Genomic DNA, 72,089 nt, shown 5'->3' with positions numbered 1-72,089 from the left:
TTAAGTGAGGATTTACGGTAATTTGCTTAACAATCACAATGCCGAACTTTATCGGTGCCCTGCGAAACCCACCCATCCTCTAACTTCCAGGCAGCACCACAGAGAACCACCCTTTGTTCAGCGTGGTTAATACTGGACTATGGTGCCCTTGCTTCCCACCAGGGGCCAGACACAGACTTTCCAAACCCTCTTCTTTGCTTCACAAGTGAATAGTTGAACTTTTTGCCTTCCTTCCAACCTGGACAAATGCCTGCTAATTTGACTTGACCAGACTTTAATTAGGCTTCTCTCCTGCCCACAAGTCCTTGCACTTAGACAAGCTCACTGGTCCTGTCAAGGATCAGGCTGCAGAGAAAAGCATTCCCTGCTCAGCTGACTGATCACACCACCACTCATCCAGTGAACCCTATCTGCCTGACTTCTGAGACATACAGACCTTATGGTCAGAACACTCTCACTGTTGCAGTAGTTTCCCTCGCCACATTGCAGCAGTGTTCAAATAAAGCCTCTCCGATGTAAGTGCAGATTTTTAAAAATATATATATTTTATTGATTTTTACAGAGAGGAAGGGAGAGGGATAGAGAGTTAGAAACATCAATGAGAGAGAAACATCGATCAGCTGCCTCCTGCACACCCCCCACATGCCCTTGACCGGAATCGAACCTGGGACCCTTCAGTCTGCAGGCCGTCGCTCTATCCACTGAGCCAAACTGGTCACAGCAGTGCAGATTTGTTTTTATTTGACAGCAGAGTTCTGTTGTGATGAGATATGCTAGGTTTAATTGATGATGTGTAACTACATCAGAAAATAAGTAAGATAATTAGGCGTGATCATTACATATAGATAATGTCTTGAAATGCTTTTAGAGTATTTAATTTTGAAAGTGTTAAAAGATATGTCTATACCTATATTAATAGCTATACCTATATCTATATTGGCATCCTATCTGCCTATCTCCAACTGTATAATTAAGATCCAGGGTCGTAACGACCATTAGGATCAAAGGCTTGACCAGACCGGAAGTCAGTGCTGGGATCAGGCCTGGAGAGAGGCCTGCAGAGAGAGAGGCAGGGTCTGATCCTTAGCCTCTGTGGCAGCTGTTGATCAGAACTTGCCTCTCTTTCTCTCCCGGCCTGGCCAACAGCCTCGCCTCCATTCCTCTCCAGTCCTCCACCAGGGCTGCTGATCAGCCCAACCTTTCTGATCAGGCCCCGTTGATAGGCCCAAAGACACTGACTGGCATAGAAATTGACCAATCAGAACCAAATCTAGGTGAATGTAAGGAGCCAATGGCTGCCTAGGAGGCAGAGCTTTTGACGCTGACTGGCATAGAAACTGACCAATCAGAACCAAATTGGCCAGCAGAGGAGGGCAGTTGGGGGTGAGATCAGGCCAGCAAGGGAGGGTAGTTAGGAGTGATCAGGCAGGCAGGCAGAGGCAGTTAGGGGCAATCAGGCAGGCAGGCAGAGAGGTTGGGAGCAATCAGGCAGGCAGAGGGGTTAGGGGCAATCAGGCAGGCAGGCAGGTGAGTAGTTAGGAGCCACCTGCCCCAGATTGTGAGAGGGGTGTCCAACCACCTGACAGGGATCGGGCCTAAACCAGTGGTCAGACATCCCCCAAGGGGTCCCCAATTGGAGTGGGTGCAGGCTGGGCTGAGGGAACCCACCCCCCCGTGCACGGATTTTGTGCACCAGGCCTCTAGTCTATAATAATAAAAGCGTAATATGCCAATTATACCGGACATCCTTCCGGGTATCCTTTCTTCTGGACAAAGCCGTGGCAGGCGGGGGCTGAGGCAGAGGCCCCCAGCCGTGGCTGCAGCGGGTGGGAGCCATGACCAAGGCCCTTGCATGAATTTCATGCATCAGGCCTCTAATATATATACTAGTATATATCTCAAACAAAAGATGTATCTTACTTAAAAGTAACGTAGAGAAGGCAGGGGGTGGTAGCAGTGGTTACAGATAAAAACCACTCCTGATCTGTTACCTCTCCTAATCTTGGGGAAGCATCTGTGAGTGTGCCTTTAAAGAAGGAGCTATAACATGAAAAAGCAATGAAAGGTAGTAGGCTTTACTAACCTAATTAGGGTTAATATATTTTAGGCTACTGTGAAGACATATCTTTCTCATCAGCTAAATAAATCCTTTCCAAGACCCACAGGTTATTTTGCAAAATGATCAATTGTTTTAGAAGGTATTGGAATTAAAGCATTATATATATTTCGGATTCCAGTTTCAATATGTTGCTTTCATTCATTTCTTTATTCAAGTTCAGAAATTATAGGTTGCAGGCTCTATCTCGCATCATTGATATTTCTCCCTCTCCTTTCCTCTCTGAAATCAAGAAAAATATATTTTTAAAAAGACCAGAAATTATAAAGTTATGATAAATATTTTTATGTGAGAGTAGTTTTTCTGATGGTTCACAGAGTTGTGGGTCTGAAAAGGAAATACTAGGAGGCAAATTGCAAAATGAGCAATCTGACAAGAGCCTCTGAAAATATTATTTTTGAAAATCTCTGTCCTGTGATAATTAATGGGGATGCTCCCTCTAAAGGAAGTTTGTTTAATTGAAACATTTTTCTTTTTTTAAATCACTGTATGTTTTTTTTTTCTTTTTCTTCATTAATAGTAAATGTTGAAAATCAGTTTGGGCTGCCGAAATTAACCTTCAGTGGCATGAATGGCCCATGAAATTCACAAGAAAAGTGCTATTGATGTGGGCAGTAACTTTGTAAAACACGTGGAGCATGTTTATGTATGTGTAGTATGTGTACATAGAACAGGAAGCATTTAAAATCGAGGATTTAATAAATGAATATCCTTACTGAAAGTTTCTAATATAATTCTAACTAGAGGAATTTTTTTGGTGTGTGTGTTATTTTAAATATTTATCTTCTTGTAACTTTACATTTTTGTTTTAATTTTAAAGGAATATCTTTTATTTATGAAGTCGGCTATTTTGCATAGGAATTTTATAATTTAGTAGTGACTGTATCATTTAATTCTCAGCGGAAGATAAGATGTCCTGTGTTGTCACTCTACTTTATGAAGACAGAATAACCAGAATAAGATGAATAAGAACATATGTCTATTTTCAAGAATACTAAGAAAATTCCCTTTAGAATAATCTGCTAGTCCTTTCCCGTGGTATTACTCATTAACATCCCTAGCTTAGAGCATCTCTGGGTCTTTTCATCATACAATCTTATTTCTAGACGGCACTACAAACTTTGAAAATAGGAAGGTAAGTATTAAAATTTTTATTTTAAAAGAAAAAAGCATTGAAAATAAATTACGAAAACGCAAAATTAAAATTAAAGTGTGAAGACATGGAAATAGTCTTATCTATCTGCAGTTTTCAGGCTGTGGCTTTCTCAAAGCACAAGTCATGAGCGAGGCCTGATACAACCAATAATGCAACACACATTCAATAAATCTTTAACCCGTTTATTTCCTTTTTAGCTAATCAGGGCAGTGCTGGAAATCTCTTCATTTAACCACACACAGCATTACACATCAACCTACAAATATGCTAAGAATTCCTCCAACCTCAATAAACACTCTCAATCCCACTTCTTTATTAAACCAGTGCCTCATCTCTCTGCTTAAAAGTCACACACACACACATAAAATATATTTTAAGTATCCAAATATTTGAATGTACTTGCATGTATATGAACATAGACAATTGTTTTTAATCAATAAGAATGATTATTTTTCATAAAATTATTTTTTTAAGTGTTTTTGTCTCTGACTCTTTTTATTCTACTATTCTGCTGGAACTGGTTGTACCAACTTCAAACTCAAATTCTCTGTTCTCATTTCATACGAACTAACAGAAGCTTTTGAAATGGATAGTTTCTCCTTCATCCCTGATAAAATTTTTATATTTGACTTTGAGGGCACACTACTTGCCTGTTTTTTCTCAATGGCCATTCCATGTCAGCCTCCTTTGTAGATTTCTTCCTCTTGCTTCTAAACATTTAGCCTTCCATTAATGTCTTAGTCTGATCTTGGAAATTTTCTACAGCTCCGGAAGCCATAGAGATCTTGTCTATAGACATGCAAATTCTGTCCTGCCCCAGTAGAGCTTCTGGTGCCTTTCCTATGGCAGTGTTAAAGAGGCCAATTTTGCCTCAATTTTCACATTCTTTTCAATATTCCTTATCTATAAATATGCATTTTCTCTGGACCCTCTTTTGAACATCCACCTGGCACCCTTGAGTTACATTAAAACTTTAAACTCATATTCATTTTTATACCTTTTTATTTTTATATCTTTGTGACAGTCATTTTTTTAAAAAACTGACTTTTAATGATAGTAAATATTATACTACTTTTATTTATTTATTGAATGAATAAGTTCACTGATTTCATGTCCTGCCTTAAACCCTTTCTGTCTTTCGACCATCTCAAAAATGATACTGATGACACTTGCCTGAAGGTTGTAGGAGCACAGTTACACACGAACTTTCCCACCAACTTTGTGATTCTGAAAATGACTGACATATTTGTGAAACTAGCTTAAATTTTGGTGTTTTGAAGCTTTGCATTCTTAATGTTAAATATGTGCAGCATCAAATGTTAACTATTTCATTCCTTCACACCTTGATCTGGCTTAAACCCACACACTTATTTGTATCTTTAAAATTAATAGCCATAGTAATCCAGATTGCTTGAACTTTATTGATCCTAATTTTTTGTAAAAAATGAAAAATTACTGCACATTATCATTACTATATTTAGATGATTCCCATGATTATAAAGGTAACCTTATGAAGCAGTATATTAAAACAAAGGCACTTAATATTTAGTCTTCATAAAAAGTCTTGAACTTTGATTATCTATTTTTTAATGAAAATGCATTAAAGTGTAGCACATCATTGACTAAGACCTTTCTTCTTGATTTGTCCTGTGATTTCAAATTAGTTGAATCAACATCACATGTGTAGCTACTAAATTCAAAATAAAACCAAGGTCAGAAAAGGGTTACAGCAAGAAAGCTGATTTTTTTTTTTAAACACTGAACATGATTAAGTTAATTATATTTAAAATAGAAGTATTTCATTGAAATTAAACTAGGCAATAGTTAAAGAGGTACTTCTAGAATTAGTATGTTATAGTTAACATAAATGTACTTATTAACAAAAAATTTGAATTGCCATCAAGGTATCTAACAATTTGGCTATCTTCTTCTATTTTTCAATACTAACTTCCTTCAATGCAAGATATATTTGGAATAGTTATGCTTAAGCAATCTTAAGAAAATACTGAATAAGAAAAAACCTACTAGTATCTTTATTAGTCTATCTTTCCCATTTCTTTTTTCTCCCTGCCCTATCTGTCCAGTCTTCTAATTCCCTTCAAGGTGCCTCAGTTTACTGAGATTGATCAGTTTAAAGTAAGAATGGAATTTTACTACTGAATTCAATTCAGAGACATTCTTAAAAGGCAATTTCCCTCTGATTTATCATCTTGCGACTAGTGTGAGTTTAGTGATCTCTTATCAATTTATATTGTGTAACGTTATTAGACCAAGTAGAAACCAAGAGTGTCTATTTTTTAACATATTTTAGGAACTTGATAATGTGCTTTATTATTAAGATTAAGATTTCATTTATTTGTCTAGATGTTATATTTAATAGATTTTATAGTAAATTATCTCTTTTATTCTTGAATTTCTATCATGAGTTTCTAAGATTCAAGAAAATAGGAAAGAATAATGTTGGGCTGGACACTCATCGTCTATGAAAAATGTGTCTAGACCTGCATATCTTTTCAAAAATTTTTTTTAAAAAATTTATATAAAAATATATTGAGCTATTCCAAAAATAGCAATACCACTACCCCTTTTTATATACAATTACTAGTAAATCCATCTTCAAATTTTTATGTAAATGCAATGTACTGTGTATTTATCTTGAGGAGAAAGAAACCTAATTGATTCTCTAAATCTCTCAATTTCTGAGAATACAATTCTAGATAAAATATAAACAAAGGATTTTTAGTGGGTGGGGTGGGGGGCATTCTGATTAAACCTAAGTAATTCAAGAACGTTATTGTTGGTCAGGAGTATGACAACAAGACCTGTAAATAATTTATTGCTATAAAACCTGTGCCTATTAGACATGCTGTTTGAATGCTTAAATATCCTTCCCTTTGTTCTTATAAACCCACTAGAGGCCCGGTGCACAAAATTCATGCATGGGGGGGTGGCGTCGCTCAGCCCAGCCTGCACCCTGTCGCAATCCGGACCCCTCTGTGGATGTCTGACTGCTGGACATCCCTCTTGCAATCCGGGACCGCTGGCTCCTAACCGCTTAGCTGCCTGCCTGATCTCCCCTAACCACTCTGCCTGCCTGCCTGCCTGATCACCCCTCACCCCTCTGCATGCCTGCCTGATCGCCCCTAATTGCCTCTGCCTGCCTGATCACCCCTAACTGCCTCTGCCTGCCTGCCTGATGCCCCTTACTGCTCCTCTGCCTGCCTGATCACCCCTAACTGCTCCCCTGCCAGCCTTATCGCCCCAACCACCTCTGCCTCAGCCCCCGCCACCACAGCTTAGTCTGGAAGGACATCCGGACCTCTCATATATACATCATTGTTTTCCCTTTTCAGAACTTTATTTTTTACTTGCACAAAAAAACATTGTCATTCCTGATCACTTTCATTGGAAAGTTATGCCCAAGCACATCAGAAACCACCTGTTAATTCCTCATAGATAAGGTGGAAATAAAGTAACATTTCCTGGGGTCACTTAGAATCTCCTGAAATGCTACATCCATCATGTTGAAAAGGGTGCATTAGCCCTTACAGTTAAAGTTTCCTTTTCTAAAATTAGATGTTTTATTTCATTTACTAAATTATCACATCAGTCAAGAGATGAGGTTAAGTTACTGAGAAACATAATGTCTGAGAATGGATTTTTCAGGAGTACTTATCACATTCTTGACATTGCAGTAAGAACGGTTATATAAAAATTGGACAGAAATGCCATCCTGAATGCTTGGAGCTAATTTACTATCAAAGGTAAACACTCAAAAACATGAAAGGGCAAGAGCTATTCTTCTGATGTGTTTTACCCATAACTTCAGGGATAAAATAATTCCTAACCAGCTTTTGATATTATAATTAAGGGGCATGGAGGTTCCAAAATAAACAGCATACAGATTCTGTGAATGGAAAGGCACTCCTTGGATGGGCTATAACACTAGGCTCCATGGTTTTAGTTACTCTATTACAGCCTGGCAGTGTAACAGTTCATTTATCAGGGATGCATAATGGGAGAGGCTGTTTTAAAATATCCAAATGATGGATATCCCTACCTGTTTTTTAGAATAAATGGCTTACTGTAATGGTGGAAATTACAGCCCTTGCTTCAAAAACTTCTGGGAAAATGAGCCATCACAAGCATTTAAACCCATTTGTCTATTGCTTATGGCTTTCTTTTCCCTCAAAATTCATTTTAGTAAAGGTCTAAGCCATTTTTAAATGTTAAAAACCACGTTTTTCAAACATAATATCTATGCAAGTGTAAAGATAGGTGTTTTTAGTAACTAAGATGTGCTCATGTTCAAAAGCTAAATTGACTGAGTCTAGGATAGGTGACTAGAGATTTGATGGATGTGGGAAAGAAATTTCCATCAGATTGGTACTACATTTTTTGAAATTAAGACCAGACAGGCTTCAGATTTTAAGGGACATTACAAATATTAACTAATGATATAATTATTGCTATATGAATATATTGATATACATTCATTACTATTAAAATATTTAATTGTCTAATACTTTATAGAATGAACTCCATTTCTACTGTAATGTGCAAGTTTTTTAGAATAGAAATTTAACTCATTGCAACAACATTTAGTAACATTTACCAAACATTAAATATTGAACAGTAATAAATAACACCTAGTGTTCATAAAAAATGTATTCTATAAGAATTGCAAAATTTTGCACTAAATTTGATTCATTAAGTTTATGGTTTAATTGCATAGGGGAATATTGATATGTAAATAAATATTTTGATGCCAAATATCTGCAATTTAATGTATACTCTAAGATTAATTTATAAATACAAATACAATGTTTTAAAGAAGCATAAATTTTCCTTTTGAATATAAAATGTTTAAAGCACATAACTATTTAACAGTAAAATATATGAAAAAACTACAGGTAATGTAATGGCTTTGTTTAGCAATTGAGTGATTAAGTGTTGATTGAGGATTAGCAAGAGTAATGGCTATTAGTCTAGTAGAAAAATAAATTACTTTGACCTGTAATTTACTGAAAATGCTTCTTAGAGGAGAGTGTACTTTAGCTTAATCTTAAAGGCCTAATGAACTTGAGTAGATGTGAATGATCTTAATTAAATATAGCATTAAAATATCAACAGCCATTCAAACTTGACAAATGTACCATGCAAAAAGGGATCATGACATTGCCTGAGGTGCTAAGTTTTAACCAAATATTCTTAAACAAAGATAGGAATACACATTTTTGGGGGGGTGGAGGAGGAGAATATTGCATTTTATTTATGTAACTTTTCAAAATAACTAATAGATGACAATGACACAATTGATAGTACTCATTTTCCTAAATATCATTTATTCACTTATAAAGTATATAATAAGAAATGCATTTTCAAAAGCTCTATGAAGTAACTTTGCCCATATATTTCTGGTTAAGAAGTAATTACTTTAATTACAGATTAGTTCCTACCTTAGCTTTTCTCAGAACGCCGACCAACTCTGAGTTCGTTCCTTTTATTTGATAAAACAGGTCTCATAGCCTGGGAACAACTGGTATCCTGCTGAGGCTGCTGTTTTCTATCTGGAACTCCTGAGACATGTCAGATATACTTGTTTATATCAGGCTTCTTTCTCTTGTATTTGTATTTATCATCGTATCTGGAAAATGTCCATCACATTGAGTGTAGACACAATTTGTTTACTTTCGTTACTATATAGTATTCCACAGTGTGAATGTATCACAGTTTATTTATGCATTATGCTATTCATGACCATTTAGATTTTTTTCAATTATTTTGCTGTTGCTGTTTTAAATGGTGCTGCTATTAGTATCATATTGGTATACAGGTGTGCACAATTCTGGGAACATATCCAGTAGTGGACTTGCTGTATTATGGTAGGCAAGTGATCTGCATGAGTAGATAATGGCCAGTTGTTTCCAAAGTGATGAAAACTATATTCTGACAAGTAGATATAAAAGTTCTAGGTGCTCCACTTTCTTTTTATATTTTTACTTATTTTTAAAATATATTTATGTTGATTTCAGATAGGAAGGGAGAGGTAGAAATATATAAAAACATCAATGATAAAAGAGAATCATTGACCGGCTGCCTCCTGCACACCCCACACGGGGGATTGAGTCAGCAACCTGGGCATGTGCCCTGACCAGAATAGAACCATGACCTTCTGGTTTATGGGTTGGTGCTCAACCAGTGAGCTACACCAGCTTGGCTCCACTTTCTTTATACTTGGTAACATCAAACTTTTTCTTTGTAACCATTTTAATCTAAACGCAGTTTTAATTTACATTCCTTAAATATTAATGAAATTGAGCAGCTTTTTATCTGTTTAATGAACATTTTATATTCCCTTTAATCAAGAGAATGTTCCGGTATATACCTATTCTGAAGGTGCGGTTACTTCTATTTTTCCTATTGATTTATTGGTATATTTTCTGTGATTTCTGAATATAAGTCCCTTGTCTATTATATCAATTACAAAAATAGATTCTCCTCTCTGCTTTGCACACTCACTTTCCTAATTAAGTCTTCAGATGAACAGAGGTTTCTGAGTCTAATGTAATAGAATTCATCAATATTTCCTTTATTATTATGGTGTTTTGTGTGTGTGTGTGTGTGTGTGTGTGTGTGTTTGCCAAAATCATGCACATATTCTGAAATTCTTTGGAATTTTTTTCTATCTCTTCTTTCCTTTCTGCCTCATGGTTTTTCATAATTTTTACTTATTGGATTTTAATTTCTAGTGTCAGCTCTTTAGCCTCTGTACAGTTTTTTTAGTGTTTATTTTTGAGAGAAGAAGCAGACAGCCTTGCTAATTGGCCATTTTGGCAGAAAGTTTAAAGATGATAATTACTTTAAGAAATTAACATTTTTGGTCCTCTACTATATGGCAGCTACCAAGGATAAATTACGAATTCTTACTATCACTTCAAGATATACCTTCATATTGATCTTCTTATGGAGAAAGACATATAAACAGGAAAGTATAAACATAAATGCAACAAAGCTATGTGTATCTGAGTGGGAATTTGGAAAAGTATCATGTAGTCAAGCCTTACAGAGATTGGAATGTTTGAAATAAACTTCTGGAAAATAAGATTTCTCTTCACTTTAGAGTCAGTAGTTTTTCTTGCAATTAGTCTTCAAATTGAGGAAGTATTGGTGGGGAAGAGCCTTGGCTTGAGTCGTTAAATACAAAGCCAGGTGCAGAAACACTGCATCCAGAAATATAAAACATTAGGCTTGATTCTTTTCATTTCTATTAAGAATAAATGAGTTTTCAGGAGCTACAATTAGTCTGGTTATACTAAGATCCATCAGGGATTGCATTAGGGCACATAAGAATCACTTAATTTTTAAATTATCATTTTCTCATTTAATATTCACTCGATAACCATTACCTAGGTAATTGTACATACTTTTACAATTTTTATTCAGTTTGGCTTTCTCTGCAACATAGATCCATTGTACATATTATCATTGGTACTGTGTCTCTGTGGCTAATTAAGCTGTAAATTTTCACCGATGTTTAACGGATAATAGAACAATGTGTGACTGGAGAAAGAGGGGAGGAAGTTCTCTGATCTTATTAAAACTCCTGGATATTGGTTGGGGCTATCATTTGGGTAATCTCATTAGTAATAATGGTTCATTATATCCGCAAAGTAAAAGCTACCAGGTAGGCACCTAATTTATACATAAAGGTTCCTTTTGGAGTAATTAGTAAGAAACATTCTCTCACTCTTAGTAAAAATGATGTAAGGAAGACAAACTATAATCTGCTTATTACTCCAGCTCTTCTCTTCACTTTGATTTTGTCCGGAATATTCCTTATCAAATGAAAATGAAAATAAATTCCAACTCAATCATGACATTTCAAAGAGCCATGATCTGTTCTAACATATACCTCGTTCTCTCACAAGCATATTTAAATAGCATCATCTTTCTGTTTTCCACCTTAAAAACTACAGAAGAAATGAACAAGGTAATGCTACCTCAGTGATTGAGGTGAAGGGCTGAAAGGTGTTAGTTCAGAAGAACAAAAACTGTTAGAAATATGGTTGTGAACTTCTCCACTTTAGAAACAAAAATTGGATTTGAAAAGACATCAAACATATATGAACACACCAGGGGTTGATTGTGTTCTCTACAATCTTCAGAAACACATCAAAGAAAATCTAACAAGCAACTTCAAAAGCCTGTTAGTCTCACTGCAAGCTGCAGACCAGGGAGAAAGGGCCGGTGAAAGGCCTTATTGGGGAAAATGACAGCATCCACAGAGAACAAGAGGAGATTGACCTACAAACAATTTCTTGAGAAATATCACCAAAAGGTAATACAAATTTCACCTAGAAATTGAAATAACACCAAAGTGTACTATGGTTGCAGGAGCTATAGAACAGAAACAAGGGATATAAACAGTGAAAAGAAAAACTCAGTCTGTTGAAATTGTGTTCATAAGACACATGAAATACCAGAGGTTTAGTATATATGTAAGCAAAGAAACTGGAGAGGCATTACAAATATTTAACTTCAGCTGACATGGAAAAGATAAAAGTAACTCCAATTGAAATATTTTAATTACAAATATTTGCTTAATATGTATAAACTCATTTGTTTTTTTCTCTGTTTTAAAAACTAAACACTTTATGCCCTGTAACCATTATCTCCCGTGGCCTGCAGCTAACAAACTGTGTTGCATACTGAAAATCAATTAAGAGAGTAGAATTTATGTTAAATATTCTTACAACTAAACAAACAAACCTAACAATTATAAGGGGCTGGAGGAAACTTTAGGAGGTAATGGATATGTTTATGGCCTTGATGATGGTGATGGTTTCACGGGTGTATATCTCCAAACTTATTGAGATGAATACATAAAATATGTACACATTTTTAAATGTCAGTCATATCTCAATAGAGTGGTTAAAAAACACACACCTTAAAACTTAAAAGCATATAGCAGGACTTAGTAGAATACAGGACCTAAGTCCTTGGTGGTGGTGGTTGTTTTCATTTAAAAAATGAACAATAAAAACTGGTATATATGGCATTCTGATTATATAAAGAATGTGTGCTCATTTTTCAAAAGAAAGAACATACAGGATATAATGAAAAGCATAAGAAGTATCATATATTCTATTGCCCTGAAATAACTACTACAAACAGCATTAACTTAAGCAAAAAGACATGTACAGGGAGAGAAAGTTTGGTTATTGCTATTGATGGGCTTTATCCTTTGTTGAAATCATATTCGACCAGATACTCCAGTGTCCTGGTCAGATATCTCTTTCAAGACCCCGGAACTTTTCTTCATGTTATCAGCAATGTTGCCTTATGATGATTTAGAGCTGAGATCATCCCCAGGGATTGCTTTCCTTTTATGGGAGCTGTTTTGCTCTGGGCTTTACCCCTCTCAGAGCAGGGCTTCCCACACTGGGCCACTGTCCGGCTCCCGCACCTCTGTTTGGGAAATACCTGACGGGCCTTCCACACTGAAAACTTTGTAAGGGATTAACTGAGGCCTCTGTTATTATATCACAATTCAGTTGCCCTTTTTTGTCCCATTCTTCTCCCCTCATCCTTATAGCTTTTGTGCCTGCGAACAACTCCCAGAAACCACCACTAGGTACATCTCTGATTCAGGGAATGCTTCCTGGAGAATCCAGCCAATAACATTCTGCCAAGGGTGGTCCTTGGAACAGACTCTAATATAGGTATGCTGAGTCAGATCACCTGCTGGCTGGTGACAATGAGGACCCCATGTAAGGTGGTGATAAGTGGAATACTGATAACCCGCAGAGCCTTGGGGAAACTTCCGTTATGGTGAAGTAGGATGGAATAACTGTGGGAGCTCATTGGTCATGGAATATATCAAGCTTTTGAGTTTTTTGGGTTTTTTTTTTTTGAAAAACAAACAAACAAACACAAAAAACGACATGCTTCAGTTTCCTCGTGTAAAATAAAGATAATGTAGCATGTCCCTAGAAGCATCTCTATGATGTACAAATGGACTGAAATGGATACAGTGCTTAAATGTGTGACTGCAAAATAGTAAACCATTTGCAGATATTAGTCATTATAATGATTACTTACTATGAGACAGATTTATTGCTAAAAGATACATCCTCTAAGCATCATTTAAAAATAAAAATATTAAGTATTAAAGATGTTAAATGAAATTCTTACAGTTAATCAATTTTAATATCATGTTTCAAATCTAGGTTTACCTGCCATCAAAGCCAATGATTGCTTCACAATTATCAATTTAGCTCTTTCCATATTACAATCTCTAGAATTTCCAGGTGGTTGAATAAAATAAAAAACACAGTTCAGTATCTTTAAAAATCAGCGATTGCCTAAAAGGTGGGTATTCCCATATTTGGCACAAATAAGAAAATTCTTATTAGGATTTTATCAGTGAAATAATAGATTACCCCATACTACAGAGTGATCTTTATCAGGTATTTGGTAGGCGCTGTACTTAGAGTAAATAAGGAAATATTGCTGCTAACTACTCTTTACAAACCATGAACAGTGACCTATCTTCATGGGAACTGCTCAAGGATGTCAGTCAATATGCAAAACCCTGCACATTAGTGATTGCCACTGTTCTCTGAGGTTTTTCAGTTGTTTTCAATTTAACACTAGGCAATCCCAGATGTGTCTTTCATGCATTCTTTGTTCTTGCTTAATGGCTAGTTATATAATAATGTGTTTATCATGGTATTTTTATCATAATATTAATTTAGAGAGTAATATTATCACTGGTAAATTTTGTGTAGTGTGTCTCCAATATTTTTATCAGAGACAACACAGCTTAGCAATTCAGGTAGGTGATCACAGGAGTAGCTAGGCACTTCCTAATGGGGTAACTTTTAGTTAAGTCTGTTAATCTCTGTGAGCCTCCATTTCTTTATCTGTAAAATAAGGTTAATCAATGTGATGTTTAAATTAATTAATACATTCATAAATTAGAAGAATTCCTGGTATATACTATATATTTGCCAATCAATACTTAATTCAGAGCATGAGTCTGGTGTGGGCTATTTGCTTGAAATTTTTCCATATGAAAATGTGAGAGGCAGAGCAATAGACCCCAATGTCATCATGTTTTTAAACCCAGGTCCTATGGCCATGTACTCATACATGGTAAACACTTTGCAGATGTGGTTAAGAATCTTGATTGGGAATAGTACCCTGGCTTCCCCAGGTGAGCCCAATGTAATCACATGCTCTACAAAGGTGAGCCTAACCCTGGTCATCCAGGTGGACCCAAGGCAATCAGAAGTCTTTATAAAGGAGAGGGCCCGGCTGCAGGCTCATTAGAGCTGGAGACTCCATGGTGGAGGGAAGGTTGAAGGAAGCATTTTCTAGAGCTAGGGGAGGAGGCCATTTGCCAAAAAATACAGCGGCCTCTGATAACTAGAAAAAAGGCAAGAAAGTCGTTTTTCTCCAAAGAGGAGCACAGCCCTGCTAACAGCCTGGTTTTAGCCCAGTGAGACCATTTGGACTTCTGACCTAAGAACTGTAAGATAATAAATGTGTGTTGTTTTAAGCCTGTAATTTAATTTTTGTAACTTGTTACAGTACCAAGGAGAAACAAATATTGAAACTGTAGAATGTTTAACTCTTTACACTGCAATATCATTGTTTGAGGAATAAAATAGAAGCAGTGCATGGAAATGTGGAACATACTGATGAATCTCAGAGGGAGAGGGTCAGGGGAGCGGGAAGAGATTAAAGAATTTATATGCATGTATGCATTACCTTTGGACACAATAGTGCAGTGAAGGTCTGGGGCGGGTTGGGAACCAGGAGGATGGGGGGGTAATGGGAGAAAAAAAGACACCTGTAATACTCTTAATAGTAGATCAAAGATTTTTAAAAATGGAGATGAAAATAGTGTGTGGCTTCCAGAGTTTTCTCTAGGTTTTCTTACACTGCCTACAGGCACCTCTCTGAACACTCCCATATTCCGGTAGTGGATAGTGCATCCCGCTTCTACCAGAAGTTCTCTCTAGCAGCTCTGTGGCCTCCTCTCTGGAGCTCATCCGTTTCTCCAGGGGCCTCCACACCAGGAGCCCCTAAGAATGGCAGAGCTGTGCCCCTTTTGTGGCAAAAGGCTGGGGTGTGGAGCCCAGATTATTCAAGGGTCCGCGTCAGGGCTGTGCCTCTCACTGGGGATTGCCCTCTTGCCTCTCATAATCGACACCTGTGTCTACACTGCTGAAACCCTCTCTCTCTCAGATTACAAGTTTTAGCCTTGTGTCCGGTTTTTTAAGTTGAAGACGCCATGCATTTCTGTGTAACCGTTTCAGAGGGGAGAAAAAACAACCACCCGCCCTAGATGTGCAGTGAAGCGGATGTGTCTGCAGTGTGGAGTTGGTTTTATATTTTTGGGATCAATGTGTTTCCTTTTTGCTTAGGCTTCCTTGATAAAATACAGGATGCCACGTTAAAGTGAATTTCAGATAACAGCAAGTAACTAAGAAACTTTGCTCTGATACAGAATTTTATGGGAGCCTTGAGTGAACATTTCCTTGACATACTTAGTAAGTTCATGACTAACTTTTTCTGATATTTTGCTTCTTTTTTAAATTTATTGTATTTTTTTCTTTATTGATTAAGGTATTACATATGTGTCCTTATCCCCCTTTGCCCCCCCCCCTCATGCCCTCACCCCCCTGTTGTCTGTGTCCATTGGTTAGGCTTATATGTATGCATACAGGTCCTTTGGTTGATACCTCCCCCTTACCCCCACTCTCCCCTACCTTCCCTCTGAGGCTTGATGGTCTGATCGATGCTTCTCTGTCTCTGGATCTGTTTTTGTTCTTCAGTTTATGTTGTTCATTATATTCCACAAATGAGTGAGATTATGTGATATTTATCTTTCTCTGACTGGCTTATTTCGCTTAGCATAATGCTCATATTTAATATGTTGCTTCTTACTTCAATCTCATTAAACTATAAAGCACAAAAAAACCTTCTGGCAGCCTGGGGAAGATCTCCATCGTGCCCCCTACAGCTGAATGCTGCCTTCCTCAGCACCCGCGAGCACCTCAGACACTAGTTAATCCCAGTATTGTCAACACATTCAGAAATGCATCCGTGTGTGGTCTCTGTATATTTCAAACTATAGTCAGACTAATTCAGCCTTTAAATGACTGTGACGGTATGCTGTATGCTTTCCTGAGGCTGTAGGTTTTTTTTTTTTTTTTTTTCACCTTGCAGTTTCTCAGTAAGGTGTCTGATATTCCACGTCAACACAGGTGAAAGTTTTTAGAGATTGCTGAAGAAAATGTCTGTAGCATCCAGGTGCTCTTAATGGCCAATTGCAATACTCAGGCCATATTTCCAGTGAGAAGTTGAATTGAACCATGTGCTGTTTTGTTTAGCAGCTAATTCTTCTTCAAGGTTTCAGTGATCTATTAATCTTTCTGTGCAAGACAGTCAAATGGGCTATGGAATCTATTAGATGGTACTCTGTGCGTCACAGATTCAGATGTAATGCATTTATCATTGAGGACTGCTTTGGCAAACATTACCCTGTATTTTGCATGTTAATCAGGGTAGCAGGAATCCATCCCTGTTATCTTTTATGAACCCAGCAATGAATCTAAGAACATGTATTGCTTTCCAGTCTTGTTTCTAAATCCCTTTCAAATTAGTAGAACACTATAAGCCTGTGTGTGAATAGGTTTTTATGGAATCGTTCACTTTGCAGTATCAAATAGGATCTTGTTTTCATTTAAAGTAAAAAATAATAATAAAGTTAAGAAAGCTTATTTCCAACTTTGGCAGAATGCAGGAAAATGTGTTTAAATATAAACATTAGGCAAATAATCCTAACAGACTGTGTTAAACAGAAAAACTGGGTAGCTTTTTCCCTCCTGAATCATTTGAATGCCAACTGAAATGCTCTCTTGGATGAGAAGGAAAGGCCTCTCAATAGGTCACACACAAGATATAAATTTGGCTGTAATCTTGAAGCCCTATATGGCGTATGGCAAATTTTCGTAAGAGTAGACCCCACACCTTTTACAGTGAAGGGGCAGTGAGCAGAGAGAATGGACAGGAGGCATGCTTGTGCAATGAAAAGACTTCATCTGTCTGGCTTAAATACCAGGAACTTGTATTCTGGAACAAGCTTCCAAGCCTCTCTGTTCTGAAATGTTCTTTATCGTGGAATGGGATGACCACTGTGAGGATCCAATAAGATTCTGCAAATGATGTGAACACATCAGTTTCTGCATTTTTAAGATGAGAAACTTTTGTTGAAAGTAAGGGAAACACCAAAGGAAGTCTTGGCACAAACTGCCTAATGTGCTAGAGCAGTGGTCGGCAAACTCATTAGTCAACAGAGCCAAATATCAACAGTACAACGATTGAAATTTCTTTTGAGAGCCAAATTTTTAAACTTAAACTTCTTCTAATGCCACTTCTTCAAAATAGACTCGCCCAGGCCGTGGTATTTTGTGGAAGAGCCACACTCAAGGGGCCAAAAAGCCTCATGTGGCTCGCGAGCTGCGGTTTGCAGACCACTGTGCTAGAGAGTGGGCTTCAGGGTTAGGTGGTTTAGGCCCTAAACAATACAAAAAGCTTACCAGTTTCCTTCCTCTCCTGTTTTGTTATCCTAAATTTTTGTTGAATTTATACACAAAGAGGGTATGATACAAAGCAAAAAAGCAAAATGCTGATGACTCGGAGAAAGAGCCTACTGAAAGGGTGAAGAGTGAGGAGAAGTAAAAACATATATGAGAATTGTCTTCTCTACCAACTGGTCATGCTAACAACCTATGAGATGATCATGGCTTTTTCAACTTATTTATTTTTATCAAAATATAGAATTAAAAGTTTTTCAAATAGTTTATATAAATGTATAGTAGCATTAATTGCTAAATAGCATGATATGACTTGTTTGGGGCAATATGTCTTCCTCCTAATATAACTTAAAGGGTGTTTTTTTCTAAATAATTTGGGACTAAAATATAAATAACCTACTGTTTGAAAATCATGTCATAAATACTTATAACATTTTTGAGCCATGTGTTTCTTAAAATATTATATTCAAGTAAACATTGATAATACATATTTAACTGAATATTTGATATTTTTCATTTTTAGCAGATTATTCAATATAAAAAAAATGCAAAGCTTTTTTTTGTGGTTAGCCACAAAGAGTGTGGTTAGCAGACTAGAAAATGTACTTTGTTTCTATGTCTTGGAAAAAAATGGGGCACATATTTATTGTAATAAGAATATTTATCAAAATATTCCCTGCATTTTTATGCATTTTGTTTCACCTGATAAAGTGGCAAGCATGAATAAGCATGCATCAATTATTTTGTTATTTTTTTTAGGCCATTTGGACTAAGAATAAAGAACAGAAGCATCTTTGCTTCATAGGAGAACAGTTATCCTGGAGTTGATCACCATAAATTGTAAGTCAATCATTGCTCTATATGTCACAGCAGGATGGAGGTAAGTGAGTTATTTATTTATTAATGCAATTGATATATGAGAGTGTCTTCTATACAAAGAGCACAATAAAGGTTAAGTCAACCATTGCTCCACACTTCCCTGCTGGATGGAAGTTACTGAAGTATTTATTCATTAATGCAATTAGTATTTGAAAATGTCTTCTAAACAAAGAGCAGAATGATTAAGTTTTTAGAATTAGTTGTGCACCATGAATGTTGTCAGACATTGCTCTACACCTCGCTGCAGGATGGAGGTAAGTGAATTGTTTATTCATTAATGCAATTGATATCTGAAAATGTCTTCTAAACAAAGAGCAGAATGACTGAGTTCTTACAATGAGTTACAAACTGTAAGTGTTAAGGCAACCATTGCTCTATAATCCCCTGCTGGATGGAGGTTACTGAATTATTTATTCATTGATGCAATTAGTGTTTGGAAAGATCTTCTAGACAACGAGCAGATGACTGAGTTATCAGAATGGAATACTGCTCAGATATCAAGATTAAATTGTTTAAACACGAAATGGGTTTGACAGCAGGGCATCTTATTTCCTTTTAAACAAGCAATTAAATCTATCTGTAGTCAATTTCTTTAGAATGCTATAATTACCAAAATATAGACTAAAAATTACTTGGACTAAAAATTGTTCTTAGATGTCTCTTTTGTTTTAACATGAATAGTGCAGAATCAAATCCAACTCACACCCATTCTCTTTTTAAAACAACAACAAATAAAAGCTCCTGTTTTGTATGTACAGTGACTTCTGATGTTGACTAATTGGGAGTTAGTCCAAACCTCACTGGCTGAAGACAGACTCCTCCACAAGGTGGCTCTCATTTCACACCAGCCACAAATGGGATTCTCAGGACTACCCTCACTCTGACCAACAGAATGCAAGTTCAGATGTTTCCACTAGCCTTTCAGGTTTGATAATTCACTAGGGCAATTTAGAACACAGGAAAACTAGGGTTACTATTACAGTTTTATTACAGCAAAAGGGATACAAAATTAGAACCAGCCAAAGGAAACATGCATGTCTAGAAAGTCCCAAATATGGTGCTTCCATTATTTCCTCCTCATCGGGTCGGAACATGCTACCCGCCCAGTACATTGATCACACTGATGTATAACAATATGCACATGATATTGCCAAACAAAAATGCTTACCCAAGCTTGAGTTTCAAGAAGTTTTATTAGAGTTTCACTTGATTAGATTATAGGTTAGTGTTTGAACTCAGTCTCTCCATCTTCAGAGGTTGGGCCGACATCATGTGACTCAAAGTCATAACACTTATCACATGGTTGGTTTTCTGCCATTGCCACCTCCCCTACTGAGTCATCTCTATCTTAGTTTAAACTGTCTAGGGACCAATGAATACTTTTCAGACCCATTCACATTATCTGACATTGTTATCATTGCCTATTTCCTTGCAAAATATTATAGCCTTGTAATTCATTTTCCATCACTTTAATTACTGTGCTTCAAACAGCCAAGTAATCTGCTGCCAGAAATAAATGTTCTCATCCCCTCAAAAATCCTTCGTACATCCTATTGACAGGTTTTCTGATGTTGAAAGTTCTTTTTTGATGTATCCATTAATAGAACCTTCCAAATGGTTGTGTTCTACAACTTCAACCTCTAGCTGCTGTTAATACAAGATTAGATATGTGTCCTGTATTAAAGTTAATTTTATATATTTTTGGTTATATTTAGTGTGTGGAGTGCATGTGTTTGTCGTCTTATTAACTTTGCCTTCTAATAACTTTTTATGAATATACTGCATATATGTCTCAAATAGTGTCTGGCATAAGGTAGTCCTTACCTAAAGATGTTTACAGTGACTAGTTCCCAAACATCAAGGACCAAATATCTTTTAAATTCACTAGATGGTGACATTTTTCCAGATTCACAACAGTATGAGATCTCTGAGCATAGATACAAAGCAGCCCAAAATGATAGATGTTCACTCATTCCATAATAGTAGCTACAAACATTAACATATATCCATATATCCATCTTTCCATATATATGATCCCTAATGTCAATAGCTTCATCAAGTCCACTATTCCTTATACTACTGAAAAATTTTCCCATAGACAGTCCAGTTTTATTACTTACTGTGTCTAGCGGCAAGCCAAGATCCCTGAGTGTTATCAGTTCCTCATTGCTTGTGCATTCTGTAATGTACTCATTAAGGAATACAACTAACCAAATACCAACAAATCCACATAAGATAATGTGTTAATAGTTAACAAATATAAAAATATAGAGAAAATTTTAATCATGTAGAAAAATGACATGTCGGTAAGAAAATAAAAGTTGTTAACTTTTGTTTCTAAAACTGATTGTGAGGGTTTGCTGACTTGTTTTTCTTTTATCCTCTTTTATTTCTTTGTTCTTTTGCCTATACCTAGCCTCAAAATTGGACAATGTCTTTCAACCAGTCAGTTTTTGGATATTCTACTTCAATATAGTCTCAAAACTTTTTTATTACCTTATTATATTGGGCATAATGACACAAGTAGGCGAGCCAGTGAATACTCCAGATTCTTCTCATTATTTCTTTTTTTAAAATTTCTTTATTAAGGTATCACATATTTGTCCTCATCCCCCATTCCCATCCCAAACCCCTCCCCATGCCTGCCCCTACCCTCCTGTTGTCCGTGACCACTGGTTTAGGCTCATATGCATGCACACAAGTCCTTTGGTTGATCTCTCCCCTTATCCCCACCCTCCCCTACCCTCCCTTTGAGGTCCTACAGTCTGATCTATGCTTCCTTGTCTCCAGGTCTGTTCTTGTTCATCAGTCTATGTTGTTCATTATTTCCCCTAGATGAGTGAGATCATGTGCTACTAGAAATACACTTATAAGAACCAAAAATGAGACAAGCAATAATGGTTATGCTGAGAGGCAAATGAATCAGTCTGTATGAGTTTCTTTCTGGGACAACAGTTCTTTTGAGTCCCAATTTCAATGTCAAACAGTTCCTTATGTGTACATGTCAGCAATGATATTTCAGTTCTGGATGGTGGACAAAAGGTGGTAATGCAGGTCCGACCCTCTCTGGTTTGGTCCTGGGCAACCTGCAGTGACGCACAGCTGATGACTTGCTAGTATGGTAAGGCATCGTCAGCGTCTTCCATCTCTGGACTGTTTCTCTTCTGTCTTCATGGCTGGAGTAGTCCTGTCAATTCCTCTCTGTTGTAGGAATCCACATGGTCTTGGAGTTGTTTTCTGAAAATATACAAACATATTCTCAACCAAAAGTTAATAAAGGAATCTTTTCTATAAATTTGACTTGGGATCCTTTTTCATTTTTTGCCCAATTTTCCTTTGGCTTGTTTTGACACCACATATGTTTTACATAGGTGTCTTGCTGTTAGCATTACAAATGAAAGTTAATTTTCTAAAGTAAAAATTTTCTAGATGTAATTTACTTACAGGATATTTTTCCTTACATGATATTCTTTTACTATCCCTCCTTTTTAATTTAAATATTAGGAGGCTTTTGGAAAATTTATAATGTAGTCTTGATAGCTTTTAAATTTTAATTTTTTGCACTAAAATATGACTGCTTTAAGTTCATTACATGTTATACAATTTTACCAAGAGATGAACTACCAATAAAAATTTTAGTTAACACTTTAGGAATAGCTTTTTGTCCAGTACAATTAATTTTTCTAGAATATTCGCTTATTTCAATTAGCCAATTTAAATTAGCTGAAAACTTGACTACTATTTTACTGTCAAATTTAATACTCTAACAACAATCTTATTTTACCCTGTAAATATTAGTGGAAAGGATTATTTGCCTTCTTGAGTAGGCCCTGAGCTTTCCTGGTACTAGGATGGATTTAGGTATCAAAAACCCACTTCCCCACACCATGGGTACAAGACAACTCAAACAAGTCTTATTTCAGTGAGAGGGCAGCTGCTGTCGGCCAAGTCTCTGTCTTTTACCTGAGTCCCGATTTGAGCTGGGCATGGGAAGCTAAGCAGCCATGGGGGCAGAAGACCTCCCTCAGAAGGGGTGAGGGTTCAGGCTCCTGCAAAGTTGGGCGGGGGTGAGGGTCTGTGCCCCACCTCTATTGACCCCCCAAGTTCTCTCCTGATGGCCCCTCTGCGACTGTGCCTGTCTTAGGTTGTTCCTTCCCTGAGGAATCTTACCCATCTCTGGCTAACCAGTCATCCTCCGGGGCCAAGCAGGATGATGTGAGGTTTAGTTCTGTCTCCTTGGTCGCCTGTGCCCCCATGGCCTCCATGCTCAGCACCTGCCTTGGGATCCCCTCGCCTGCTGGCGGGGCCCCAGCACTGATCACATATCTTGGGGAACCTGGGTTTCTTCTCCAGTCTCGCCATTATTTCATTAGCATTTTAGAATTTGTATTTTCCCTTGATTGTTATGAACAAACACCTTAAGGGCCTTGCATTTTTTGTTGTTAGTTGACCCATTGAAAAGAGAAACTAAAATATGTCATGTAGCCTCTGATAAAGGGATACCTCTCACTACCATTGAAATGGTGGAGTCAGTTAAACTATAACATCACCACCCAGTATTAAGAAAAAATAAACAAAGAAAACAAACAGCCAAAAAGGTTCCTCTTTTAAAGAGTCTGTTGCTCTCCTGCCCAATGTATTTGAGAAGTGATCCTGAGAAATAGCTGAATCCATGGGTTCTTGTATGAGTACCTCTTGATAAATTCCAACTAGAAATTCTATCTTCATAAATTCCTAGATCACTTTTTTTTATTAACTATCAAAGAAGTTTTTTGACACTGTAATAATTATTTAGCATTTATTTAATGATATATACATCCAAAGTCATTTTTTTAGAAAAAAAGTAATAATAAAACTGGTCCTAGCTCTTGAGCTAGAAATTTTCATCCATTATCTAACTAGTGAAACCATATGGATAAATTCAGCTCAATATGGATTGAATTCTTCTTTAAAAATCTCATATATTCCTTAAATTATTGTCAATTTAAATGATCAAGTCCCTGCAAGTCTTATAGAATGAAAGACTTCTACAAGGCTCCCAAGATACTGTTACCTAAATCTAATCTGTGTTACTAGTAAAGGACCATAGACTATGGGGTTGCTGCCAGGATGCCAATTAGTCCAAGGAAATAATTTGGCTGGTAAATTGCAGCATTTTCTATTAAAGGAAGAACAGAGTTGTCACTGAAGGAAGAAGGGACTTTTCTGATTGCCAACGAAACATCACTAGGGCTTTGGACTAGGAATATACCAGGTCCTTAAAAATCTCTTTATAATTCTCAGAGCCTCTTACCTGATAAGTACCCAAATTTTCACAGAGGAGACCTGAAAAAGCTGAAAAGTACATTTCACTTTCCTCTGTGAAGAAATTTATTCAGGTATTTGCATAAAGTATTATAGCTCTACAAGTGTTATTAAGATTCTTTTAGAACATTTATGGGAACTCCTATGGTTTAGACAGTTTATGTTAAAAATTAGATAATTAAGTTATTCTTATTTATGTTTATTCAACTACCTCATCCTGTAACCATAGAATTCTTGTTGTATCTCAAAGCTTTGACTTCAATGGAGAATGTATTCAAGGTAATCCTAGGAGATGAGTAATTAGCCACCTTCCTGTTGCAGGCTTGTGTACAATATTGCAATATTTATTAACTGGATTGTACTTGTCCAGCCCCAAATGTGTCAAGGATCCACTTCCATATATTGCCCATTTCTTTCAACCTCACTTCTAACAATCTTCTGACCAGTCAGGTAGTCCTAAATGCATTTTAATTATTCTAGAGAATAAATGTATTGGGTGGGAATTGGGTGCCTAAAGGAATTTCCTGGAAAACTGGAGTATTAGGCTGAGGAAATAGGCTGGTACCAAGAAATGCATTTGAAATACCTCAAAAAAAGAAGAAAAAAAAAAGAATTATTCTGCTGTTGCTTTTGCTGCTGACCTTTTGATGTCCCCAAAGGTACTGACACCACCTGATACTTTGTCAAACTGGAATGAAGTCCAAATAATAATTAAATAGCTTTCTGCTTAGGAATATTTCTATATCCCCTCCTGTTCCACTTCTTATAATGGTAATAATCTATATACCGTATTTTCCGGCGTATAAGACGACTGGGCGTGTAAGATTTTCCTGGGTTAAAAAGTTGTCTTATATGCCGGAAAATACAGTAATCCAATATTTCTAATCCATTATATCTAATCCCATCAATATAGTCCAATATACTTTTTTTTCCGGCGTATAAAACGACTTTTTAACCCAGGAAAATCTTATACGCCCAGTCATCTTATATGCCAAAAAGTACGGTATATAAAAGCCTAAGCAACCATCGCAACCTAATGGACAACTGAACAGGCTGCGTGGGGTGACCAGGCCAGCAGGGGGGTTAGTGAGGGGCTACCAAACAACTGAGCAGTAGGCTGTGTGGGGCAACTAGGCCAGCAGGGGGGTTAGTGAACGGTGACCAAACAACCAAGCAGCAGGCTGTGTGGGTTGACCAGGCTGGCGGGGGGGGTGGGGGGCAGTTATGGGCGACCAGACTGGCAGGGGGCAGGGGGGAAGTTTGGGGTGACCAGTCCAGCAGGAGGGCAGTTAGGAGTGATCAGGCAGGCAGGCAGTTGAGCAGTTAGGAGCTAGTGGTCCCTGATTGTGAAAGGGATGTCCAACTGCCAGTTTAGGCCCAATCCCCAGAATCGGGCCTAAACTGGCAGTCGAACATCCCCCAAGGGGTCCCGGATTGGAGAAGGTGCAGGCTGGGCTGAGGGGACCCCCTCCCCCTATGCATGAATTTCGTGCAACAAGCCTCTAGTCTTAATATAATCACAAAAGAAGAAAAATGGAGTACCTTTTACATTGGGGTAGAGGAAAGACTGGTTCCAAAATTGTAATCCAGTATTTAATTTTATTAAATGATAAATATTACAGCAAATTTGGGAAAATATCTTCAAATCTATCTGAAGTAGAAAACAATAATTTATAGGCAAGTTGTTAAATCTTCTTAGATTACTTCTATTGTATATTTAAGAAGCACTTAAAGGGCCAGCTGATCTGATCTTTAAATACTTCTCAAACCCCTATTTAACTGCCTAGAGGAAAGTTCTAATGCTACTCTAATATGACATGCTTTTCAATATTTCACTAGAATCACCTAAAACTCCAGAGAAATCATATTCTTTATGGGTTCCATAAATGGTGTCATTTTTAAGAGCACAATTTCAAAAGGCACATATGAGAATATAGTAATATGACAAAATCTGTCTGGGATAGTCAAACAGACACCTAAATCTTTGAGGGGCTGGGTAGAGGTCAACATTTGTACAATATTTATAATGAAAAGCCAGAGAAACATCTTTCCACTATTACATTTCATGTACATCACTACATTATCCACCATGAAGCTGACATTTTTACTAGCTGAGATATTACTGCTTCAAAACTCAAGCTCAAAAATCAAAGCTTTTTTTGGTTTAGAACAGAATACCCTGCAAAGACTATCCAAAGATTATCTCTGAAATTGCATGTTAGAAATAATTCAATATTTAGGTGACATAAGCTAATTATCTGGGGGAAAAATAATTAGATATCTATTGCCAAATTATACACAACATTTGGACAATATCATCTTGTTATCATAAAGGGGAGAAATTTTGGTGAGCCTATGAATAGTGTAGTATATAAATAGTACATGTGTGTAATAAGTCATGAGAGTAAAATAAAATTGTATTTGTAAGTCAGATGTGAATTTAAACTTTATAGTGACCAATTTTTCATCTTACCTCTGTCATCTAGACTTAAATTCTTTATAATATAGTTATGTTCTGAAAATGTGTTAGGTTTAATTTGAAAATACATTATTTGTCTGAAAGTACTAATCAAGCACATCTACACTAATAAAAGAGAAAGATGCAAATTAACCATCACTCCACAACACCAAGCCATGCCCACCAGCCAATCAGGACTGAGTATGTAAATTAACCCAACCAAGATGGCAGCCAGCCACAGAGCTGGAGCAATCAGGAGGCTGGGGTTGCCCCAGCAATGGAGGAAGCCAAGCTTCCTACTAGCCCTAGCCAGCCCTGGCCTCTGCTCAAGGCTACAAAGTTTAAATTATAGAAAATAAATAAATCCTAGATACTTGCTTCCAGCCGACCCTGGCCTCTGCTCAAGGAGGCGCTGAAAAATAAAAAGAAAAAGAAAAAAAGGAGGGGCTAGGACCTTGGGTCACCAGGGGGGTTATCAAGCCAGGATGGGATGGCAGGGGTCATTGGGGGTAAGCAGATCAGCAGGGGGTCCAGTTGGGGGTGAGCAGGCCGTCAGTGGGGGTCAGTTGGAGGTAATCAGGACAGCGGGTTGGGCAGTTTGGAGTGAGCAGGCCAGCAGGGGTGCAGTTGGGGGTGAACAGGCTGGTGGGGGGCATTTGGGGGTGAGCAGGCCAGAAGCGGGGGCAGTTGGGGGCGAGCAGGCCGGCAGGCAGAGTGGTTAGGGGCAATCAGGCAGGCAGGCAGGCAGGTGAGCGGCTGGAGCCAGCAGTCCTGGATTGTGAGAGCAATGTCCGACTGCCAGTTTAGGCCCGATCCCTGTAAACTGGCAGTAGGACATCCTTCGAGGAGTCCCAGATTGGAGAGGGTGCAAGCCAGGCTGAGGAACACCCCCCCCACCACCATGCACGAATTTTGTGCACCAGGCCACTAGTTATAAAATAATAGTTTATATGTTAAATGTCATTTGTTATAATAAACACAAATTCAGTTAACCAGAACTCTAACTCTACAAACTGAAGAAAAATTAACATTGATTATTGCACCTATTATTACTAAAAATATCTAGTCTGTAGGCTTAAATGTAACATAAAAACATTTCGGTTTTTAGCTAAGTTGGTCAATCATCTTGATAAGAATGATTCTGAAGGTGAAGTGAAAAAACTGATCAGAGTAGGAAAAGTTGCCAATCTCTATAATGTAAAACATGAACATATTTACAAAGCAGATGTGCAAATGTATGCATATACATATATACACATATATATGCATATATGTATATATATGAACACACATATCTCTATATATGATGTGTATAGACATTCACACACACATATGCATGTATATGAGATAAAAGTTTTATGCTTGCCTCTTAAAAAAAACTTGAAATCTGTTATCATGTCCTCTATTTTTTAGAAAAACAAACAATTGTGCTTTGTATATACAACTATATATGTACTAGAGGCCCAGTGCACAAAATTCATGCATGGGAGGGGGAAGGGATTCCTCAGCTTGACCTGCACCCTCTGGCAGTCCAGAACCCCTTGGGGGATGTCCGTCAGGGAACGGGCCTAAGCCAGCACTCAGACATCCCTCTCATAGTCCGGGGCTCTCACAGTCCGGGACCCTTTGCTCCTTACTGCCCGTCTGCAGCAGCGGCACGAGAGGCTCCTGCCACCACCACTGCACTCGCCAGCCATGAGCCCAGCTTCTGGCTGAGCCGTACTCCCCCTGTGGGAGCGCACTGACCACCAGGGGGAAGCTCCTGCATTGAGCGTCTACCCCCTGTTGGTCAGTGCACATCGTAGTGGCCAGTCATTCTGCCAGTTGTTCCACTGTTCGGTCTATTTGCATATTAGGATTTTATTATATAGGATTATATGTAATATATGTATCTATAACATGTATTGTTTGTATATATGTGTATGTATGTATATGTATATATATATATATATACACATATAGTTTATTCTGGCTTCCACTAGTATGTTGTTCTTATCCATGGATCACATAAGCAATATTTTATGTCACTTTTTGTGATTTGAATGTAATAGGTTTCAAATCATCATGAAAAAAAAGTTTAATAAATGAAAATTCTTTGGAATCAATGTATTATCAAAAAAGAGAATCTATTGCCACCTGATCAATACCAGTGGCTCACACTGAGATCAGTGAACAGGTGAAATTTGACTCAACTTCTTAATTCAGTGCAAACCCACCACTGGAGCTTCAGATTATTAGTATACAAATTGTCTACCCACATTGCCACTCTAAAGGAATTTACCTAGTTTAGTTTTAGATTTTGTTTTCTGCATGGTGAGATTATGTTCACTTCTGCCTTCAAAAGGAATGAGAAGAATAATCCTAAAATGCAAAGTTGAGATAACTCAATTTTTAAAAGATGTAACATGTCTAAAGGGATGGTGATTTTCTTCATCTTAAAACCGGTAAATCTTTAGTGTGCTTAGGTAAACAGCAGCATGTGAATTATTTGCCACCATTGTTAACTGATCATCAAAAGAGGGATGAGGAGAATACAGTTTTATATGTTAATAATCAAAACCTAGTCTGACTGTGTTTCCTGCTGATAAAAAATGTAGCACCACAGTTCAGAGTAATATGAACATAGAACTGACTGTTATCATCCCGTGGCACATGGCGTTGACAAGCCAGAAGAAAGGCTCTATTATAACTAAATGGTGTTAGGGTTAAAAATTGTCAATCTTCTTACAGCCCAAAGGATTCCTTCTACATTAACTGAGAGGTCTATCAGCCGATAGTCTAAATTGTGGAAAGAAAGTCTATATTGTAAAATGTTGATTGCTCCAAAATAGAACATGTACCCCTTTAATTTGTTATAATGTGAGGTGCCGTTTACCTCTTTGAAAATCCCTTTATGCCTCGCCTCTTCACTTCCTGTATACTAGAAATCTTGCTGGTATGGTTAGCACTTACTGAACATCCTTGCTCTAGGATTGAACACTTTTAGGATTCACTTACTTTTATTATATTTCATATTTACAAGCACCTTGTTAACCCCCTTCGACAGGTAAGGAAAAAGGTCAAGAAAGCTTTGAGAGTTACATCTTAGGTATAATAGCTGGTGCTGCTTATTTCCTCCTTGTTTAAAGCTTATTAGAGCCTTGCATAATCATATAAGCCATTGGAGCACTATGTGAGTATTTTAAAAAGTTCATCAGAAAGCCTATAATTCCCCTATATGCCTTTCTGAATATCTTATGTATGCCTCGGTATTGATACACTGTGAGCACAGCATATGGTTCTTTGATGGAATGTAATGGAAAATGACAGGCTGTTTGAAGAAGCTCTATCACCAATTTCATGAATAATGCATTCCCGTAACAGGTATAATCAGTGTCATTTAAGCCTGCAGCCTCCAGAGAGACAACAACAGCATACAGAAGAACTGATGATCTCTTTTAATGTTTTAAATGGGAATTTTATTTCTGATATTATTTTCTTTTGAAGCAAGGTTCTATTTCTTTCATGAAGAAATAAAAATAAATACAGCATTTTAGTAATTGAAGTTAAACTTGGTTTACACTCCTTGATTTAAACCCAGGAATATCTTTTTTAAATGCTTAAAGGTACATTTAAATACTTAAAAAATCAATACAAAATTTTGAAACATTATTACTCAAACATTCACTGGAGAAATGCTTTACAATGTCTTATTGATGTAATTTTTAAAATCCCGAAGATATACTGCTTCATAGCATGTATTAATCTCTGCTAGAATAAATAGAATAAGCCTTCCAGATAAAATACAGCATAACTTTTATTTTATAATTACAACTCTTTTCCCATTGATTGGCTCCAGAGAACACCTTTCAAGAATCTGATGAAATTAGTGTAATTAGATATTAGAAGAGTAGATGACTGTTTTCAATCTAAATTTGGTTAACATGAATCATGGATTCTACTTCTAAAAGTCAGATGAACAACATTAGCCTCACAGCAATCTAGGAACTAGCTAAAACAACCCTGATAGTTAATGCAGTTTTTTTTCTTTTGTTTTGTTTTTAATATTTATTGATGGGATGAAAAAAGGGACTCTATTTTTAATGGATATGCATACAATTCATATCCTTGGGATAAGAATAACTGCATTGTCATTTCTAAGTCCCCCACAATGCATATAAGGCTTTGTATATAATATACAATACAAATATTATTTCATTAAATCATTCTGAATGTTAAGGTACATTTTTTAAATTGGGGTGAAATCATACTTTCCATGCATACTAATATCTAAGTCATTAGAATGGGCACTTGAACATGTGGCTTAAAAAGTAATATCACCATACCCATTGTTCCAAGTAGCCTATATTAACATATTCAAAACATAGGTCATCATAAAAGAACCATTTAGATCAGTTTCACAAAGGAATATTTTTTTGCCAGATGACTAGATATTTATAAAATAAGTTGGTAGTAGATTACATAAATTGTTTTATATAGATCTGCTGGTCCATACTGCCTACTTAAATACTAATTCCCTTTAAAATATCCCTGAAAAAAGACTGTCTAGTTGAATATTTTCAATACAGCTGCTTTAAGTTGCTGTTTGTGTCCATGTGTTACAGCAGTAATTGGAGACAACATTTATCTAAAACCATCTTTCTTGCCCAGCCATTGTTGCCCAGTGGTTGACTGTCAATCTCTGAACTGGGAGGTCCAGGCTCAATTCCCAGTCAGGGCGCATGTCTAGGTTGGGGCTCCATCTCCAGTTAGTGTGTGCAGGAGGCAGCCAATCAATGATTCTCTCTCATCATTGATGTTTCTGTCTCTTTCTCTCTCCCACCTTCTCTGAGGTCAATACAGATATATTTTTAAAAATAAGTGAAATAAAACCATCTTTCTTTACATAGTGCATGATATAATTGATCAGATTTACTGGTTATTGAATATGTATCATTTTACTACCTTAAAACATTTCAGTGATAATCAAAATTAAAACATAAATTGTTTTCCTCATCTGGTTTATAATCTACTAGAGACTCGGTGCACGAATTCGTGCATAGGTGGGTTCTGGCTGGCCCGCCTTGATGGGGCCGATCAGGGCTAGTTGGCTGGTGGGAGGGGAGGCAGGAGGTTGGTCGGCCAGGGGGAGGGGTCACGGGAGGTTGGCTAGCTGGCCCTGCCCCCATTGGGCAGGTTGGCCTGCCACAGTGCCTGTCATAGCGACCGGTCATTCTGGTCATTTCAGTCATTCAGGTTGCTTGGCTTTTATATATATAGATTACTTACAAACAAGTTCAGGTTCCAAAATCACATGCCATTGCAATTTTTGAGGCCATATTTCCTTCTCTGCATCTCTGTTCTTTTAGTGCTGAGTCTACTGGAAAAAAAAAAATATGGTAAAGAATCAGTTCTGTTAAGATTGGTGGCACTGCTCTGCAAGAATTGGAATATATTAGGAAAATACTTTTTGCTTTGATATGTATTCATTTAGTATTTATGGGGTAAATTAAGGTATCTATTTATGAAGTATGTAGTTATTGAATTCTAGACATCACAGATAAAATAGTAATCAGGACACATATACTAGAAATGGAGCTTAGAGTGTATTATCAATGTAGATCATGTATTAACATGGGATGACTAATGATCCCAGAAGCTTTGAAAATTAATTTTAATCATTTGTATGTAACACAAATGAAAACATTACTGCAGGTGTTTTTAAATGCTGGTATTAGGGCAAAAATAGATTTGTACATTTGCTGGGATGCTGTTGATCTATTAAATTAAGTGGTTGGTGGTAGGAAATTAATTGGATTTTCTCTCTACGAAAAAGCAACTTAATATTTTAACTATTTTCTACCAAACAATTAAGTTAAAGTATCTATTCGTTACAATGAAATTTTCAAATTCTCTCTGTGTTCTATAAATCTTGAACATAGAAAATCACAAGTATTTTAAATTATGGTGAGCTTTCCAGAAATTATTTTTAAAATGTGTGCCATCTTTTTGTACTTTTCAAATTAGTCTTCAAAGATATTCTTTTAAATTTTATGTTGAAAGTAAAGTAATAATCTTATTTTATAGAGTACTAAAGTGGTGCTTTATTTACCACTGTAAGTAAACTTTGATTTGAAATAAGAGACATCAGTCCAATCCTTCTCTACCAATAACTGATTGGCTTGACTTTTACAAACTAAATTTTATATTTAGGGCCTCATTTAATTTAATCTTAAAGAATGTTGGATTAAATAACTTCTAAGCAATACAATTAGATAATTTTTACGATAAATTTAGGCTTCTAAAACTAATACTTTTAATGAATTCAATGTCAGCATGATATCTACCATTTTCTCCAACATGTTTTACTAAACTTTCCTAGTGACCATATAATGAAAATTAATTTTTTGTTGTTGATTTGAACACTGTCATATATGTATGAATATATTCCTGAATAGGAAATTTGAGGTCATTACTAATAAACTAGCAAATATCACCATCCCAAGCTGCCTTGCATTTACCAATGCCATGGGCACATTGACCATTCACTTTAAAGATTAATGTTGCAATAAATTCCATCAATACATATCAAAGCAAAAATTTGACTGTATACACTTAGGATGATATAGTAATCCAGGCAGATATGAAGCATTTCATGTGGTGAATAATTCAGAGAAGTGATAGAACCAGACATAGTATAAGAAGGAGAAAGAACACTTATATTATGTTGAATATCTTTTAAGATTATGAAAATAATTGCAGCCACCTAATTTAGGAGAACAATTAACAATGCTGTTGGCCCAATACCAACTTATTTTAATGACTCCCAACAGCAAGCCAAAAAAGATGTTGGAATCATTGTTGAACATAATCTGTGAATCATAGATAAACCAACATCTGTTGTTATTAGTTAGCATCAATTCAATGTAGTTCAGATTAGAATTTTGGAGACAAAAGAACTAGTTTGACCTGTGAAGTAGTCCTTTTGATCTGTTCACCCTTACTGTTGAGGTAAGAATCTTTGTATTCAAGCCTAGAGCTAGGAACTACTGCCAAGAAAAGTAAGGCTGATAATCAAATAATTAAAATTCTTTTGCAAGATTACAAGGTCAAGAAGGACATCCATGAGCATAAGATGCCCCATAACCTTCATGCAATGTGAGAAGTATGCTCTTTATTCCAGTGTTGAAGCCAATAATGAGACTGATTCCCAATGGGAAGAGAGAAACTTGAATATCTCCATTGCTGGTACTAAATTTGAAAACTGAATGCTGATCTAATCTATTATGTGGAAGCTGGTTTTGTTTTGTTTGTTTTTAAAATTTTTTTTGAGAATGCCTATTATAATGTCAGTCTAGATATTTTACAATTTGAGACATCATTCTAGTCTAGTGAGTGGCTTGACTAAAATAGCTAAGATACAAAAATGGCAGAAATTCTTCAGGTTCTAAATATGTAGCCACTTTACTCATTGATATTTTAAAAATATTTGAGCTGTTATATTAATACCTTAGTGAACAATCAGAATACATAAAAATGTGTGAAGAAAAATGACCATTAATATAATGTGATAAATTAATAAAAATTATTATTAATATCTATAATAATAAAAGCATAATATGCAAATCGACTGAACAACCGAACAGCAGAATGACTGTCCAGACGACCAAGCTATTACATACACTGGCACCAGGCCAACCAAGGCGGGTGCAATGTGATTGTAAAGGGGCCTGGCCGTTGCCCCATGATCACCCTGCAGAAGGAGGCTAAGGCCACCAGCTGGCGGGGTGATCAATCAATCAGGGGGCTCTACGATCACCCCAAAGAGGGAGGCACAGGCCAATGACCAGCGGGCTGTGGTGGGTGGACGGAGGCGTCCTCTGCAGGGGCGATCCATTGCAGAGCCACGGCCAGGTAGGCAGGGCCTATGTCTTTGGGGCAATCAATCATGAACTCCCAGACTGTTGAGAGGGTGCAGGCTGGGCTGAGGAACCCCCCCTCCCAACTGCACAAATTTCATGCACTGGGCCTCTAGTATTTGATAGTATTACTGGTAAACAAGTAAAAAAAACACCATGTATTAAATAATGAAGCTCTATTAAAACAAGCCCTATGAGTTATTTTATTTTTCATAAGTTTTAATCTTGCATATTTAGTGAAGCAAAATAAAATGCATCTGTTAACAATTGAAATTTGTAAGGTATTTTCCTGAGCAAAACTGTTTTATTTTGAACTATGTCCTATTGCAACTAAATTGTGTATAGGAAAAGAAAAGTAAGATGGTTAGAAAATTTGATTTAGTGTTCTAAATTTCTGGATATGCCTCTTTACATACTAACACTCATTTCCAAATCTGAAGCTGATTCAAAGACAACTTCTCTCTCCTATACAATATAGAAGAGATATTTAAATCCCAGACAGGCTAAGCGACTTGACCAAAGTAACAAGTGGCTGGCTGGTGGTAGGTAAGAGTAGAACCTTTAAAACATTTGGGAGAACCTTAATAAAAAGGTTATATGAATGGATACCAAAGGTCCTAATACTCTTTGTGAATATTCAATATAGTAAGCCTCAGGATTTTTCTGAAAGGAGCAGTTATTTGTATTAGTTGACTTCTTTCAATATTTTTTACTTATCCACTAATTATTACTATTCTATCTCCACCCCACCGCTCATCATTATGTTGTTTTTGTTACCTAGCTTGCTTTTTTCCTTTACATCTTTCCTAGATAAGAACTTTGCTTACTATTTTTTCCTTTGTGCAATTTTTCTTCTCCATTCCTCAATCTATTTAAAAAACCACCTACTTCTTGTTTAATATTTTCTTTGACATTGTCCTTATCTGCTCTTTCCTTGAACATGAAAATGATAGGAAATGACTAAACAGAAAAGTAGAGATTATTTAAGAATGAAGCTTAAAGAAAGTTTTTTTTTAGGTCATTGAAGTTGTCAGACTGAAGGATGACATCACATGAGATGAAACAAATAGGTTAAGAAAAGATCAACATTCAAAATGGAACCCATTTTGTTTTTCATAGTGATAACATAACCAATAGAATTTATTAATTGGTTTTCTGACTCAAATAGTCAATAGCATGTATTGTAAAAGGTCTATATACAAAGACATGTTCTTTTAAAATTGACTTTATGTAAAATAATAATAAAATAAATAAAATAAAAAATAAAATTGACTTTATTTAGGTATAATGTACATAAGAAAATAACATTTTAATTACAAAGTTCAATGAGTTTTGACAGATATGTACACTTACGTATCTACAGCCATAATCAAGATGATTGAGCAGGTCCCACTGGTGTGGCTTAGTGGTTGAGCATTGACCCATGAACTAGGAGGTCAGGGGTTCAACTCCCAGTCAGGGTACATGCCCCAGTTGCAAGCTTGCCCCCCACTGCAGCTGATTGATGATTCTCTCTCATCATTGATATTCCTATTCCTCTTTTTCTCTCCCTTTCTCTCTGAAATCAATAAAAATAAAATTTTCAAAAATAAGTTTTCTTTCTTTTATTTAGAGTAAATCCTTTGTGGAATCACAATACAAAATTAGAGGTAGAAGTAATGGAAAATAGTTATCAGAATAAAAGTCAGCAAAGAACCATTAAGAGACTTATTTTTTTCATCTATGATGCTTTTTTAGAAGGAAATATTTCAGAGTATTTTCAATAATTTACTCAATAATTAAGAAAAATGTTTTCATATTTTCCACTTCTGAGCCCTGCTGGCTGGGCAGGAAACCTATTTTAATAGGAAAAATCACATGAAAGAAAGAGTATTCAAGACTAGATTGTGCCCAGTGTGAGATAGATATATATATATATATATATATATATATATATATATATATATATATATATATATATATACACACACATATATATATACATACTAGAGGCCCAGTGCACGAAAATCGTGCACTTGGGGGGTCCCTCAGCCCACCGTGTGCCCTCTCACAGTCCTGGAGCCCTAGGGGGGTGTCTGACTGATGGCTTAGGCCTGGGGAGCGGGCCTAGGCCAGCTGTTGGACATCCTTAGCACTGCTGTGGAGGCGGGAGAGGCTCCTGCCATGGCCGCTGCACTCACCAGTGGTGAGCCTGGCTTCTGGCTGAGTGGTGCTCCCCCTGTGGGAGTGCACTGACCGCCAGGGGCAGCTCCTGTGTTGAGCGTCTGTCCCCTGGTGGTCAGTTCATGTCATAGCAACCAGTCGTTCTGCCTTTTTGCCGATTTGCATATTAGCCTTTTATTATATAGGAGATATATATATATATATATATATATATATATATATATATATATATATACACACACACACACACACACACACACACCTTCACTTGGGAGTCTTCTCTTCCCTCCACTTATGATAAGAATGCCTTTCATGTGTCCAGTCTCAGATTTCAGGTCATTTATGTGAAAAACATCTCTGACCACACAATGATATTCTGAACCACATCATTCTGATCATTCCTACACAGCTGATATTATAAACTTATATATATATACACTGATTGGCCAGATTATTATGATCTCTGAACATATAATTATCTGGCCACTCTGTGTGTGTGTGTGTGTGTGTGTGTGTGTGTATTAGAATCCCGGTGCATGAATTTGTATGAATTCATGCATGGGTGGGGTCCCACCAGCCTGGCCAGGGGGAGGGGACTTGGGTAGTTGGCCGGCCTGCCTGTTGGTTGAACTCCTGGTCAAGGGGACAATTTGCATATTAGCCTTTTATTATATAGGATATATACTGAGTGGCCAGATTATTATGCGTTCAGAGATCATAATAATCTGGCCACTCAGTGTGTGTGTGTGTGTGTGTGTGTGTGTGTGTGTGTGTAAACACACACACACACATATGTTCATGTCTTGTTAAATTCCTTCCTGATTAGTGTTGAAATGTCATTTTTCTATTTACATGCAATATAACCTTGGGCAAGTGATTTAACCTACTTCTGACACAGCTCTCATCAAAACAGTAGGAATTAAATATTCTCTTTCTGAGAATTACTGTGAAGGGAAATGGGTTAATTTGAATAAAGGGGTTAAATCATTGCCTGGCCCATTTAATAGTTCAATAGCTATTAAATGGTGCCATTATTATCGTCATCATAATTATTAGATAAAATGTTTCATGATAACAGACACTATGTTATGTGCTCTGTGCCTATTTTACCAGAACAGATATTTGATGATTAAATAAATTATATATAAAATACCTTCATGTTAAATGAAATATCTATTTGAACATCATAAAAATGTATATAAACATATTTAAAATTTCAGTGAAATTCCTAATCAAATACTGATGCAACTTTTATAGTTATACTTGTCTTTCAGAAATAATATTGCCATGTGTCCAGTCTTTTAAAAATACTATTTCAATCTGACAACTTGAGTAAATCTAGTACATGAAAATTATATGTGTGTATATACTATTATCGGACTATGATAGTCTTTCATATCAAATATAAACACTTCACATGTAGTAGTTGCTTCATGACATTCTGCTGAGCATTTGCTCTTACATGCTTGATCACATTAACCAATCAGAAGAATCTCAGAATTGAGACTTGAAATCAATTTTATTTGGTAGCTATCATTTTTATGTCCCTTGAAAAATCCTGACCACCTTGAACCTTAGTTATCTCATTTGAATAATGTGACACTACATATCTTCCTATATAATAAAAGGCTAATATGAAAATTGTCCCCTCAACCGGGAGTTCAACAGGGAGTTAGACTAGGGGGTGGGGGCTGGTTGGCCAACTGCCTATGGCCCTTACCCCCAGCTGGCCCCACTCCTGATCAACCCCCATTAGGGTGGGCCAGCCAGACTCCACCCATGCATGAATTCATGCACCATGCCTCTAGTTTTAAAATGAAATGACTACTAATTAAGGAATCTGATAGTTTGTTTTTTCTCCATGAATAGATAAGTAATTCAGGATATACTCTTGGATTATTTTTTAATCATTGTTTTTTTTATAATTATGGTAAAGCAACATGTAATATGAGATCTATTCTGCTTTTATGACAACCTTTCCAATTTTTCACATACCTCTTTAATTTTCTAAGGTGCTAACCATTCTCATTAATTTGCTTAAACAGATAGCAGCCTAGTCTTCAGCACATATAAAACAAAGAAAAATATGACATAACAATAATTAAAAGCTTTGTTTTTTGCTTGTTGCAGGGCTCCAAAGTGACATCTTAACTTTAATATGGAATTATTTACATAATTATAACATGTTATAATGTAGACACCACTACGAATTGTGAAAATCATAGGCACTCCAAGACGTATTTTTTTTGCAATCTCAATTTCCCACAAGCCTTTTAAAGGACAAAGAGTGTAATTACATACACACTAATGAATTACAAGTTAATTTTTATCCACAAATAAATGAATCTGTTTAGAATTGCTTTTATTGCCTCTCTAGTTGTGAATAGATATCTTCTGGAGGCTAGCCACTTCGCTCCATGTGTTACAGTAATTAAAACAAATATATACCAATTCTCATTTCTATAGCATGTAGTTTTTCACTGATCTGTCTCCTAAACATTACCAAAATATTTAACATTGCCCTAAAATACAGTAAATGCCTGTATGATTTTTCTAATAATTTGTAGACCTGGGTAACCTGAAAATCTCTTTGTCAATCAGAGAAAGTTACATTTTATTTTATTTTAATTAAAATATTTTTTGAAAGCATATCAATTAAATGAATACTTTCAAATGTTGCCTATTCAAATAAATACACAATGAATCTCAAGATAGTGATAATTGTGGTACAGATGATTTACATTTTTGTATATATTTCTAGCTTTCTAAAATTAATATAACTTAATAGGAAATGATATATTTCAAATGAAAGAATGAGAGAAATGAGAATTTTGGAAAGAAGAAACATAAGTGAGAAATTTGTCATAAGTAAATATGTATTGAATTTCATATATTAAAATATTAGAGTATGGTAAAATATTAATAAAAGAAACCTAAGTGGATAGACTTAAAAGAGAAAATATAGATTTAAATCATTGAAGTATGGAAGCTTTTTGTCCTCAGTAAAATCATTCAAATATTTGGTAAAATATTTAGATATAAAACTGTTTGATTTACCTAAGTACTTTATCCAAATAAATATTACTTGGAGTAAAGTTATAATTGTATAAAATAAAATCATAAACTTCTAGAAATATTTTAATAAATACCTATTTGTTCAAAAGATTGTAAATTTTTCCCATGTGTAACTGCAATGAAACAATCACCAAGATTAACTATACTTGGCTAAATGGAAACTAAACCTTTTTGTGTCAAAATAACAAGCATAATTCAAGATGCAACATACAAACTGGAAAAATTCATATAAAATTTGAGATTTAAAAATCTGCCCCTCTAATTAGAAAATTAATTTATACAAACCAAATTATAAAAGTACAATTTAAAAAGCAATTAAGTTCATAAATAGATACTTTACTTAAAAAGTAAATAAATAAATTAGCATAATAAACTACGCCTAAAAATGCATAAATCCAAGCTGCAGATTTTGATCAGTTTCTGCCAATAGCAATCGCTCAACCTATATATTCTGTTGTCTACTATTATTGAGTCCTCTACTGTTCTCTGTGTGTGGTCCTTCTTGCAGTCTGATGCTCCTCCCTTAAGCTGTCATCTGGATCTCAGTCTCAATTTTTCTTCCCAGAGACCTCTCTAAATTATTCTCCCTCTGCCGTATTATCTTCCTGCTCTCTCTTTATAATTTTCTCATAAAAATTTAAAATCCTCCATCAAAGAGCCTTCCTTTACTAAAGAAAGCCATCCCTCAACACACATCACTTTGCAGGTTCCCACCGGTCACTACCATGCCTTTCGCCAAAAGGCTACATGCGGTGTGTTTACTTCCTAGCTAACCAAAACCCATTGCAATGCTGCTTTTTATTCAGTTGCTCCACTGCAATTGCTCTTACACTCTCATCAGTAACCTCTGGATAGGTAAAGTTGTCATGAGTTTCAACATATCCACTCAATAATTGGGGCCCATTTTCAGATCCTGGGCATAATGCAGTGAAGGTAGAATTAATAAAACTGGGAAATCTTAGGTTAGCTAGGAAGTAAACACACTGCAATACAGCCTCCAAAATGCAACTCAGAGAAAATATCCCCCTCAAGGTTAAGTGATCCAGTACCACTCCCATCAACTACCATCACATCTGTCCCACTATTATTTCAGGATTGGGGATTAACTACCCAGTCTGGTTGTTCCTGAGGGAACATGCTTCAGAGAGCTTAGAGCCACATTCTCTGGCTGAATTAAACTCTGGGCAGATCTGGTAATTGTACTTCCTCCCAAAGCATCCTGGTGTGCTATATAGGAGTCCGTAGTATTAACATTCAAGGACATGACATATTATAATGTATGTATTCAAACAAATTTCAAAAACATCAAAATTACAAGTTATACAGAAATGTATTTGCATGTTTTTACCAAAAAAATTCCCCAATCTCAGCAATAAACCTAAAGAAAACAAATTCAGATAATAGCAAATAATTATATTGCATACTATTGATTAGATATTACTATAATTAATTTACATATATAAGCTATTTGTTCCTGATAGAAAAAATCTACATCCATATAGTATGTGAGCTATTTCTGTGCTAATTTTACAAATGAGGAAACTGAGGCATAGAGAGCTTAAGGAATTTTTCTAGTTCAAAAGAACTTGTTCTTTGAACCAGGTCATCTTTAGATAGCAAAATACCTTAAAGTTCTCTTTATTGCCTTTCAAAGCACTATCTACAGATTAAAATATCTTGATTTTACTCCTTTTTTTGGTAATGCTGATTTTCTTCCACTTAACCACTCTCTGTCTCTGGCTTTCACAATGTCAGTCTCCTTTGTAGGCTATTGTTTTTGTGACTATCTGAAATGCTACTGTTTCTTGGCATTTTTTCCTTGGTTGACTTCTCACAGTCTCCTTGTGGGATATCATCATGCCAAAGACTTTGGTAACTGTGATGTGTGCTCCAAGACACACTTCTGCCCTTCTGGTAGCCTTCCTCAACTTCAGACCTACAGACACGCTTGCCTGATGAACAGGAACCTCAGATTTTAATGGACTCTGCAAGGACTCATTATTCCCCCCTCTCTCTTTTTTTTTTTTGACCATCTCACTGAACAGCACGTCATTTGTCAACTTCCAAAGGCCATGTGTTTTTCTATTTCTCTCAAAAATTCTTTGACAAATGTATCATTTGAAGTGGGTTTACTTGCCAAATATTTGAAGATTTTAAAGATGTTTTTCTTTTGATTTACTGTTCAATTCCATGGTTACAATAGAACATAGTGTTTATTATCTCTATATTTGACACACATATATTATGGTGTGTTTTAAGGTCCAGAATGTGGTCTGTTTAAGTGAATATTCTATGTGAGCTTCAGAAGATTGTGCACTCTGTTGTTGGATGAAATCTATAATAATAAAAGTGTAATATGCTAATTAGACCAGATGTCCTTCTGGACGACCTTCCGGACAAAGCCAGGGCTGCCAGAGGGAAGCCAGTGCTGGCAGCTGGGAGAAGGAAGGCCTACTCTTGCAATAATTTCATGCATGGGGTCTCAAGTACTCTATAAATTATTAAGTTGATTGATAGTGCTATTCAGTTTGTAGATATTCTTACTGATTTTCTGTCTGATTGATCATTTATGGACAGGAGCATTTTGATGTCTCCAACTCACATATTAGATTTGTCTTTTCTTCTTTCATTTCTATCAATTTTTACCTCCTGCAGTTTGATCTTTTTTTGTAGGTGCATATGTGGTAAGGGTAGTATGTCTTCTTGAAAAATTTACCATCTCTTTATCATTATGCTGGGGCTGTCTTTATTCCTGATAATCTTCCGTGTTCTGAAGACTGCTCTGTCTGATGAATATGGCTAGTCCAGATTTCTTTTGATTAGTGTTAGCATGGTATACCTTTCTCTGTCCCTTTACTATTAACCTATCTGTAACTCTAGATTTAAAGTAGCTTTCTTGTGCATAATATGTAATTTTATCTTCATTTTCATTCCCTCAGACAGTCTTCAACTTTTAATGGTTTATTTAGGTCATTCACACTTCCAGTGATATTGATAGAGTCAGATTGATATATTTCATGTTTGTCAGTTTCCTATTTGTTGGATTTCCTTTTTTTTCATTCTGCCTTTGCCCACCGCTATGTTATGCCCGCTCTGGTTTTGGTTGAGTATTTTATAGTATTACTAGAAGCCCGGTGCACGAAATTCGTGCACGGCGGGGGGTTGTCCCTCAGCCCAGCCTGTACCCTCTCCAATCTGGGACTCCTGGAGGGATGTCCGACTGCCCGTTTAGGCCCGATCCTGGTGGGATCGGGCCTAAACGGGCAGTCGGACATCCCTCTTACAATCCAGGACTGCTGGCTCCCAACTGCTTGCCTGCCTGCCTTCCTGATTGCCCCTAACCGCTTCTGCCTGCCAGCCTGATCGCCCCCTAACCACTCCGCTGCCTGCCTAGTTGATGCTTAACTGTTCCCCTGCCAGCCTGTTTGCCCCCAACTTCCCTCCTCTGCCAGCCTGGTCACCCCTAACTGCCCTCTCCTGCAGGGTTGATCACCTCCAACTGCCCTCCCTTGCAGGCCTGGTCCCTCACAACTGTCCTCCCTTGCAGGCTGGGTGCCTCCCAACTGCCCTCTCCTGCTGGCCATCTTGTAGTGGCCATCTTGTGTCCACATGGGGGTAGGATATTTGACCACATGGGGGCAGCTATATTGTGTATTGCAGTGATGACCAATCTGTATATTACTCTTTTATTAGATAGGATGTTACATCTCCTCTCCTATAGCAGTGTATCAAACCATCTTACCTAATAATAGACAAACATGTAAATTGACCATACCTCTGCTACACCCACAGCCTATCAGAAGTGAGTATGAAAATTAACCCAACAAAGATGGTGGGTTAATTTGCATATGCAGGCGCAGAGAGGCCAGGCGGGTTGGGACTCCTGCTATGAGGGGGAGGGGGGACGGAGGGAGCTACAGGAGTGGTGCTCTGGCCGGGAGCAAGGACTTGCAGGCTCCTGGGTGGCCGGGAGCAAAGCCAGAGGAAGGAGGGCCTATTCTTGCATGAATCTTCATGCAACGGGCCTCTAGTTATTTTATATGGTTTTCCATTTGTGCCAGATGTGTCAAATTGCCTCCTTGCTTGGCCTTTCCTCCTGACTTCGAACTTTCATAAGTACTTCTCCTTAGAGTCCTGTCTCACAGGTCTTACTTCTCTACCCACTGTTATTGCACTCTAGGTGGTGGCAAGGTTTGGGGGTGAGGGGAATGTTTAATATTCTCCTCCTTGTAGTGTGCTGTGTCTCCCAGCTGTGACAATCACAAACTCTCTCCAGTTTGCATAGTCCCCCTTTGCTGCTTCTTTCTCTGACTACAACTTTCCCAAATGGTTTTCTAAAATGTGACTCCTGCTGTGTGTATGGGTGCTTGAAGGTGTGTAGATATATGCATATATGTGTATATATGTTTGTGTGTGTGTGTGTGTGTATATATATATATATATATATATATATATATATATATATACATATATATATATATATATATATATATATATATACACACACATATTTATGTGTGTGTGTGTGTATTATGTGTGTGTGCATATATAAGAAATACTTTTTTTTCTTCCCTATGAGAAATAAGGGTTGAAGGAGCAGGAGTGGGGGGCCTTCTTTTTCATCAGCCAGATCAGATCCTGGCAAAACCCCTTTTTATACTATGGGGAAGACTGGGTGTATTGTAACTACAGAAAAATCTGAAGCTCATAAAATGAAAACAGCAGTGACAGTGAGAAGTGCCCTAAGATTTTACACATTGTTAGCATCTGTGAGGTTGAGCCTGAATGTTGTTCTCAAGTCTCCTGATTATATTTGGCCTGCTCTGCATTTCAATTAGTTTTTCTTTCCCAGAAATAGTGACAAAACCTGTGTGAGAGTATTACAAATTGTCTAATATTCTGAAAACATTTTTTCCATTCTCCTATTTGAGCCTAAACTGTTTTAGCCCTATATGGTTTCTTTCAGCTTAGATTATGCTATTAACATGTGACCCACCTCACTTGTCTTTTGGGAAAGTGACTATTTAGGGATTTGTCAGCTGGGGTATTTGTAAATACTTTTATGATAAGCCACCACAAGAAGAAATTATTCAGAAACCATTTAGAGATATGAAATGAATGTAATGTTAGCATGCCAAGAGAGAAAAGCATGCATTTAGTATGTGCTAGGCTTTTATCCCAAGAAACCAGGCCAAATGAGCTTAATTTTGCGTGAATCTTGGGGTTTCTGTGAAACACCATTTTCTCTACTACCCATTACAAAGAGATAAAACTTAATTTAAGAGGATATTATTAACCTTTACTTCCCTGTTGCATTTAAATTGATTGGAAATATGTTACTTCTTACCATTGCAATGTTTGCTCAACTCCTTACTGTTTACTTAAATATTTGGAATATAGCATTCATGTTCTTCCAATTGGAGGTTAGTTTGCTACAAATATCACAGGTTTTTATTAAGCAAAGTCTGCTTAATTCATGTTGTGCTTGATGAAGTCGGTGGTGGCTGTTCAATTTAGCCAATTTGTGGCCAAAGTCATTTTGGAAAACATTAAGGGACCAAGAACTCTTCATTAAATTTTATTTATAACAAGGGCAGAGGAAAGGAAGATCATGAAACATCACCAGTGTAAAACCTAAAGATGCAGAATGCTTTAAACATCACGCTGACATGTTGGTTTATACAGAGATACAGTGGGTTTAGTTAGTGCAAAATTACACAGGTGTTCCAAGTTGACATCAGATTTTATAAATCCTTATAGGTGATGTAATTAGTGTATTCGACCAAATTTGTTTGTCACTTAATAATTACTATGTATTGATCACAGAAAAATTACTATGTAGTGATCACAGAAAATAATACATTCTATCCATTCATATTATATTTAGTCAGTTATTTAATAAATATTTATGGAATATGTAGTCTGTCAAGCCAAGGGACAAATAAAAATTGTAAACAGTTCCTAACTCCCAAAGAAGCTTTAAGTCCAGATTGTATAAAGCTGTAAGAACTGTGCAAAAACTTGTATAAAACTGTTTCTTATACTAGTATTAGATTTTAATAATAGCAAAAACACAGGGTCTAACGTCAGAGTATATGGCAAAAATGTCACATTTAGATAAAGTTATTTTAGCAAGTTGCTAGATGGTGGGGGTGGGGGTGGAGGTGGGAGGGTGACATATATTTTAGGAAATACTTCATTCCCAGTTTCCATGGAATAATCTATTGGAATGATACAATTTGTAACCAAAATCACCTAATGATGCATTTCTCTGAACATACTCTTGTTAAGTGGCGTGTGATTGTCTGAGTGTCATATATATGTATGACAGAGATTATCTTCTATCTAATCTCAAAATGTAATGCAATGTCTTAGGTGTTAGAGCTTACATAAAAAGGCAATGGGCTATATTGGTCTGTGAGTTATGCTTTGCCAGCTCCTGAATTAAATAATTTTAAATTATATTTTACGATATTTGTATTTTTCAAGGAAAAGGTCTTACACATCATTGGCAAATGTATTTCTGAGATTACAATTTTTGGCATTTGTACAAAAAAGCATTGTTTTGCATTTAATTTTCTAAGGTGTTTTTTTTTTTTTGGCTAGTAAATAGAAAAACTAATAATTATTTTATTGATTTTCTTGTTGTTGTTCCATGCCTTGATAAATCACTTAGTAGATTTTTGTACATTTCCTTGGTTTATCTCTGTACAAAATTAAGTTTCCTGTGAATAATGGCAATGTTGATTCTACTGAAACTGGACAACTGATGAGTGTAGGCTGCCTGTCACTGGAGCCAGTTAAGCAGAGACAGGATTGAATCATATGTCAGCGTTTGTTCCAAGAATGCCAGCAGTACGGGAGAGCAGCAGGTCATCCAGGAAAATCTGCTCTACTTCCCCTCTCCCCCAAAGCCTGCTGCTTATATTGGGTAGGAGGACAAAGGCTACTAGAAAAGTAGGAATTACAGGCATGGAGAAGTAGGCAAGGTATAATGCTTACAAGTTAAAGGCAATTGGGGCTGGGGGTCGCAAAGAATGGATGCCTCCGGGACCAGATTGTTTCAGCAACAACGTTGTTAATCTTTCCATGATGATAAAGCAGTTCTCAGAAAAGGAGAATGGACAGCATTCCCAGGTTAACTTGCATGTCCCGGGGCGTCCAACTCTCAGCCAGGTTAGAATGTGCTTTCTCTAATCAGAACAGAACCATCACAGTTAACAGAGCATGATTAGTATTTGACAGAGCATGACTAGTATTTCTTATAACTATAGCTAGTCCCACTATTCTGTTTCTGCCCCTAACACTACCTCTGTGTCTTTTATTTCCTATTCTTAAGTTAGTGGATTGAGCACCATTTATGATATGAGCTGTAAGTTTTTTCATAGATGATTTTTATCAGACTGAAGATGAGTAGTTTCATAAGGTCATAATTTTTATTATAAATGTATATTATGTAGATGGGTACTTTGCACTGCTATGATATGATTTTTCACCTGGTCTTGATTTAGATCGAGATGGGCTTAGTATCTAAGTTCATAAATTATAGGCAGTAGTTTTTTTTTCCTTGTAATGGCATTGTGATTTTTTTAATTTACTTAAATAATTTTCAATAATTTTTATGTTGGTATCAAATAAATGAGTTAAGATTTTTCTTAACCACTTTTGTTTTCTGTAAAAGTGTGCCTTTGTGCCCATAAATGATTAAGTACAATTAATCATTGGAGGCATTTGGGCCTTGGATTTTGTTTATGATATTTGTGTCTAGAATTTATATTTTTTAAACATGTAGAGAACAATCTGTTTTTTCTTGAATCATTTTCCAAGATACCTTTTTACATGAAAAGTACTGTGTGAGCTGGGTTGTCTTCTCATTAGCATAAAATTGTTCAGGATGTTTTTTTATTCATCTCCTCTGGAAAATCTCTTGTAATTTACTCTGCCATTCCTCATATTGGTAATTTTTCTTTTCCTTCTTCTTTTCCTGGATTAATTTACTTAGAAGTTTATCAACTTTATTAACCTATTCAAAGAAACAACTTTTAATTTGCTGATTTTTAACACTTGTCTATTTTATTGTTTTTGCTGTTTTTATTATTTAGTTCTTTCTTCACACACCAGGTCTAATTGCACTTTAGATTTTGCTTTAAGTATGTTTTTAAAGGTATAAGCATTGCTGTATGCATGATTTTAATACATCTCCAACACCTTCAGGTGCCATTATCATTCAGTTTGAAATATTTCATTATCATTCAGTTTGAAATATCTCCTGGTTTATGTCTTCTCCTTTAATTAATTGATTATTTTGAAGTTATTTTACTTCATTTTTTAATATGGTGGGCGGATTTCTAAATATATTCTTGTCAATAATTTTTAATTTGTTTCTGAAATATATTTCCATATTTTGAATTTTATTCAGATTTTTTATGACAGTTTTGGTGAATGCCTCATGTACATTTAAGGAAAGATGTGTGCTCAGCAGCTGCTGGGAAACCATCTTCTGCACATCTAATTAGGGTTAGTAAGTTGATAGCTCCTTTAGCATCCTACATTAGTATTCATATTTTTCCATTTGTTCTATACATTACTTAGAAAAAGGGTTGAATATGCAAAGATACATGATTTATCTCTTAAATCTATCTAATATTGTTCCATTAATTTCAAAACCATTTATTGGCATTTACATATAGAATTGTGTCTTCTTGATGAATTAATCTCTTTCTATTATGAAATGCCCCATTTATTAAATTAAGACTTTTGTTTTGAAATCTAGTTTGCATAATATTAAACTACACCTGCTTTATCTGGAGGAGAGTGGTGGTTTGGAAATTTTTAGGCTGAGTAATGTAGTTTGGTAATTTTGTCTCTTCCAGAGTCTGATTCTTCAAATCAATCCATAGTATTATTAAATTACTCAATTCTTCACCCCACAAACCCTCATTTTACTTGTAATTGCCCTCCGGTATTGATGATTCTGTGGCTCCTTATTCAACTATGAAGAGTTTGTTTTTCTGGAATTTAATTAAGCTTTACTTGCACTCTTTGCTATTCAACATTTTCATAGAAAATCATGGTTTTATTGTATCTGGTTATTTCATGCTATTACCCAATGATTAAATGTTTTTCATGTTCTACATCCTAATTGGAAACAGAAGTTCCAGACTCGTGAAAACATTGATAACTATGATTTGGGGGAACAGATTGAGTGGTTTTTAAATGGAACATGAAACATGCTGAACCAATCATAAGAACTATACAGACAGTTCCTCCTCCTCCTCCTACAAATGGGGCCCTATAGGCCAGCAATTTTCAACTGGTGTGCTTCAGAATTTTTAAATCATGTAATACCTCTTTGGTCAGGGGAATCAACCTCTTTTCCCTTAGATTGTCAAATAACAAAATGACAAGAGCCAACACAACAATAGCCATCCAGTGTGAATAAATCAAAATTACACCTGTTTTTTGTCAGATCAGCAAAAAGGAAATGTGTTGGTGTGCCACAGAATTTTAGTAATTTATGTGTGCCATGAAATGAAAAATGTTGAAAATCACTGCTATAGGAAATATAGTTGTTTAATTAACTCTTGCTTCAAGGTAGTTTCAACATACAAATATTGGAATATAATTCCATGTTGAACGAGTCAATATGTGATTAAACTCAGTAGCTGGATGTAAGTTCTTTTCTGAGTTTGGCACACAGCCCTGTTTGAGAAGGCTGGGGTGTGAATGGGATGGAATTGTGTTGCAGAAGCAGCAAATGCAGGCAGGTACACGCCTAGCGTAACAGAAACATGTGTGAGTTGAGAGAATCCTGGTAACTTGAAGGGCACTGTAAATTCCAGGGAGTTTATCACTCAACATTTCTTTTCTTTCCCCCATATATCAGGCTTATTTTTGACTTCATTTTATGATTTTTTTTCCACTGGAAACAATGAACATACATATTGTGCCACTGCTTCCTGACAGCCAGTGATTTCCAAATTTGATCCAAAATTAATTAACAGGTCTCTCAACTCTAATCTCTAGGAAATCCAGGGACTCAGATAAAAAGTTCCACTTTTTTTTCCTGGTTGTTGGAATAAAGAAATTCATTGCTATGTTTTCTCTGTAATAGAACTTAAGATCCCTGCAGTGATTCGTATGATTCAAATTGAGGGTGTATTACATCTTGCTGTAGAAAATCCCTACAGATTAATAGGAGCCTAGTGAGTTTCACTTTCACTAGAAATAGCTACTATGGCCAACAAAGAACTTGAGGTTAATCATTAATTTATTCAGTGATAGATGAGTCCTGGCACTAGAGGCTGAACAGGGAGCACTGTCCTTCGGATTTGCAATTGTTTATGCAGCATGGCCCTTCCATCACCCATTTCCTTCGTTGAGACACACAAAGAGATTCTGCTTCAGAGGATGGCGTAGAGCAGAGAATATCTGTTCTGCTTTGTTGGACCAGAAAATGATACGAAGATCAAAATAACCAGGAAGATTGTGAATCAAATAGAGTGGCAGAGTTTTGTAATGCAGATAACAGATTCTGAATACGTCACTAAGCAAGCAGGAGGGGCCAGTTCAGAAAGCCAGAGTACAAAGTCAACTTTGGAAAACTCCCAAGTAAATAGAAACAGAGGATGACAGTTCAGATAGGCAGGTGGAAAGGCAATTTTTGATTAATATAGGACACTGACTGGAAAGATTTATCTGCACTATTTGTATGATGCATTGCCAAGCCAGCTCTGATAAAAGAACTAGGGACAGGGTATACAGAAATGGGTTGACACTGCAATAAATAGCATTAAAGTATTTCCTTGTTATCCTTGCTGGACAAATTGCCTGCACATAATTAAATTGTACTGGACCATTGTGAAGTGATTCCAAAAATTTTATGTCATGCCAAGAACTTATTATGGACTTCTGCTATAAAATCTACGCTGGAAATATTTCAATGCATGAACATTTGTCCACGCTTTTGCTCTTGGGATTAGAAGAAAATCTGAAACGGGAAAACAGAAAAAGATTATAAACAAAGGGGTTAGTTGTTTTCTGTAGCTTTCTTGTTGTCCTTTTCCTTGGGTGCCATATATTTATCTACATATTTAAGAGAAATAGGAAAATATATATTTCAGAGCCTTCAGAAAGGAAAGCCAGGTGTCATTGAGGCAAATAAATGAGTGTTGTGTGCATGTATGTGTGCTTTATTCAAAGTTGCTTGTTTCCATGAAATTCTATTTGTTTCCTTTCTCTTACGTCCTTTCTTTTTGTTTTATTTGTTTATGTTTTACTAGAGGTCCGGTGTATGAAAATTCATGCACTGGAGGGGGATCTCTCATCCCGGCCTGCCCCCTCTCACAGTCTGGGAGCCCTCAGGGGCAGGAGGCGACCTGGCGATCAGGGGAAGGTGACACCTCCATCACACCTCTGCTGCCTCCACTGCCAACGGCCAAGCCTCGGCTGGCCCTGGTTACCTGAGTCTTGGGTAGCCCTGGACAGCTGGGCAGCTGCCATCTGAGTCTTGCCTACGCCTTGGGCCAGCCCTGGGCAGCTGGGTGATGAGGGGACTGGGGGACTCCGGAGGCAGGCGTGTGGCAAGGCTGGGCCCACCTGCCACCCCAGCGGGGCTGAGGGACTGGGTGCTGCCATCTTGTGGCTGTGGGCACTGCTATCTTTGAGGGTGTGGCAGTCAATTAGCATATTTCCTCCTTATTGGCTGTGGGCACTGCCATCTTTGTGGGCGGAGCAGTCAATTAGCATATTCCCTTCTTATTGGCTGTGCGCCCTGCCACCTTTGCAATGGTGTGAGGGTCAATTAGCATATTCCCTCTTTATTAGATAGGACTAGCGTTCCCGTTGCAGGAAAAATCCTGCAATAGGGTTTCCTGCTGCACTCTACCCCGCCCTGCCTGCTCTCCTCCCTTGTCTCCCACCCCGCGATCTCCACCAGCCCCCCTGCTTTTCTAACTTCTCCGCCAGCCTGCTCTCCTTCCTTCTCCCCTGGCCCCGCCTCCGCTCCTCCCTTCTCCCCCGGCCCGCCTTCTTTGCCAGCCCGCCTGCTTTTCCCTTCTCCCCCGGCCCCACCTCTGCTCCTCCCTTCTCCCCCGGCCCCCCTGCTTTTCTAACTTCTCCACCAGCCCGCTCTCCTTCCTTCTCCGCTGGCCCCGCCTCCGCTCCTCCCTTCTCCCCCGGCCCCGCCTCTGCTCCTCCCTTCTCCCCTGGCCCCGCCTCCACTCCTCCCTTCTCCCCCGGCCCCGCCCCTTCTCCCCCGGCCCCGCCTGCTCAACTTCCTTCTCCCCCGGCCTGCCTCCGCTCCTCCCTTCTCCTCCCCCCGGCTTGCTTGCTTCTCTGCAGCTTTGCTCCCTTCTGCAGCTCTTGGCTTCTTTCTATGCTGTCACAATATGCAAATTAGCCGCCATCTTTGTTTGGATAATTTGCATATTCGTCCTGATTGGTTGGTGGGCGTGGCTTGGCTGGCGGGCGTGGCTTGGGCATAGCGAAGGTGCGGTCAATTTGCATATTTGTCTATTATTAGATTAGATTTCTCAAGTAACTTTGAGACAGGACAAAAATATGTAAAAAGATAGGAAGTAGATGCTCTGACTGATGCAGACATAGGCTGCAAGCATCACCCACACTTGCATTATTTGCCCATGGTGTGCTAATTCATTAGGTATTTTAGTGGGATCTTTGGTATATAATCTGAGAACCACTGCATTTGAGGAGTATCATAAACTGTAATCTAGGTTTAGGTGGCTAGACAACAAAAAATAAAGCATGTTCTTAAGATCAGATAGAAAATCAATTCAAGAAGAATAGACAAGGGAAACTAAGACCAACACAGCCTGATACAGGAAGCCCCAGCGGCTGGCTTGGTTGGTTGGAGCATTGTCCCATACACCAAAAGATGGTAGGTTTGATGTTTGCTTCCCAGTCAAGGCACATACCTAGTGTGGGTTCCATCCCAGTCAAGAGGAGGCAACTGATTAAATGATTGATGTCTGTCTGTCTGTCTCTCTCTCTCTCACTCTCACTCTCTCACTCTTAAATCAATAAACATATCCTCAGGTAAGGATTTTTTAAATGTTATCAGGCAGTTAAATGCAGAAACAAACCCTTCATTTATGGTAAGTGAATTGATTCTGAGAGCTCTTAATATAACCTTTAGTATGAACATGACTACAGAAAATCAAAAAGAGAATCAATTTAAGGACACATTTATCTAAATATTCATTTGAAATTAGTTGTGTCTTATGTCTTAATAACTGTCAATTATAGAACAGTATTTATTTTAACCATACTACTGTTTTATTTCTTCTCTACCATATCTTGGGGCATTTTTCAGTTCCCTCTAAGGGAAAAATCTCTGGTTTTTATTGTTTTTATTTCTGTTCTTTGGAGTTTGTTTTTCAGTGTGTGTGTGTGTGTGTGTGTGTTTTTCCTTTTTGTTATAAAGTCATGTGAACTGGGAGGAAAAGGATTTAGGAAACAAAATTGTATGTATTCCTACACAGTTCTATATAACTCCCATGTTGACAAGATTTGACACACATACATTTTTTGCACACAGATTACTAAGCTTAAACAGGCAGGTGAAGTGGAAAACAAATCTTTAATTTTCAAGTGGGAAAATCAAGCTAAGGCATAATGTAATATTTTTCTGATCTTTAAGACATTCTTTACTGGTCTCTGTATTGTCAGTTTTAAAAAACAATAAATTTGTCGTCATTAAGCAGGCAAAAAGCCTTATTTTTCAAAGACTTTAAACATGCAGGATGTTTTCTAAATTATGCTTCAAATTACTTTAAATGATCCATTCAATATTTCAGTGACAGATTCTTTATAAAATATTCATGAATTTGGAAACAACCTTTTTATAGAGAACTTGGGGCCCAGTGAACGAATTTGTGCACCTTGAAAGGAACTGTGGGTTGCAAGGCTGCGGTGGGCACAGGGGTGGGTCTCAGCCCATCCTCTGTGGCCCTGCCGCGGCCCCCAGTCCCCTGTCTTCCAGCAACACCACTCCCACCGCCACCGCTCCCACACTTTGATAGCAGTAGCTCCACTCGCTCCTGCTGACGGTGCAGAGCAATTGGGGTTGGCACCAGCAGTGGGTACGAGCGGGGCCAGCACTGGCAGTGGGTGTGAGAGGCGGCTACTGGCCCCAATTGCCCCTCAGGAGCAGGGGGAGGCGGAGAATCCCTGAGGGGCAATCAGGGCCGGCAGCTGCTGCTAGCACCCACTGACGGCGCCTAGTGATCAGGGCCGGCACTGGGTGCCTGCTGCAGGTGCGAGCTGGGCCGGTACCAGTAGCAGGTGCAAGCACCAGGTGGCCAGGTGGGACTGCGGTGCACGAGAGCAAAGAATTTTCAGTAACCATCAGAGGCTCGCCCCGATGACAGTGACGAGCGCCCCACTTTGGTCTGGCAACCCCGCTCACCTGCTCCACCATCCCACTACGGCCGATGCCCACCATGTTCTGTGCTCTGCTGCCTGCTGCTGATGCCTGCCATGTTCCCTGTATGCCCCCTGGTGGTCAGCGCACATCATAGCAACCGGTTGTTCAGTTCCGTCGTTCAGTCTATTTGCATATTAGGGTTTTATATATATATAGATGCGGTCCTTTGAGCTCTTCAGTTATAACACTATTGAATTCTTATATTAAATGATAGAATATAAATGCACATTATAATATTTATTGCTTGTTATGTACACATATATTTTCTTTGTTCTATTAAAATATCAGATATTTTTTAAAAATATGTGTCATAGACGTGAAGGGATACTTGGATTAACCTGCCCTCTTATTTGTATTTCCAAATTAACTGCAGAGGAAGTTAATGACTTTGGGTAGAAAACATGGCCTTTCATCTTAATTCAAAAATGAGCTGCATATGAAATAATGTGCCTGCAAATGAAGTTTTAGTTTGGAGAGCCAGTGTACATAGAAAATGCCCTGTGGTTCAAAGGTCAAACCACAATTAGGAAAGATGATGGTGAAAAGTAATTTTAAATTACTTAACATTGAAATAAGCATCTAGGAAAAAATTAATGGCCTCAGCAAATGGTTTAAAATACATGACTAGGGTGATACCTTGGAAACTATGAAGCAAGAATATTCATAAATATGTTCTCCATTTTAAATTTGTGGTGAAATGCCTGGCTGGTGTGGGTCAGTGGTGGAATGTTGGCCTATGAACCAGGAAGTCAAGGTTTGATTCCTGGCTTGATCCCCAATAGGGAGCATGCAGGAGGCAGCTGATCGATCATTCTCTCTTGTCATTGATGTTTCTGTCCCTCTCCTTTCTCTTCCTCTCTGAAATCAATAAAAATATTATTAAAATTTAAAAAAAATTAAATGTAAAAAGGTCAAAATAATTTGTATCAAAGATTTGGAAATCAATCAAAGGCTTGCAGAAATTTAAGGAGTTTTTATTAAAAAAACAAACAAAAAAACCTGTGGAACCTCAGTGAAAACAGCAGGTTTGGTTTGGATCTTTAAGCAAGTTGCATAACCAACTCCACTTAACTCTCCCCAGTTCCACAGGAGTCTTGTGGCCCCAGCACCCCAACAGTGTGGAAAGGGTCAGAATCAATTTTGAGGTCCTCAAAAAGCCCATACCCAGAGCTTGGTTGCTATTTCACCTGACCTGTGCGATACAGGGTAGGCAAAATGGGTTTATACTTATGACTGCGTGAAGCACAGAGTTAATTCGTGTATTATTTATTTACTAGTGGCCCGGTGCACGAAATTCGTGCACGGGGAGGGGTGTCTCTCAGCCCGACCTGCACCCTCTCCAATCTGGGACCCCTCGGGAAATGTCCGACTGCCAGTTTAGGATTGGACCTAAACTAGAAGTCGGACAGCCCTCTCACAATCCAAGACTGCTGGTTCCTAACTGTTTACCTGCCTGCCTACCTGATTGCCCCTTAACCACTCTGCCTGCTGGCCTGATTGCACCGAACTGCCCACCATTCCAGCCTGCCAGCCTGATTGTCCCCAACTGCCCCCCCCCCCCGTGCTGGCCTAATCTCCCCCAACTGCCCTCCCTTCCTGCCTGATCACTCCCAACTTCCCACCTCTGTCAGCCTGCTCCCTGCAACTGCCCTTTCCTGCCTACCTAATCACTCCCAATTGCCCTCCTACCAGCCTGCTCAACCTCAACTGCCCCGCCAGCCAGCCTGCATGCCCCCAAATGCCTCCCCCAAGCTGGCCTGCTTGCCCACAACTGCCCCCCTGCACCGGCCTGATTGCCCCCAACTACAAACCCCCTGCCTGTCTGCTTGCCCCCAAATACCCCCCCTGCCGGCCTGATCATCCCCAACTGCCCCCACTTCCAGTCTGATCACCTCCAACTGCTCGCCACTGCTGGCCTGCTTGCCCACACCTGCCCTCCCCCACCAGCCTACTCATGCCCAACTGCCCACCCCCCACGTACTGCTCGCCCCCAACTGCCACCCCTGCCACCCTGTTCACCCCCAACTGCCCCTCCACTGGCCAGCTCACCCCCAACTGCCACCCACCACCAGCCTGCTCACTCCCAACTTCCCCTGTACTGGCCCCCTTGCCCCCAACTGACCACCCCCACCGGCCTGCTCACCACCAACTGCCCCCCCAAGCCGGCCTGTTCGCACCCTACTGCCCCCTTGCACCAGCCTGATTTCCCCCATCTGCCCCCCCCTCCCGAAGCCGGCCTGCTTGCCCACAACTGCCCCCCTGCGCCGGCCTGATTGCCCCCAACTACAGTCCCCCCGAGGGTCTGCTTGCCCCCAACTGCCACCCCTTGCCGCCCTGCTTGCCCTCAACTGCCCTCCCCTGCCGGCCTGCTTGCCCCCAAATGCCCCCCGCTGCTGGCCTGATCACCCCCAACTGCCCTCCCCACTGGCCTGATCACCCCCCACTGCCCCCCCTTGCTGGCCTGCTCTCCCCCAATGGCCCCCCCTGCTGGCCTTATCACCTCCAATGGATCCCCCCACCTGCTCACCCCCAACTGCCACCCACCGCCCGCCTGCTTGCCCCCAACTTCCATCTCCAACCGGCCTGCTTGCCCCCAACTGCCTCCCCGCCACTGATCTGCTCGCCCCCAACTGCACCCCTGTCAGCCTGCTCGGTCCCAACATCCAACCCCAGCCAGCCTGCTTGCCACCCCCTGTTGGCCTACTCGCGCCCAACTGCCACCTTCATGGCCTGCTTGCCCCCAACTGCCACCCCCTGCTGCCCTGCTCACCCCCAACTGCCCCTCTGCTGGCCAGCTCGCCCCCAACTGCCACCCACTGCCAACCTGCTTGCCCCAAGCTTCCCCCAACACTGGTCTCCTTGCCCCAAACTGCCCCCCCAAACCAGACTGCTCACCCCAAATGGCCCCCCCCTGTTGGCCTGCTCGCCCCCAACTGTCCCCCGAAGCCAGCCTGCTCACACCCTACTGCCCCCTCGCACCAGCCTGATTTCCCCCACCTGCCCCCACAAGCCGGCCTGCTTGCCCCCAACTGCCACTCCCCATGGGCCTGCTAGCCCCGAACTGCTACCCGCTGCCAGCCTGCTCACCCCCAACTGCTCCCCCTTGCTGGCCTGCTTTCCCACAACTGCCCTCCCCTGCTGGCCTACTTGTGTCCAACTGCCCATCCCCCATGGCCTGCTTGCCCGCAACTGCCACCCCCTGCCACTCTGCTCACCCCCAACTGCCCCTCTGCTGGCCAGATCGCCCCCAAACACCCACCCCCACCAGCCTGCTCGCCCCCATCTGTCCCCCCCAAGCCGGCCTGCTCACCCCCAACTGCCCCCCCTTGCTGGCCTGCTTGCCTACAACTGCCCTTCCTTGGAGACCTGATTGCCCCCAATTGTCCCCCTTTCCAGCCTGCTCATCCCCAACTGCCCCCTCTGCTGGCTGCTTGCCCCCAACTGCCCCCCCCCCCCCGCTGGTCTGCTCGCCCCCAACTGCCCTTCCTTGCAGACCTGATCACCCCCAATTGCCCCCCCGTGCCAGCCTGTTCACCCCCAACTTCCCCCCCGCACTGGCCTGATTGCTCCCAACTGCTACCCCCTTCCAGCCTGATTGCCCCCAACTGCCCCTCGACCCTGCTCGCCCCCAACTGCCCCCCACCAGCCGGTTCCCCCCCAACTGCCCTTCCACCGGCCTGCTTGCCCTTAACCTCCACCCCCTGACAACCTGATCACCCCCAGTGCCCCCCCTGCCGGCCTGCTTGCCCCCAACTGCCACCTCCCGCCACCCTGCTCACCACCAACTGCCCCCCTGCTGGCCTGCTGGCCCCCAACTGCCCTCCCTATCTGCCTGCTTGACTCCAACTGCCCCCTGCCAGCCTGCTCACCCCCAACTGCCATCCCCTGCTGGCCTGATCACAGCCAACGGCTCCCCACTGGGCTGCTCGCCCCCAAACGTCCCCCCACCAGTCTGCTCACCCCCAATTGCCCCCCCACCAGCCTGATCACCCCTACTGCCCTCCCCTGCTGGCCTTATCACTCCCAACTGCTCCCCCCCCTTTCAGCCTGATCTCCCCCAACTGCCACCCCTCCTTGCTGGCCTGCTTGTTCTCAATTGCCCCCCCCCCTTCTGGCCTGTTCACCCCCAACTGTCCACCTTGCTGGCCTGATTGCCCCTAACCACCTCTGACTCTGCCCTGCCACCATGGCTTTGTCCGGAAGGACGTCCGGATGGTCGCCTGGAAGGTCTCCTCATCTAATTAGCATATTACCCTTTTATTGGTATAGATTGTATCATTTTCCATACAAAGAAACTGTAAACCTACTTTTGCCCACTATTATTTCCCTGGAAAAAGCTCCTTTACCATTTTTAGTGTAGGTCTATGGCAGGGGTCCTCAAACTTTTTAAACAGGGGGCCAGTTCACTGTCCCTCAGACCGTTGGAGGGCTGGGCTATAGTTTAAAAAAAATCTATGAACAAATTCCTATGCACACTGCACATATCTTGTTTTGAAGTAAAAAAAGCAAATGGCAAAAACACCCTCATGTGGCCTGCGGGCCATAGTTTGAGGACGCCTGGTCTATGGAGCCACTCATATATATATCCTTGTATGTTATATGTTCTCTTCCTTGTGTCACCAGTAGATAATCTTATCAGTTAAGAATACAAATGTAATCAATGTAGGGGATTGCCATAATTGATTTTTCAGAATAGTTGAATATTTTTCTAGACTTTTTGTTCAAATACAAAGCTGGAAGGCAAATAGTCTAAAGACAAAAATAGTCATTAATATTATAAAGTTATTGTTATCTGTCTTTTTGATGGTTATTCTCCTTGTATATGATATTTTAACAGAAGAATGCATAATCACCCTCACAACAAATCAATAAAAAAATGTGTCAATGATAGGGGGACAATTTTCTTTATATCATGAGAGACCTATAAGCCAGTTGTCAAAGCAAAAAGTATATGTTTTGTTGGGTAAAAGAGATGTTTTTTTGTGTGTTTTTTTCCCCTACCCAGAAAATACACCTCTTTATGTAAACTGGCATTAACTAAATTCATGTTCTAATTACATAAAGTTGCATTGTGTTTCTGAGCAAGTCTTTGATGTTGAATTACTTGTGTTTGAAAATATTGGGGAGCATACAAGGGAAGAAATGTTTATGCATGCCATCCTTTGTTCTATAATGTCCTACTATTTGGCTGTAGAATCAAAACATGTATCAAATTTCAAAGTAAAAGTAAACTTCAAGTAATTTCAAAGACAAGAATTAAGAAAGAGATTTACAAAAAGAAGTACCCAGCATGTTAGTTCACAGAGTGTATTCATTTCAGATGATGTCACAGGAAGCATGGCCAACAATTGAGTTGTACATGTCTTGCTATGTAGGAGTTGCATGTTTTCCTTGATGGCCTCCACCTTCTCGTGCCAGAGTCCTTGTCCTGTTTTGTTAGAATAGATTAGGACAGCAAGACATGTAGGCTCATATAACAGAGACACTTCTTTGCTTTTAGCAACTCAGTCTTTTTAGGAAGTTCTGGAAATCAGTTTGGTGCTTATCTGTGGCTAGACTGTAGTTACAGCTCATTCAAAACAAAGCATCTATAGGCTCCAAGACATTTGAATCAAACTGTCTAAAAACATGTCCCATTTCACCATTGCCCTTTGTATTTCTATTAGTAACTCCTACTTTCTTCCTATTTTCTATTTATTGAAAATCAATTTTATATCCTTGGAGGAATTACCTGGCTAGTACATATTCTTAGTGTTATAGACATATTCTTAGTGTTATAGTTTCTTAAAACACACACACATACACACACACACACACAGAGAGAGAGAGAGAGAGAGAGAGAGAGAGAGAGAGAGAGAGAGAGAGGCCTCTTTACTGCTCAAAGTACGTATTCTCCTTACTACCTCCCTGTAAAGTAGACAGGGCACTGTACCTAATCCTCATATGCAATAATGAAATTGAAAACGAAAATTCTGTACCATTTCAGAATTGTTTTCCTGCTGGGGTTCTTGTTCCAGCATTAAGAAGGGTTCAGCAATCTGGAGAAAGGCTGTGCATAGATTAAGTAGGAGTCCGAAGATGAAAGATAATTTTGAAAGGCATTGGGGGTCAGAGGAGCTTTAGCTAAAGGAGCTAAGTTCTAAGTTCTCTCTGTCTCAGAACCCCTTGCTTTTTATTAACACAAATTGTCCTAAGGCAAGGTGGAGACATACACTTCAAAGGGTTGGGTACAGAAGCATTGTCAATTGGGGAATAGCCTACAGCTGTTCAGGTGTTTGGCCAGTAGGAGGCAATAACATGTAGATTAAGATGCCCTGAGCTGTCTGGCAGTAAACAATCATCCTATTCAGGTTTGGGGGAAATGCCTTTCAACCATTCCAACAGGTGATTACATATGTGACACAGCCCTTGTTGAGTCTCCAAGTTCCATCAACCTTTTGATGAAACTCTTGCAATTATGACATTTTGGAACTAGCTTCTGGCATTTCCCCCTATTTCAAATATGAAAATAAAATCTATAAAATAAATTAATTTCAAAATATTATAAAAAGAAAAGCTATGGCAGGGAGTGTCCGAGCTACCCCAAACCAATGTTTTTGACTCCTAGTCCCAAGGCTGTCTTCATACACAGAGTATGAAGTACGTCAGGTCTGGTCTGGCCCCTCCCTCTCTGTGTGAAGTCTCAAATAGGCAAAGGCACATCCATTGTTTTATTTCCTTAGCACTCAGTCAAAGACAACCTTTAGGAAAGCAATGCTGTAAGATGATTTTTGGTACGAAGAATGGATTGTGTGCAAGTGTTCTAAAATGATTGAAATATTACCTCATGCCTAATTTGGGAATGAAATATTTTATTGCCTTGAAATAGTATTCAAATTAATTAAATGTGAGTATTTAGTTGAATGAACACTCAATGGGCAGCTTCTCGTGTAAATTACAGTTCTGGGCAACGTTGAAGGTTCAGGAGGGGGAGCATACAGCATGGTGGGGATCATAGTTCCACTGAATCAGGCTCTTGAATTTTTCTCAGCCAGAACTTGGTATTAATTAATGTGCACATTATTTTCTCCCTCTAATGGCCTCACCTTATCCTGGCTCACTCATGCATTATCGTAGTTCAGGAAGCTGTTCAGAAAACATGGTCTGTTCTATGAAGACAACTCCGACCACACATTCCTTTCACCTCCTCACCCCACTGCCCTTATATACACCAGTGTTAAGCACTTATTCATATATTACAAATTTATTTATTTATTTTTAATATATTTTATTGATTTTTTACAGAGAGGAAGGGAGAGGGATAGAAAGCTAGAAACATCGATGAGAGAGTAACATCGACCAGCTGCCTCCTGCACACCCCCTACCGGGGATGTGCCCACAACCAAGGTACATGCCTTTAACCGGAATCGAACCTGGGACCTTTCAGTCCACAGGCTGACGCTCTATCCACTGAGTCAAACCGGTTTTGGCTACAAATTTATTTTTAAACACTCTTTCTGCATTTAATAACATGAACAATGTTTCTCAACTAAGGGAGATTTTTGTCCCTGGGGTCATTTGTTAATAATTGGAGAATATTTTTATTTTCTTAATTGGGGGTATAGATACTGGAACCTAATGGATATATGCTAGGGGTGCTGCTAAAATCCTGCAATGCACAGAACAGACCGTACAACAAAGCATGATCTGGCCCCAAAGGTCAACAGAACTGAGGCTGAGAAACTCTGCCCTAAAGTGACATTGCTTATTTATCTGTAGCTCTCCCTGTTACTCCATAGGCTTCTTTAGGGAAGACTTATGACTTCTTCATCTTTGAGTGTCTGATATCTAATATATTTCCTGGATCATAATTGCCACCTTATTAGAGTTTAGTGCAATTCATGATATTAAAACTATCATAAATTAGAAAATTAAATTAGTGGGAAAATACATGCTGTAGAACCCTACCAATAACATTTTCCCTTAATTTTTAGTTTCAAAGTCATTGATTTGGACAAATTGATAAACTAAATTTTAATGACAACTTGTCTTGTATTCAATCAACTGATAAATGTATGCATATTTATAATCCCTATTCACATTCACATAACTAGAATTGAACAGATTAACTTTATTTGCTGCCTATTTTTGCAAATGTAGAGCTCAGGTGTTACTAAAATATGTACCGCTTTTCACAGGGTGGCTGCCCTTCCAGCTGGGGTAGAGCATAGCTGTGATTTTCATTAGGGAGCTTTCACATTAAAAAAAAATAGTTCCCAAAATGTGTCATCTGTGCAATTGTTTATCTCACAGAGGAAGCAAATATATTTCTTTCACATGTGTATAAAAGCGCCAACCACACATACTTTAGAATACTTTTCTTTAGCCTTTCCTAAATTTAGGATAAATGTATCTTCAGTATTTACGAACATCAGGAAGTTACGGAATTTATCATGGAAACCATAAATTTATTACAAGAGCTGTGCAACTACAAAAATTAAACTGACAAAAATAGAATATATTAGCCAAAGTTATTTCATTAGAGCAAAAGTAAGACTATAACCTAGTCCCATTGTGTGCACACACTACACACACTGTGTATGATAAATTAACATAAACTTGCAAGAGAATTAATGTAGACAGTCAACCTAATGTCAGACAAATCAAAAGTCACAATTTAAATTAAGGACCCTTTTAAGAATTAATTTACCTAACAACTTCTTCAACTGTTGAAATTCTATTCACTATGAGAAAGGAAAGGATATAACAGTGAATCAGTCTTTTTTTAAAAATATATTTTATTGATTTTTTAGAAAGGATGGGAGAGGGATAGAGTTAGAAACATTGATCAGCTGCCCCTCCTGCACACCTCCTACTGGGGATGTGCCCACAACCAAGGTACATGCCCGTGACCGGAATCGAACCTGGGACCTTTCAGTCCACAGGCCGACGCTCTATCCACTGAGCCAAACTGGTTAGGGCCAGTGAGTCAGTCTTAATTGCGATTTTCTTCCTTAGCACAAGAACTAGCAAAATGTTTATTGTTATCCTATGTTCACATTGTAGATAGCATTGCAAAATTTAGGGTACTTACTATAACAAAATATGTTCCTTCTTCCCAGCACAAATAACTTAGGGTTCAGTGGATTGTGGCAAATAAAATTATTCAATATATCAGAGAAAAATTTGCAATCTGCTCAGTCCTTAATTATTTTAATATGAAAATTCTAGCCTTATAGAAAAGTCTCAGGTGGTAGTCAACATTTATATTAAAATGCAAATGGAAAATTAAATAATTGAAGTTATTTAAGTAAGTGTATTTTTTCAAAGCTGCCTGAATATAGATTATAAAGACAAAGATAATTTATCCTACAAAAATTGGAACTGTTAAAAATATTGTTCTCACACAGACATTAATCATCTATTTTTTTTGCCTTTCTTAATTTTGTACCACTTTATAAGTACTTTTTAATAACAAAATCTTTCTCTGTAAATAACCAGCTACAGTCAAATTAAGTATAAAAGTTTAATTTGAAAATTCACTCAAATTATGAATGTATGCAAATAAGCTATGGAAAAGCATATATATTTCTCCAAAATAAGAATTATTGCTAATAGAAGGGGTGAATGCATATATATCATATTAATGTAATGGCCTGAATATTCACATATGTAATGAACATCTAAACAAGTCCTCGGTGATTTATTAAGACCACCTCAAAAATGTAGCATATAAAATATGTTGCCATTTATATCAGTGGGATATTTAGATTCTCCACTAATAAAAAGAAAGAGGAATCTTACTTATAGAAGGATAGCTGAGCATTTTTTTTTCTTTTTAAAGATAGTTTTAATATATGTAAGTTAATAATGTGCTTACAGTTTATTTTGGAGAAAAGAGAGAATTGGTTTTCTTTCTTACAGTAAATTTGGTATTAGAGTTTGCCTACGAGAAACTTTCACCTTTCAAGAAATAATTTTGAAAATAAATGTTATCCCATTATGTTTTTAAAATGGGTAGTTTCCTTCATTTGCCAGAACCCTTGGCCACAACAAATACAGCAAAATTATTTAGCCGGTGACGGAAGTATTGAGCTATCTTTTCTTCAGGGAAGGCACTGACATCTAGCTGTGTTTTTCCTTTAGTATCTGCCAGTTCATGAAAGTGAATTATAAATTCCCATCACTCTCCCATGAGCCAAAGGATAAGAATAGTATCCCAGGTGTCACTGATGTCAGTCCCACATACTAGACTGTGAGATTGTGCTTGAAAAGGTATATTTCCTGTATTATGACTTCCCTTTGCTTAACATTTATGGAAAACCAGAATGAGATAGCTCAATCCTTGATCATCCAATAATCAACCAGAGCTAGACAATTGAAAGAAGTGATCAGCAGGTGAGGGGCAAGACATCAACTCTGCCTTTTACCTGTTTAAAATATACCTTTAAGAAGTGTTGCTTATTTATGGGAGTACCAGTCTCTCAATTAGGGAGCCACATATGAATGAAAAGACCCAGACTCCCTTCCCTACATGAAGATGTTTAAGTAGTTTTTGCCTTTTGATTAAACAGTGATTCAAAGAGAAAGATGGTCTTGGGTCTGATTAAACTAGTGAAATCCATCTAGGTGGATTTTAAGTAAACTGATCTAAATCATCTTTGTTAAAGGTCTTAATGACACAAAAGCACAACTGTAAGACTTACTTTCTACCTAAAACTCTCAGAGTTATTCTTGGCTTCTCATCTGCCCTATGAATCCAGGAACATGACTGGGTCCCAATAATAACACCTGGCTTTAAGAAGGTTTTTCATGAAGTTTAAGAAAGGTGCATTACTGAACTTAGATTGAGATGTTCGTGTGCTTTGGGGAGTGTTTCTCCACCTTAACCCCATAAACTGGTGTTATGATCCTGTAAGGAAACAGGCAGCATCCAATTCTTGGCCAGCCTGGGAAGATTCAGTAGGAAAAAATTCAGAATCAGACAAAACTGGGTTTATATACATTTTAGCTATTCACAAGCTTTAAGTGACTTTGAAAAGTTATCAATAACTCCGAGTTTTAGCATTCACACTTCTAAAACAGAGAAAGCATAGCTCTTGTTGTAATTAAGTGGGATGCTTTGTCTGAAATACCTGGCATGTAGAAGTTTCAAACCTAATGTTCGGATTTGTTTCATTTGTTTGTTTCTTTTTCTCTCCATCTAATTGTTTTCTTTTTTTCTCCCTGTGAATGAGAATTGCTGCTAATATAATAGTTCTGGAATGTTTTGAGTAGCTTTGTGGGTGTTTTTTTTTTCTTTCTTTCTTTTTTTTCTTTGTTTGATTAAGAGCACAGAATCTCTGATGTGCGTTTCATTCTGAACATTTTCTGTACAGACATCTGGAACATAATCTGTAAATCAATGATTTCCTCTTTTGTCTATTTTCTGGTACGTGTTGTCTGCTGGAAACAAGGAGAAGCCCCCATATGAAATATTTTTCTACCATGATTAGAAATGGAGTAATTAAAATAACTCTATTTTCACATAACACAAGAACACACAAAAGAAGCTGAAGGTGATGCTATTCTAGTCAATAACAAAGAAAAGGAAGGAATGGATGAGGAATGCCATTATCCTCAGGCTTTACAATGATCTGTGCTTCTATGGTGATAGCACAGGGCTCCCTGCCTCCCAAATTGCATTTTCTCCTTTGTGTAAGAAGAAAAGAGAGGCTCTACCCTGACCATGAGTCACTGTCTCCCTGGAACAGAAAGAAAGTCCTTTTATTCAGGAGGCACTCAGGGCTCATCACACACCAGGAGGCACAGCAGGAGCTGTAATTAGTTCCTCTTTCGCAGTCAGATGTCTTACTGTCTACTTCTCCATTGCATCCTTTCATTCTTGCTCCATACAGAGGTACTTTTCTTCCAAAATCAACATTTATGAACATCAATAAATGAAATTAGAGTTAAATAAGGTCACCAAATACTTCTTACCCTAAGAGATGAATATATTTTTTTAAGAAAAAAAGAGATACAGCCTTAGCTGGTGTGGCTCAGTTGATTGAGCATCATCCCTTGCACCAAAAGGTTGCCAATTAGATTCTGGTCAGGGCACATGCCTGGGTTGCCAGCTCCATCCCCAGTATGGGGTGTGCAAGAGGCAGCCTATCGATGTTTCTCTCTTACATTGATGTTTCTCTCTCCCTCTTCCTCCACCTCGCTCTAAAATCAATCAATAAATTATATATATATATATATATATATATATTAAAGGTACATTTGTATAGATCTCAATTCTTGGGTTGGTTCATGAGATATACCCATGTAAATCAAAAATACCTTGTACAATCTCAGTGTCTAGCATGCTGTAAGGACTGTGCAAGTATATAAGGAGGGTAGGCCTGAATCAAGAGATTGAGATGAATTTCATAGATACTTTCTCTGCTGCCTAAGTCTAGTCCGATGGTTCCCCAAGTTTTGGAGGTCAAGCACCCTCATAACATCCCTGCTGATGCTGAGCCATTGCCCTCAGCCAAGCTTTCTGCTTTTGGGAATCAGGCCACTCCAGCTCTCTGTGTGTTTAGCTGTACCAGTTACCAGCAGGAGAAAGCAAGTCTATATGAACTTGAGTTATTTACTGAAGATTTGCAGCAGCCTGACATCTAGTGAGTTTACAAGTAAGCGGGGGGATACTGTCTGTTTGTCATGAAAACAATACACAAATACCGGTATTCTTTATGCCCGCTCCCATAAACCCATACACGTTGTCCCTTTGCAATTTATTTTTTTACTCCAATCTTCTAAAGTTCTTTCTTCCAGTCCCCTAACTAAATATCCAAACCACTTGTTCAGATATCCAGGTATATCTGTACCTTAGGTGTCCCTTGGTAATAGGTGAATGACCAAGTACACGGCTAACTACTCTCCTCAATGGGAAGATTTCCTTTGACCATGGTCTGCAGGGCCTTCCTTGACAGGCCTGTGTACAACAGAATAAATATAATGCATAATCTCTGTACATCGTGTTTACCCAGTGCATTTGTGAACAAGTCTGTCCCTCTTTATGAGGTTATTTTGGAGAAGTCACTAAAAGGCCACATATATAAACTGAGACAGAAGCCTTGAGGTGTCAGGGAGATAATAAAACTGTTCATCGACATATCTTTGCCTTATGGACCGTCTTGGGCCACATTTCTAATGCATTGTTTTCCATGTGCAATGGCTTGGCTGGGGTAGCCCAAACCTGCACGATGGATCTTGGAATCAACCAGGTCAGATGGACTGCTCTAGTTGCATACTCACTTTTTCTATAGTCAGATGTTCAGCTCTACCTAACAGGACCAGTGCTGTACCAACAGCTGTTTGATATTTATGAGTAGAGCCTGGCTGGTGTGACTCAGTTTGTGTCAGTCTGTGCACCAAAGAGTTGCACACTGGTTAGATTCCCAGCCAGAGCACATACCCAGGATGCAGGTTTGATCCCCGGTTAGGATGCCTGTGGGAGGCAAACCAATGCTGTTTCTCTATTGCATCAATGGTTCTCTCTTGCTCTCCCTCTCCCTTCTTCTCTCTCTAAAAAAATCAATGAAAATATATTTTTAAAAATAAATAAATACAATGAAATTATGAGTAGTTCTTGACTAGAGAAGGCAAGACCTGGCTTCGGTTCTGGGACATCTGCTCTGGGACTCTCCTTTTTGACTTACAAGAGCTGCACACAGTACTGATCTACTCAGACACCTCCAGCAGTGTTAGATTCATGGGGTCGTGTCACATCAGTGAACAAGCAGCTTGTACTGCAGCCAAAGACACTGCAAAGACTTTCTTGCTCAGAATCCTAAGTCACCGGATAAATTCATTGGAATAGCATTCCAGATGTAAAATATGCCACCTCTGGAATCCAAAGCGGCCCAGCCAGCCAGCTTAAGGTCAGGTGGCAAACCATGGAAGAAATCAACCTGTACTTTACAGGGATATATAGGCATGAATCATACCATCGGAGCCTAAAAACTTATTGGTATGGCAGGTCTCTACATCTTTGTGGGCTTTCCTCCCTACCCTCTGCAATGCACGTGTCTTATGAAGATACCCAGTAACTGCTTCTGGCTTAGTGAGATTGCAGTGAGCAAGATTGCATCAACAGAGTGACAAGTGTCAGGTTCTGCAGGAAAACAGGGTAGCAAAGCCCTTGCAGACTATATTCTAGCAGAGAACAGAAAAATACACATGGCCCTGGGGCAGAACACTGAATGTGTAGTTCTTAGAGACTATTTTAAAGTGAAGGGGAAGAATCTAAAACTCTTATCTTGCAGTATTTGTATTGATATATGTGAGCTACATCAGGAATAGTCATAGTTAAATATATAGACATTTTGTTGACATAGCCACTGTTCCTCACTATGAACTATTGTAAAGATCCCACAAAAAAATAAAAAATTTTACAGTAAAAATACCGATCCTTAAAAAAGAAGAAAGAAAGCAAAATGGGGGTGGGAAATCTCAGAGGCACGCATTTATTTATCAAGACACTGAAGAACTTTACACTTAGCAAAATAGATTCTGATGGCAGTGGGAGAAAGAAGGCATGCATCCTACCGTCGTAACGTTCCTTTGCCCTCTACTCCACCTTGGAAGTGATCTATGATATAACCGTCCTTGTTATTCAGAAGTGGAAATTGTATTTATTCACTTAATATACTACCACAATTGTCACAGCCTCATAGTTTCTGTATTTTTGTCACAGACATAAAGGAATAAAGGGATGACATTAAGTATGGTAAGGTTAAAATGATGAGAATTACATTAATTGCATGTGAGACCACACCCACATCATGGACAGCAGTGGAAAACCTTTCTGCCAAGACCACTATGCCTTCCTCCCTGCTCTGTAGTCAAAGGATGTCCTGGGAGGTACATATGTCACACACTACTTGGGAACAAAATAATGAGCAAAAATGTACTTCCCTTCCTTTGGGGACCGATGAATGTTCCCTGATTTTCAAACTCAAGCTAATGTTAAAAAGGAACATTTTCTATGTTTGCATCTCTTTCACTTCTGAGAAGCAGCTGAGGCCAGTCACAGAAATGCTAATATTCCATGAGAACAGCTGCTGCTACGGTATTTCTGGACTAGCTGCGTGCAGAAAGATTAAATCTTCCTGTAAAGCTAGCTTTTTCTCCTAGAATTCTCAGCTCAATTTCACAAACTTGAAAGGTTGGAGTAGGTGAGATGCAATTGCGATTAGCAACCCCAGTCAGGTTCTTTTTCTGAACTCAAACAAGCTTTTAAACTTTTCTCAACTATAATGCATCTCCATTAAGGGTGAGTATTAAAGTCATGAATTACAGTCCTGAAGCCAGAAAATATATCTAATCTGGAGAATATGAGAAATCCCAAAACGGGAGAAGGAGACCTGGAGTGAGAAGAACTATAGAACTTATGGTTACTTTATGTCCATGCACATATGTGTGTACATGTATGTATGCACCTATATATGTATGTGTATACATATGTACATTAGACATTTATTTATAATGCAGACTGCCTAAATGTCACCAAAATATTTGGTGCACATACAGAGAACCAGCATAATAAACAGATAATGAAGAGCAAATCAATTATTTGTTTCAAGAATTTTAGAATATCTAATTACTAATTCAAGACATATGGGTAACTTTTATATGTTTTAGAAATAATTATGTTAAAATTAAATATTTTAAAATCTGGTCTTGACATATATTTTCAATGTAAAAAAATAGCATTAAGGAGGAAGATGCAATCACTATAAAAGTGATATCTTAATTATTGTATCTATTATACTTATATTTAATTAATATTAAATATTATATAATCAAAATATATTTAAATATTTGTTACCTTTTAAAAATATACTTCAAAAATAATCAGTAAGTAATATGAACCAATCAACTTGTAAATATTAAGTGTCTACTTTATATTTTGGGTTATATGGTAACTTACAAGTAAAAGAAATACTATTCTAAAGAAGTATTTAATCAATTCATTGGGGAAAAAATACATTTAGGTCCCCTAGTTACTCAAAGTATTAAAAATCCTAGTTCTACATTGTTTTCTGTAAACAAAAGTCCATGAGTTCATCAGTAGGAATGCCTAATCTGGCTTATAATTGCTAGGAAGAAAGACTTCATGGATAAAAGACAAGTCCTTGGTCTGAAGGTATTAAAATTAGATGAGAGAAAATAGAATTCAGGTATAATGACTACATTATTCAAGTGGGCAAGACCAAATGGCTTCAAATGTGAGTAATGAATGTATCTTGATAATAATTTGTGAAATATATATGGTTACTAATAAATTTGATATGAAGTAGTTCTTTCTGAATTTCTATTTTATGGATACCCATACAACTCCTAGCTGACTTATTCAGGCATTGTTTTGTTTTGTTTTTCTATTGAAAATACCATGTGGATGTGGATAGGTAGGTGATTCAGGGAAGGATAAGATTGGATTTAGTCCATTACCTATCTGCTGCCATGACATAAGGAGATATTTGTTAAGAGTATGGATTTCTTTCAGGTAACTCTGTCTTCTGCAATTTCTCTCATTATGCTGGCACCTAGTAGGTGCTCAATGATAATTTAATTTATTTAACCAAAATATATTTTCACTTCATCTTGATGATCTTTTTTTATTTTATTTTCCAATTACAGTTGACATTTGATATTATATTAGTTTCAGTGTATACTATAGTGGTTAGACATTTGCATAATTTATGAAGTGATCCTTCCAAGTCTATTACCCACCTGGCACCATACATATTTATTAAAATATCATTGATTATATTTCCTATGCTATACTGTATATCCCTGTGACTATTTTGTAACTACCAATCTGTACTTTTCAATCCCTTTACCTCTTTCACCCAGTTCCCAAACCACCTTTTGGAAACCATCAGTCTGTTCTCTGTATCTATTAATCTATCTCAATTTTGTTTGCTCATGTATTTTGTTCTTTATAGATTTCACATAGAAATAAAAGCATGGTATTTTTCTTTCTCTGTCTCACTATTTCACTTAGCATAATACTCTCTAGATCCATCCATGCTGCATTTTGACTTTCTTAATCCAGTTGTTGGTATCAAGCTCAGGTTCACATCAGAGAAAAAGTATTGTCTGTAACATGACCTAAAACATCTGTCCTAAGTTTAAAGTAATTAAATCTCAACCCCAAATTAGAAGGGGCTAGCTTTTTCAAAAAGAATATAAAAAGAAAAATTACAAGTAACTTATGCAATTTTATTTTATTTCAAAGAGGAGGCTTCAGGAGGTAGGAAAATGGTTAAAAGGTGCAGGGATTTTTTAAACACAGAGGGTAAATTCTTGTTAGGTCAAATAAATGACTATATCTGATGATTATTCCTCTCATTTGCATTCTTATTCAATATTGGAAGAAAGAAAAGAAATAGATTTGCCTAAGTAAATGGATCAAATTTAATTGCTTCCCATCAGGCTTCTACTCCAGTCACTGAATTTGAAACCACTATTTCACAAAGATCATCAATGACATAGTATTGATCAATTACGTTATCTTGTTTGAACTTTTCATCTCTCAATAGTTTCACCTTTAAGAGTTATTTGCATCTGGACAACTGGTTCTTCAATCACATATTCTTCCATCCATCCATCCATCCACTTTGTTTGCAGTGTTGATAATTCTAAAGAATAAGCCCTTGTGATTTGACAGTAACCTAGCCTTGGGTTCTCAAAACTTCAAATTATTCCCTCTTCTTATTCCTAATTAATGATTTATAATTACTTTCCAATATTTTTAAATGCTTAAAATGGCTGCTCACTGACAAAGGAATACATTTTTCACCAGGTCTAAAAGCAATCTGTGCTTCTGTGTGTCTTAGTGCTCAACATCATCTGCTTATTTATTTATTTATTTTGCAGTAAAATGTATATAACAAATTTTTCTACCACCATCTTCTTTTATATACCTGAATGTTTCATTTCTCAAGGTGCTTCAAAAATCAATAA

Source organism: Cnephaeus nilssonii (genome assembly GCF_951640355.1).
Source record: "Cnephaeus nilssonii genome assembly, chromosome: 11".
Taxonomy (NCBI): Eukaryota; Metazoa; Chordata; class Mammalia; order Chiroptera; family Vespertilionidae; genus Cnephaeus; species Cnephaeus nilssonii.
Note: the sequence above shows the minus strand (reverse complement) of the source record.